Raw genomic sequence first — 72,089 nt, 5'->3', positions numbered from 1 at the left:
ATCAGCTTGTTCACCCTTCTCCATACAATGTTTATCCCAAGCAATCAATTCATTCTTTTTGTCTGGGGACACAGTATTACGAGTCACAACCCTTGGTCTCGCTCCCTGGTCTACTACAAGCGATGCAGAATCCCTTGGAAGAGGAAGAGTAGGCACATTCTGAATATCAACAGGTGGAGGCAAGAGGGCAGGCAAAGGAGCAACAGCTGGAAGAACAGGAAGAACAGCAGGGAGGACCGGAAGAACTATAGTAGGGGGATAACAACGGGAAGGGGCAAAGCACCAGGAGGAGGGACGTACGGGGGTGGCGCGGATGCATTGGGCCTTCGTTCATGCAAAAAGTTTATTAATCAATTCATCTGACGTATGAAAATCTTTTGAAGGGTAGATTTTCTGAATGCCTAACTGGAATGCCCTGTCCGTGTTCCTAACTGACTCTAATTGTTTATTTTGGTCATATAACCGTGCCTTTTCGACACATGTCATATGTCTACGCATATGTTTCTCTCTACTCTTTTGTTGCTGCAAAGCTTCTGTTTTCCAACTGTGCAATGCGTCAAATGCTGCAAGTCTAGCCTTTTTCTTTACTAACACAGACTCTAGATATTCTATACGAGGGATTTCAAAACTACCATTGGTTGGCCACCGAAGATTAGAATTATGTCTGGTCTGTCTGTGCCAAATGTCATTAAATGCTATACTACCAAAGCCTTTCTTACAGTACATAGTACATGCCGGCGACCCCTCCTGTGGTGCGGGACGGCTATCTTCCAAAGATTGTCTGTCGCTGCGGAATAATGCCCTAAAGCAGGCAGACAATTTCCCAGGCATATCAAAGTTCTGGTGTTACCTGGTCAAGTAATTGTGCTTGCGAGTACAATGCGCCAAATTCAAATTGTCAGGGTTAAATTAAGAATCAGGACACGATTCACCTGACCAAAGGACTGGGAGGCCTGATCGGGTTACTAAGGACAATGCTAAGGACCCACGTGTCTGGTGATTTTCGGCAAATTTACCCACCTCGATATATGGACCCTCGTCAAGACGTCGTCTCGGGCTACAGCTCACCGTTCAGGGATCGGATCATGCAGTTTTGTCGAGGAATTCGCTTCTCGTCCAAAGTGGCCGTTTCTGTTGGCACCGTCCGATCCCGGTCCGATAGCCGAGCCAACCTTCAACGAGACGAAGTCGATCTTGAGGGTCCCTATTCGGGCGCCATCTGTGAAATCAGAAAAATACAATATTAAGGCTTTTACACCATGCAAAGGAAAATACACCGACACAGGCTTGTAAAGATTCCCTGAATCTTTATTACAAAACTGAACAGTATCGAACAAAGTACACAAATAGCTATTTGGCTGTCAATACATCACAGAGACCACCACCAGGGTTCAATGTGAGCAGTGAGCAGAATTTGCTAGCTGGACATCAGCGTATTTATACAGTTTGTTATAATGATGTCCAGCCTCTTACAAGTTAATTATACACTGGCCTAGGGTCGCGCCATGTTCGTTTCCTAATTTACATATCTCGTGCATGCGGTTTACTTTTTAATACATTTACTAACAAACATTATTATTATCTAGTTTAACGTTACACTCTTTACACATTGCTTTAATACAGATCAAACAAATGTTTCGCATGTCGTATTTGGATAGCATTATTGTTCTTGTATACTTGTAGGTTAACATTTCTGATTCAAGTAATCCCCTGATCCCGAGGTCAACAAAGGACAAGGTCTACATGACCCTAACATGTAGCCTGAAGGCAGGTTGGACATTAACCCCGTACAGAGGTTGAAGAGGTTAAGGCAAGAACAAGAGCACACGAAACGGCCATTTTAGACTACAGGGTGACTTTGTACAATAAACTAAAATGGCGGCTCTAACCTAAAATGGAGGCTTGATTCACTTGAGGTCACGACCTTGTAATACGAATTTCCTCGCAAAGCGACAGGGCAGAGGCCAACATATACAATGAGGACAAGACAATATTATATCAGTTCTAACACCACCTTCTACTAATCCAGAATAGGAATGCAAAACTTATCCCTGACCTCAAGCACAGGGGCTGCATCTCTCCAGTCCTAAAATCTCTCCACTGGCTCCCAGTTGCTGAAAGGATCAAGGCTTTCTGGGGTCTGTGGCCCCACTACATCTGACTCCCTCTCCCTAAATACCTGCCTGCTAGAGCCCTTCGGTTGTTTAGCTCTAACTCGCTGCAGATCAGATGCTTTTCCAAGCACAGCATGGGGGGTAGATCTCTTTCTTCGGCAGAAGCCTCCCTCTGGAATAGCCTCCCTGCCTCTCTCCAACTTGAGACGGATCTCCTTAAATTCTAAAAGCTTCTCAAAACCTTCCTTACTGGGGCCAGGCCCTTCTTCGACCAGTCTGCCCCCATGCCCCTTTTCACCAGCACTTGCCCTCTAGCACCCTTCCCCGACTAGTCTACTGAGTCGGGTCCATCCCCACCCTCGCACTAGTTGACAACAACCCCTAATTTGCCAGGGCACATGCCCTCCTGGGTTCCCCTTAGCACTTTCACAGCCCCTGGGGCCCCCTCCCTCCTGCACTTCCCCTCTCCCTATCTCATCCCTTCACCCTGATCTGCCCCCTCCCCCTGCACTTCTTGTTACTGCACTTGCATGATCCGAATGTCACAAGGCCTAGTGGGACCGTTATTGTTATTTTACTCTCTGTCCTCTGCCCCCCTCTCCTTTTGTCATGGTGCCTGGAAACACTTTTTGCTGTATAGGCGCCATACAAATGTTCAACAAATAAATAAATAAAAGTTCTATTCAGTCTTAAAACATCTTTCAGGCACATACACGAAAATTCGATTAGGGGACATGATAATTTACTATTTTGAAAAAGTGGCTGTGATTTGGATCAGTATATATGAACGTAGTAAAATTGTTAGATGTAGCACAATTAGATTAATGAGTTAGCGTTCATCAAATTTGCCGATGTGAGGCCGACGAACGGGAATACAACATGTTAAAACAACGTTGTTTTGGGTAATAATGCATTCACATGGGGACAGAATCAATCAAGCACGACAGAGTAATAGGGAGATGCTTCACCTACCTACAGTGGGAGCTTTGTGACATGAATATCATATGTTGAATGGTTACTTTATCTCATCAGGGGAGGGGGGTGCAGTAATAAAGGGCGTACAATAGTCACACATTGCATTCTATTGATTTCACAGACCATGTTCCCACATTTATTCTGGAACATCAATAACCACCCAACCAATACCTTGAAGGAGCCCATAGAGGGTGGAGAGCTTCAAAGATTCCTCACTTGGCAAATTACAGCCAATAGAGAACCTACGTGGAATCACTGTATCTCCACAACTCCCGCGCGTCGAAACACGCGTCAGTATTTGGTGGTATTGGATGGCATCTAGTGGATCAATGGCAGACTGTTTCTTGGTAGACAGAGAATGTAATCATAGATAAGCAATTGTTTAGACATTTATCCCTGAAAGGTTCCTTTTGATTGTTATGCGCTCTAATTCATATGCTGTTTTGATCAAATCATGTGATATTTCAATGGGTCACGGAATCTTAGCTATCCAGCAGCTATTTATTTAGCATTTCAATTTCCCTGTTGTTTGTAATGTATTTGAAATCTATATGTTGTCTTGATCAAATGATGTGATATTTTATAGTAATGAATATATTTAATGGATTCAAATGAATTGTTAAAAAATTACCCGATTAATAAATTGTTCCAAATGCTCACACCTCAACCTACCACGCTACAAAACGTAAGGAAGGCAGAGTAGCAGTAATTGCATCATTTCCAGCAAATCAAAATGAATATTATTAATATACCAACAGTGAATCGCTGGACTCCACAAATGGGACATTGTAAGCAAAAAAGAAATGGGGGAATTATTTCTCAAGTAATGGCATAGTTACCAGTTATTTCCACTTAAAGTAATCTGAGTACCAAACATGGTAGTTAGATATATTCATATATAAACCCATTTGGAATGTACAATCTCAACAAAACTAGAAATTATTCATCCTTCAAACATATTTAAACCAGATTCCATCTTATTATAACAAGTTAATGTAATCCATGCACATTCTCCTTATAAAATAATGTGCATTCTAATCACGCATCGACAAGACATACATAGTAATTTCTACTATTTCTAAAAAGTGTTTTGCACAAAACAGTGATCCGCCCTTGAGAACCTAGTCATCGGGTCAGCTATGTCAGGTTGCTCTTTCATCTAATTGAAAACCTCATCTGAACCAATCATGCAGTGCTTTTAATGGTGAATACAGACACATATGTTGCATTATTGAGTTTTTCCCAAACTCTCATCAGGGTGTTTTTTAGTCATGAAGTATTAGGTATGTAGGTATATTCAATCAGAATTCACTCTTTCCCAGGAAAACATTTTGAGTAGCACTTTTAAATGTAGTTGCCCAAGAACCTATTGGGGCACCCAATGTGACCCTCGCCCTCCTGTAAGGTCTGCACTTTAAAACGGTCTTCCTTAAAGGTGTAGCAAGAGTTTGGCCAAAATGCAAACCTTGTGTAACCACCTTCAGCAGGCCAGATCCAACTTACAGCACGTATTGCAGTGTAACAGAGCATAGATCCTCCATTCAGAGGGCCAGCACACCATTGCAAAGAAGGAACTGCAGTGGGGAAAGGACAGAAAGAGATGGGGTACAGGAGGGGTGAGGGAGTGAAGTGGGACTATGAGAGAATCAGTGGATCACAGGTGACAACATGTTGCTTTAAAAGCAGGGTCGTCAGTTCCTTCCGGAAGCATAGGAGAGATGGGGGCGATCTGATGTGGGTTGTATGTTATTCAAGATCATGTTTGGGGATGCTTGTGGTCTTGTGCAGAAGGGATGTGACCAAGCAGTTCGGGCTGGACTTCCCCTTTTGGGGTGGGACCAAGCCTGATTTGCATATGGTCTTTCCCCTTTTGTAATGGCTTGGCAGGCAAAGAACGATGGTCTGTAGGGTTGCCCAGAGCAATGCCAGAGGTTAGGATTAATTCCAAACCTTCCATCCATCACCTCTTTAGTTTTGAGCAGCTGGGGAAGGCCTGTTGCCAGGTTCCTTCCATCGTACATCTCAAAGAGTCTAGCTATAGTGATGCTGAGGCCTCTGGGGCTGGAGAGGCCTCTATAGAGGGTGGGGTTACCTGGCAGGTCAGATGGAACTTGTTGAGCATTGTTCTTTCTGTGATGCAGGCATTTTGAAGGTGAAGTGGTTTGAAGAGGTAACTAGTTCGGCCATGTAACTGATGCAATGATCTGGTCATATTTCTTCAGTACTGGGATGAAATTCCCTATGGTATACTGGACAGCTTGGTTCTCTCTTATTTAATCACAAGGATTTCACTGAATCCCATTTCACCTTTTCCCCATTTTCTCTCCCCCATTTTAACAGAAAAATGCGGGACCCCCACAACTCCAGCAACCCCCATCACACACACCCACCTTTCTAAATACCCAACACCCATCTACTTTTTGGCCTCCCTCTCTTGGACTTGAGTCAGATCTCCTTAAGTTCCGGAAGCTTCTCAAGACCTTCCTTTTCTCTTCTTCCTTCCCTCTCCCCCTACCCTGCTAATGTCCCTGCTTCATAACTGGCTGCCTGGTTCCTTCAGAGTCTAACAGGGCACCAGCCCCCCCTAATAGAGTCTACCCCTGCACTTGGTGTACCCTGACCCCTCCCTCAACCTGCACCTGCCCTTCCAAGCCCCTCGCCACGCACTTGCCTGGCTGGACATGCACCCTTGTAGCCCTTACTGCCCCTTACCACTCACTAAGCTAATGGACCTTCCTTCCCCTGCATTCTCCGCTTTCCCCTGACTGTCCACCTGGCCTCCCCTCGCACTGACTTTTCTCACGGGCCCTGCCGTCCCCTGACCGGTACTCCCCCACTCCCGCTCCTACACTTCTCATTACTGCACTTGCACGATCCGAATGTCACAAGGTCTAGTAGGATCGTTTTTGTTTAGTCCTCCCTGTTCCCCCACCATCTTGTCTTGGTGGTCCTCTAAACACATTGGCCCTGATTCATTATTTGCGTGTAAAACTGAGATTTGCATGCCATTCTGCCCGCAAATCTCCATTGGTCAAACAGGGATTTGCGGGCAGAATGGCACTCAAATCCTCGTTTTACACGCAAATAATTCCATGAATCAGAGCCATTGTGTACAGGCGCATTATAAATGCCAAATAAATAAATAAATACAAATGAATAAAATTAGTCGCTGAGCACTCTTTCTCCACAGGGTTTACTTAACCCAGTGGTCAGAGTGAGCGGGAGCGGTGCTCCTCTACTTTGAAAAAAAATGGTTTTGCTGTTCCTATACTTTTATTTTAAAAGGAAACCATTCCGGAATGGTTTCGTTTTAAAATAAAAGTGCAGGAAGAAGTTGTCATTTGCACTTCAGTGCACTGCACTGAACATTGCCTTAAACAGCAGGTGTATTTGTTTGAGGGTTTGGATTGGGTGTTGGAGAGGCATGGCGATGGAATGTGTGTGGGGAGCGTGGCCAGGCCAAGAAGGAACACAGTTCCACTCATGGACATCATTTAAGTGTTGCCAGGGGTCGCAATTGGGAACCCGTGAGGTCTCCCTTGCTACCCTTAAACAAAAAAAAGTTTTTTTTTTTTTTTTAAATTGAGACTTATTGGCTGTGGACTGCAGCATGTGGCTCTTTATTTCTGGCATGGCTGGTTTCCTGATAGTGATAGCCGGTCAACTCAGCCTTTCATCCTGCTGAGGTTGATAAATGAGTACCAACATAGGTTGAGTTATATTTTATGTATATTTGTTCTATATGAAGCGCTTAAGCGTAAGTGCTATTTAATAACAAATCATTATCGTTTGGCCTTCAATGTCTGATTGGATTCACAGTGATTTGGTAATATGAGCCTATACACACTGATATTAACAATACATATGGTGATCCATTCTTGTATGAAATGTATATCGTTTTACAGTGATTGTATTGAATTGTAATTGGTTATTTATTACGTGCTTAATACCCAGAGCTTTCTAAGCGCAGACTCGGGGATCAAACCTGAGTTGCTTCATGTGGTCTTGCTTCCAAGATGAGCATGTTGCCCCTGAGCTATCTGCCTAAGACAATATCATAACCATATTTTTCATAGAGTACTTAGAGACAATGCTTAGTGATGCCACTTCCTGTTTTGTCGAGGGGTCAAAGGTTGTGTCCCATCGCTTCCCGTGATGTCACTTCGGGGTGGCATCAAATTACATCACTTCCTGGGATGTCATCAGAGGTCACGAGTTTTGTGATCTCACTTCCGCTACCTTTGGCATTTTGGTGAAATTACATCCCTGGTTCCACTACTTCTTTTTCGTACACTTCGACCACTTACTTAACCCCCTATCTACTTGATGGGTTCTTCTAGTCACGTGGGACACGTTACTTAACCCCCTATCTACTTGATGGGTTCTTCTAGTCACATGGGACACGTTACTTAACCCCCCATCTACTTGATGGGTTCTTCTAGTCACATGGGACACGTTACTTAACCCCCCATCTACTTGATGGGTTCTTCTAGACACATGGGACACGTTACTTAACCCCCTATCTACTTGATGGGTTCTTCTAGTCACATAGGACACGTTACTTAACCCCCTATCTACTTGATGGGTTCTTCTAGTCACATGGGACACGTTACTTAACCCCCTATCTACTTGATGGGTTCTTCTAGTCACATGGGACACGGTGTGTTTCCTGTCCGGGTTTCTAGGCCCCAGCTGTACGTTCGCTCCATTAGTCCTCGCTGATTAGCTTTACTCCTGTTTCAACACGTCTCCATATCTCTTAAATTGCCGCTTCTTTTGTAAGCTAACAATGAGGACGTGAACTTACTTGTCTCGTGCTGCAGTAGTTTCACATTTCTCATTATGACCTGTTGAATGCTAAAATGGCATTTTAGTATATTCTCTTTCATCAATGCCGTCAGCCTGAGTTCTACCAGAGCTCAGCGGTTATTCTTGTTAGGCCTTTTGGCCGACTTCCTGAAGAACCTTTTAGAATATCCTCGTCCCTGTAATATGATCTCGAGCTTGTTAGCTTCTTTTTCCAACGACTGTGTCGTGCTGTTGTTGCTTTTTAGTCGGAGCTGATGTCCGAAGGCTAAGTCATCTCGAGGGGTTTTCACGTGGTGGCCATCCTAGCATATTAACACATTTCGATTGGTAGGTTTGTGATAGCGTTTCGCCCCATCTCTCTAAAACATTGCCAGAAATAGAAATTCCATATTTTCTTTGCTTCGTCACAGAGAGAGAGAGATAGAGAGAGAGTGGGTGCGTGGGTGAGCGCGCGCGTGCAGTTCGGCCAGATAGATATGCCATCAAACACCATCAATAATAAAGACTGTCAGTGCACCCAATATATACCTGTTCATTTTACTGACATTGCTGTCAAACCACAAGCACAAGCTTGCATCGCAAGATAAATGGCAGCTCTGGGGAAAAGGTCACATAAGGACAAAAACACACTCCCACCGTATTTTGATGTAAACTTGTATCCTTTTCTGAACAAGGGAATGCTGGGGGGTCCTGAAGGTAACTGAGTCTTCGACCTGCGAGGAGGGATCCTCCACACAAACACTACATCATGCTACGCCAAAAGGAGGCCCTGAAAACGGGGCCTGCACCACCTGTGCATGTGGCTCCAGCAATGCAGGTGACACACAAGCAACCCAAGTGGCAAACACTACTGTCAGGCTGGGCCATTTGCACACGGGTGTGCGAGCAGATGACAGCCACACAGCAGGAAGTGGAAACAGTTCTACAGAGGTGGCAGCATTAAATGAGTCCGGCATGCCACCAACACCATAACCAGACTCGACACGGCTGCCACCGGAGGAGCCTCAACCGCACTGCACGCCTCCATGACAGCGCTCAACAACACCTCATGCAGGCCATAAACAACCAAAATAAAATCCCAAAGTGGATACAACACACGTAGCAGGGGACAGCAATAGACAGTACTCCCCTGACAGACGAGTGGAGGTACATCTTTGTCACATGGCGTTTCCATCCCCGTACCTTTTTTGTTTTGCTGCAGTCACCAGAGTGGAAGGGGTGTGCCCACATGTGGGTCCCCTGACTGCTGGGCCTAGAGACCCAAGCTACTAGTCACTGGTGAAGCCCAATGAGGCTGAAACATGTCTGGGGTTGCTTGTGGTCTCTTGCAGAAGAGATGTGACCTAGCAGTTCAGGGCGGACTGCCCCTTCTGGGGTGGGCTCAAGTGTGATTTGCATATGCTCTTTCCCCTTCTGTAATGGCTTGGCAGGTGAAGAACTATGGCCTGGGGTTGCCCAGAGTGATGACAGAAGTTAAGATTAATTCTAAAAAAAATGCCATCCATCACCTCTTTTGTTTTGCTGTTTCCATTCTCCAATCCATTGTATATTATCATTCAGCCTTTACCAGCTCATAAATAACTATGACTAGAATAACTGTGCAGAGAACACAAAGCTATCCCAGCAGCTACACAACATATGGCCTCAGAAAAGGGGGAATTGTTTGGCCTACAGCATGTATAAATACATATTTTGGGGGTAGGGGCAGAAAGTTAGTTGCACCCTGGGATACCATTGTTCTCAGCACCCGCGGACCAAGTTAACATGGCACTCTAAGGGTTACTATGTTGAGTATGTGAAAAAAACGAAAACGGGAGAGTCACACATGTATGCTTGATGACAGTAGGGCAATAGAAAAGTATAGAAGAGGGGAGCGTAGAGAAATATTTTTGGAGAAATGGTGGGATCTGTTAGTAGAGAGATCGATGGAAGAGAGGCTGGTAAGTAAACAGTGACAGCAAATATTGCCTTACAGGCAATTTTGTTGCTGAATACAGTTAACAGTGCCGGGAACTTCGATCTTAGTTATTGGCGTTTGATCCGTTATGCCTGTGGTTTTCCTTTGCCTGCATTGTGATGCCAGTGGAGAATTCCCTTACACCCTTTGCTTTATTTTACTCTCTGTGGCACCGGAGCTGCTTGGCGTTTAGTCTTTCTTGGAACAGGAGATCCTGGAATGTTGAGCCTGCTTGATGCCGGCTTTCATTGCTGTGATTACAAAATGCATGTGCTTGCATTTTCTGTTAGATTTCTGAAACCGGAAGGAGTTTCATGTAAAGCACTGACATGAGGCATAGCATGACAGTAGCAGCTAATTGCTGAGCACTTTACAGTTTGGAGACATTAAAGGAGACATGGAAACATGAACCACTGGTAATAGAGTTTCTTAGTAACATTGCAACATTGGGTGTCTGGGATGGGAAGAACCATTACCCTTCTGGGAATGAGATGGATGGATGGGGCTTGAGGACCCTCCTCCGAGTGTGAGGAATGGGGCAGATGGAGACCCAGGGCCCTTATGCGGGTTGTAGGTGTGGAAGTCGTTGCGGATCCATGACCCTCCTGGGAAGGGTGGGGAGTTTGGATGGGAACCCAGGACACTCATCGGAGTGCAATCGCTATAGGGAGAGAGGTAACCAAGAAACCAACCCCAGACGGTAAAACCAAGGGGTTGGGGAGGCCCCAAGGACCACATCAGCCTCACAGAGGAAAATATCAGATCATCTACCAAAGTGATCCTGAATGGGTCAACTCAGTACCCTCTTCCCAGGAGTCCTGGTGAGGGGTGAGCCCGGTGAACAGATTAACAAAAGTTATCCTTTTAACATCCCCTTCACCTGGATGCTTGAGCCCAAGGTGCTCTGGTCCTTTTTATTTTCAGGCTGGTAAGGCTCGATCACATGTGGCGACGATGGACCAATATCACTCTTGTTCAGACTTGGCGATGGGAAGGTCTTGCTCAGTGATAACTATCATTAGTACCCGGCGAGGGTCAACCAGAATGCAACATGCATTCCGATTGGCCCTCGCCGGGGCATTACCCGGCTGGGAATCTCTTGCAAGCTCTACGTGCCTTTGGTTCCCGGCGGGGGGCATGGCGGCCCCTTAGCCAATGAGGAGGCTCGAAACAGGGCAATCCCCGCTCCGAGCTTCCCCATGGCTGGAGGCTGCCTTCGTCCCCCACCGGGGACTCAGGTAAGTTTTGTTTTCCTCCACCCCCCTCCCCTGCAAACTATCCCCTCCCCTCCATCCCAACCCGACGTACCTTCTTTTTTCTTCTTTTCTCAGGAGCAGACGCGATGGGAACAGTGTTCCCAGTGCGCTCGCTCCCCATGGCTGCCATGGAAAGGGAAAACAGACTACATTTTCCCTTTCCCGGCTGCCATTTCTTTCGACTTTTTTTTTTCTGTTCCAAAACGTGTTTCGGATTAGAAAAAAAAGCTATTAGTACCCCGGTCTAACAGGCCGGGTACTAATGGCAATAAGCCCCTTGACGGCGGGCCAATACCGGCCGCGGTAATGCCCCCATGGTTTTGTTAACTACGCCCCCGGGGGCATTACCTGGGGTGGTATTGGCCTGCCGTCTCGTGGCTTATTGCCACAATATTATATACTTTTTGCTGCACCCCAGCTTTGCACGATGGGTGTCTGGAATGCCATGGAGACAGAAATAATTGAACAAATAAATTAAGGACCACAGGTCATGTATGTGCACTCATATATACTATATAGGCCAGTCGCTGCATAACACTGAAACTTCAAATGATCTTTATTCCTTGACATGCTGTAGTTACACTTAGCAATCATTGCATTTGCTCCTTTGGAAGAGTTTGCAATTAGTAAAATAATATTTGTGCTGGCCACTGGGACTTTATTTTTCTGCCATTGGTCAGCACCGTTGCGAAAGGAACACGAAACACCCTGCTTCCGGTGGGAATGGAGACATTTGCATGGTACCTGCTGGATAAGGGCCTTCGTAAACCTTGTGGTGGATACTCTGAAGGCTGGCCACCTCCCAGTGACATAGAAACTTACTGTTTGATTGGTCCTCCCAGGAATGCCACCCTGTTCAGCTTCCCAGTCCCATAACCACCAGCCGACAGGCAGTTGTTGCTATGTGAATGGTTCTCTGGCTCGGGTCCACTTCCCCTTGAACCCTGAGTGCCCACAGGGTTGTTTTGCCACCCTATCATTACATCACCCACTGTTGTCTTAGTTGCGTCAGTCTGCCCATGACATGCAGCTTGAACTTCGTCTCCCTACTCCGTAACCCGTGATCCAGTGATCATGTGTTCAGAGCAGATGTCCTGGGAGAGGCCCAACCTGGGGGCATTCATGCTAAGTGTATTTACCTGGGATTTTCCTCTTTCTCGTAATACTATACAAAGCTCCCTGGGTCTGTGGCATAAACAGTGCATCCCTATCCCTGCAAGTCCCTGCAAGCTCTTCTTTCATGGTGTCACTGCAGTTCATTTGTGTATCTGTGTTTTCCCCCATAGGAGGTGCCCCCTCCCGTCTTGCTTACTCCTGTAGGTGGTAGGTGTGCCCCCTATCTGGTGCTAAATTAGCATCCTCAATACATTCCCCCCTTCGATCGATCTTTCGATCGACATCTCCTTCCTGCTCATTTCCTTACCCTTTCCCTGTACGGACTCACACCCGTTCTCTTCAGACCCTTCTAGGCATTCTCCAAACACCAGTATTTTATTCCCATCTGGTGAGAATGTGGCACAAAGTGCTTCATAGTTTTCTAAATCTTGTGGGGTCGCTGCAAATATGAGCTCTACATCATCCTCGCTCTTATTCATGCTTGGAGGCTCCTCACCTAATGCTTTATGAAGCTCAATTTTATTTGCTGTCATTGTGTAACATGCTTTTCGTTGGTGACAGTCGCACTAGCCGATGAACCACCGACCGATACAGATGGGGACGAGCATATCGACAAGCACAGGGCCAGTTATTTTGAGCATCGCTGCCAGCCACTCTGGAACCCAGGCAAATAGTGAGTCAAGCCAAGTTTTTGATGTGGTGCCCTGCATCTCTTTTTATCATTCTTTCATGTATGGTTCATATCCCATCGACAGCTTCCGTAAGTGTCCCGTTAGCAGCATGATTGGCGGGTATTGGTGTGCAACATGTGCTTCCAATCGTTTGGCACATGCCGCATTCCAAAGCAGTCATAAGGTCCAACAGGTAACAGCTCCGTAGGGCCATCAGACTGAAAGCCCAGGAGCTCTTTCCGCACTGCATTCAGACCTTTTTTGGTAGCATTAGCCAATTGGAGCAGCTCGTAATGCGTTATTTGAATCAATTTCGCATTAGCAGCTGTTTGTACCCCGGGAAGCAGGAAAGAGCTGAAAAACACAGATGCCTGTCTCAAGTGTGGTGGGATAGCATCCAAGATCTGGGCAGATTCTGTTGATATGTAATTGCTTGCTCTCTTCCTCCTTGTTATTTTCAGTTGTTCTCCTTGTGTCTCTATTGGCCCTTTTGCTTTATTCTTCCATTTCTGTGAGGATAGCTCATTGAATGGCATCAAATCTGCATGGGGCACCACCAATGTAGCACTGTGGAAGGTCACCAGTGCACATACTCCTCCCCAATCTGGTGGTAGCTAGGCGTACGCCCTTTTCCCAGAGGCCCACCATACGTCCATCATTGCAGCTGTCCCTTTCTGCATTAAGTGGGTGTATAAGCTTCCGGCCCTTTTCTATGTGGACAAGGTAGTCTTGATTTCCACCACTCCGCAGGGTCTGGAGCAATCTCTCTCTGTCTTCCTGTAGAAATGTAAGGATCTTGGTCTAACTGTGAACACGACTAAAACCAAGTGTCTGGTTTTCAGACCCCAATTCAGGAAGCATATTTTGATCAAGTTGATAATAGAGGGCGGCCAATAGAACAGGTCAACAGTTTTGATTACCCTGGAGTAAGATTCTAGGAAAGCCCAGTAGGGGTGTCCCAGGCCAACAGGGCTGCCACCATATTGGAAAGGTTCAGCGATGCAATTCTATCTTTCTTTATCCATCACGGGAGTGGTGCTATATCGCTGGCACTGGAATTATTCCAGAAGCAGCTTTGTCAGCAGCACTTTATGGGTCAGAACTGTGAGGGGTAGGTGAAGGTTGAAAAGATGCTTGTTAGTGAAAAATCTTTATGATGAACTTATTGTTATTACCTGTAAGTGCACTGTCAGCTCTAGTCCATTTAGAATATGGCACTACTCCATTGGGTGTAGAAATTATGTTTAGGCCAGCATTCTTTTGGCTAAAAGTGTGGACCTAATCATGTCTAGGGCAGTGCAGGGATGCATTGATACATATCATGTCACTTGATGGTTGAAAAAGCTTGAAATGGATTTCCCATGTGAAAGACATATTGACCAACTTGAATGTGAGCGAGTTCTGGGAAAACCCACACAGCTTCAGTGCTTCAAGCTTGAGTAGGCTCAAGCAAGTTTGTAAGCAGAGAGCATGGGACCTTCTCTTGCTTGACGCTTCTAAACTAAAGTTGGGCTTTGAGTATCTGGAACATGAGCAGGATGTCGGCTTTAAAGCCTATCTGCACTTAATCACACCAGCTTATGAGAGATCATTGTACACACGGCTTAGGCTGGGTTTTTGCCCATTGCCGCTTTCACCCATGCATGGAAGGGCTCTGATTCTGATAAGTGCCCAATGTGTGGAGCTGCTGAGGAGACAGTCTCAACTTTTCGTTTTCTTTGTGTGTCGGCCCTCTGGTTAAGATGTGTGTATTTGAGACCTATTCTGCTGGAGTTTGGTATATATTCGCTTAGTCCTGCATTGCTATTTCTAACCCAAAGTTCCCTTCCTTCAGTAGTGTTTGCTGCTGCTCATTACATGCACAGAGCTTGGCTGCTGAGGAGGAGGGCACTGATAAAGTGATGATGCCCTTTGCCAATTTTGTATTATTGTGCCACAATGTTGGCTGCGAGCACAGCTCTCCTAGAATTACAATGTTTTTAAAAAAAATGCTTTTTAGACATAGCATGTGTTCTCTTATGTAGATGAGGGCGATGATGGTTTATACAATATCTGCACTCGTACCTTATGATAATGATTTCAAATGCTTTTTAACATAGAACTTGATGTAATAACTCAAGATAAGAATTAATTCTTCTTTTAATACTTATTTGTGTAGGTTTTTATTATACGAACACCATGTATTTTGTGATGTGCTTGAACATGATGATTTTCTGTAAAATACAGGTTTTCAAAACAAGCTTATTGCAGTGCCGCTATGCTCATCGTCTTCCCGCAGCCAGTGTTCAACCCCAGCGCCATCATCCCGTTTGCTCTGAAACACAAAGAATACTGTATGAGCGGTTTTATATAGGGTGGGCAATGTTTTTTATCTATCTATGTTGAAGCATGTATATTGGCATCCCATATTCTCCTGCATCTGGCATCTATTTTCTGCTCCACCCTCTCTTCAAACCCCACCAGCCCTTCTGCGTGACATTGTACAATCTCTCTTTCGCATTTTCTATTGTGGTATACCGAGCCTTGTATTCGCATTAAGGGTCTGTGGCACCATGGTATATTGTGCCCTGTGGAATTCTTTCACATTATTCTCTTGTGGGCGAAGACCACCTGTTTTCCCCTCTGCATCCCTTCAGTGTTATGTTCTAATTTCATGTGCTTGGTAGTTTTTCCCTGGGCCATGCTTTCTAGTTGTATATAGTTATCAGCATACACCTCCTTCCCTCCGTCTATCCATTTTACATTTACTATGTGCCCCTGGAACAGCCTCTGTGTTTTGCACAGGGACATATGCATCAAACATCCCCCCTTCATCTACTGTCACCTCTTGTGGCAGGAATAGTTTTGGTGTCCCTGTGAGGTGTAGGATGAGTGAGCACCTAGTGTGGCTAATCTCTACGTTGAGACATTTGAAAAATCTCATATCTACAACAGTACCAACGCTTTTATCAATAACATCATTAAATGGAGTAGATACATAGACGATATTCTGGTCCTATGGAAAGGTACCCATACAGAAGCCGATAACTTCTTCACATGGTTGAACACTCTTAACCCCCACCTCCAATTTACCATGACGGCTAGTAATGCATCCACCAACTTCTTAGACCTTACCATCTTTCCTCAGAACGGTATTCTAAAAATCAAACCAAACCACAAGCCTACAGACAAGAACTCTCTACTAGACTATTCCAGCCACCATATAAAACATCTGCGGGACAATCTTCCTTTTGGCCAATTTTTACACCTGAAAAGGAATAGCTCAGACAAAGATACATACGAAGCAGAAGCCGCTACCCTGAGTAAAAAACGAAGACAAAGAGGCTACCCCAAAAAACTAGTGAAGAAAGCAGCCAAAAGGGCCTTTAATAATAACCGAGACCCCTACTAGAACCAAAACCTACTAAATCTAAGGATGATCGCATTTTTTGTGTCAACACCTTTACGGACCAGAGTTTTAAAATCACCAATATCATTAAAAAGCACTGGAAAATCTTCAATACAGCCACCCAACCTATGCCCATACCGATATTTGCTTATAAAAAAGCACTACTATAGGCAATAGAGTTAGTCATAGTAAATTGAAATGCATAAATACACCCGAGCCCAAATTGACCACCTTATGGGGCCTCCCAGAAGCCACCAGACACTACCCATGTGGCTCATGCGGAGTATGCAAACTCACTTCTAAAACTAAAGAAATTGATATTGGTCTTTCAAAACGCTGGATCCAAAAGAATTTAACCAATTGTAACACACAATTTGTTGTTTACCTGATCACATGTAAATGCGGACTGCACCACGTGGGAAAGACCACCCGCTAAGTGAAAACCCGCATCATGGAGCAACGAAGCAGCCTTAAAAACAAAACTGAAAACGCCCCAATGGTTAAGCACTTCATCCATCTGAATCACAACCATGAAGATTTTACATGGACCATATTGCTGTCCCTTAAAGGGATTAATCATGAAACACGAGAAAGGAAACTCTTGAAATTGGAGCAAAACATGATTTATACTTTACACAGCGATGTCAAAGGTTTGAACGAATCCATCGAATGGTATAATATATAGTCACCTACTAGGTAACCCTATCCATTCCACGCTTCTTCTATTTACCTCTAAAGGGACACTTTACATACATATATTCAAGTAGTACTATTTATTCTATTTTCATTGCCACTCTAGTCTCCTTAACCTCCTATATTGCACTACCTGGTTCTTCCACCTTTACTACTCTCCATCGGGATTAGTGTTATTATACATCTACCTACTCTATTTTTTGTTTTCTGGCTTTTTCTCCATTGGCTTGTCCCGCCGGGCACACATATACATATACTGTATCCCTTAAGTTACATGAGCCCATACGTGTATATATATATATATATATATATATATATATATATATATATATATATATATATATATATTTAATATTATATATACTACACACCTCACACCTCATCCATGAAACACAGTTCAACGTGATCTTATCTGTGACAATGGTGTTTCCCTATACCAAGGGTCCTTTCCATCATGGCCGCCATACCTTCGCCACTTTCACTGCCATACTCGGGCTAACTAATATGGAGAAAGGACTACCCGCGTCTCCATGACTACCTAATGCATCGAGTCTCCAGTGCTAGCAGTCGTCCACACGGAGCTCTGCTGAATCATTTGTGACACTGCATGCTACCGTCGCTCATTCACTGGTAAGCTCGCCCGATACGTGCGCACTCTTGCCTTCTTGCACAGATTCATTCCTGCCTCCCTAAACTAACTCGCTCCCTCGCGCTTTTTTACAGCGACGAGCCAGGGATCCACTCCCGTATTACTGCCATCCTGATCTTTCATAACTTTGAGAAGTGGAGGTCTCTATCGCTACCCTTCCACGACCAGACACCTGATGGGACAGTCTAGACTAGAGGTTAGACCTTTATTGTACGTCCCTAATTCCTATAAGGGGTATTATACTAACGATGACACTAACTGGCAAGCTAAGTTTTCTTTAAACTCTTTTAAACTTGTTATCTACTAAAGATACTCCCACCATTAATTACCACACTGGTTATTGAATCTTTCCGCTATTTGCCTAATGCGCACCATCGGCGCTCACTCTTATAACATGCAATTTTTTGCACCATCTATTTGAATACTTACGCCTTAAGGGAACCTGGGGTTTCGCTATATGCTATCCTAATCAATACTAAGCTACTACACCACCTCTTAACCATAGGGAGGTTTTCCACCACTCCCCAGTTAAACTACTACAGTTGCCACACTACCCCACTATCAACTATGCTTATCTTTGCGAGATAGTCTACCTATTCTGCTACTGTGTTTAGAGCACACATTAGGCTTTTATTGTTTCAAGCAATTTATAATGCTTAAAATGTTAAATATACTTTATAGGAATGATTCATCCTCCTATACCTACTGACTGACGGAAGTAGAGAGCCCCCACCAGCACCATATAAGGTAATTACCACCTATATATTGGTGCCGGTGTCCAGTCATAATATCGAATACAATATTTTCGAAAGTCAAAATGTCGAAAATATTTATTCGAAAATAAAAATGTCGAATTACAAAAATGTCGAATTTTTTTCAATTTTTTTTCGAATTAATGTTTAAATAAATAATTAATTAATAATAGTTTATTAAACATAATTGTTTTAAATAATTAAAGGTATATCCATGGTGGGTGGGGGGGATGGGCAGGAGGGGGGGGTTGGGGTAGGGGTTTGGGATGTTTTTTTTTAATAATTAATTATTTAATTAATGTTTTATTAAATATATTTTTTTTAAATTAAAGGTATATCCATGGGGGGTGTTGGGAGGGGATGGGGAGGAGGGGGGGTTGGGGTAGGGGTTTGGGATGGGGGGGTTGGGGGGGACCCCCCCATAAAAAACATTAGTATTTGTGACATTTTACATAGTTATTTTAACATTGGTTTTTCGATTTTTTTTTCGACATTTTATTTTCGAATTAATGACTTTTTCTATTATATGTATGTGTTTTCGACATTTTTGAATTCGACATTTTTGTTTCGACATTTTTGTAATTCGAAATTATGTTTTCGATATTATGACTATGAACCATTGGTGCCCTAGTTCAACTGAACTCATCAAAGTATCTAGTTATTTACAAACTGACCCTTTGTTTTATGTGTTTTTAACCCTACAGATGCTATGAGACAATTGCTGATATCAATCACAATCCAATAAGAATTAGGTTATATCGTAATAACTACTTTCTCCTGATGAATGTTCTACACCCTTGTTTTGAGAACAGAAACATGTCGAGACAATTCTCAGGACTAAAAACAGAGACCTAACTCTAAGATACATTTAATTATATGAGAACTTGGTACACTATTATTTGTTTTACCAGTACCAATTGTGTATGTTTTTTCTGTGAATTTGTTTTAATTTTCTATTCTAGCCTGTTACGTACCCCCTGTTTTATATTGGATGTTAAGTAATAAAATGTGGACCACACATTTAATTATGTGTTTTAAACTTTATAACTGACTATTAAAATTGATTTCTATCTTTTTAACTGCGACTGGTCCTTCTCCCTCCTGACTCCTAAAGGTTTTTAAATCTCTAGCATCTGCATACTAACTTTGTCTCTCTATATACATTGACTACTATCCACCCGGATATAGACAAAGTAAACACTGCTAACCTGTTTAAGTCAGTGCTTTACCGGGCTTCCTCCCCTGATATATAAGTAGGATGAGTGAGCACACATGGCATATGCCATTGGTGCTTCCTCGCCCCAACCTCTTCAGCTCTTTATACCACATATTTTCAGATGCAAGTTCCTCTCCCTCCCCAGTAGCATTGCAGATTCCTTCAATACTAGATATACTTCTTTTGGTCCATGTCTCCCTTCCACCATCAGCAGGTGTGCTCGTACTACCCGTATGCATTAGGAACCAGAAGAGGACGACGAGACAGAAGACAGAAAAACGGAACAATCCAACCTCTATTACATTTGTACCACATTTCTTTCTTCCCCCATCACCCCTAGTATTCGCTTGCTCATCTTCTCTTTCATGTACGGGGATTTTGTAGAATCTTATAGCAGTATACAAAGCCAATGATAATTGGCTCATACATCCCATTACGTGACGCTTCTCTCTTGTCTTTGCGAACGTCGGTTACATGCATCTATGCCCTCCTTGCCTTTATTGTCACTGCTATTGGCATTGCGTAGACAACTTCGAATAGACCGCAAAACCTTGGTTCCTTACACTCCAGTACGACATTGCAGACAAGAACTCTGTCTACGGGATAGAGAGGCTGTGCTTGTGGAAAGTCCTCCTCCCGGTGGGCACTTGTGTGCTCTTCAACGTTGGTTGGCCGACATATAGGTCGCTGAACCTACCGGAAGATGTAGTGGAGGATATTTGTCATTTCTGTTAAATAACTTTTTATTTTGTCTCCAACGATCTCTGAGCTAGGGTTAGCATCTGAAATTGAACATGCAGGAGGGCTAGGGGCATGCATCCTCCTACCGTTACAATTTAGTGTGGAGTCAAATGGTGATCCGCACTCGGTGAGTTGCGAAGTGCAAAAAGATCAAGGGGGAGGCAGGAAAGACAGTTTTGGCACAGAGAAGAGGCTAGCTTTGCTAAGCATTCTTTAAGCAAGCCTTGGAGCCTTTCAACAATCTTGTTCGCCTGTGGCCAGTACGCTTTGCAAAGCTTGTGTTTTATCCCTAAGAAGTGCGTAATCTCATCAAAAAGGTTGTTGACGAAATGCTTGCCATTTTCCAACCTTATCTCTTCACATATTCCCCACCTTGGAAATACTTCACTTACAAAGAATTTGGCTGCAGATTTCATGTTGTTCTTTGCACAGGGCCCAGCCTCAAGCCAGCATGAAAAGGAACAGATGACAACAATTAGGTATTTATAAGACAAGCATCTTTCTTGCATATCAATATAGTATATATGCAAGTGCCGGAATGGCCCTTCCGGTCGCGATATCGTTCCTCGGATGGTTTTTAATGTATGACCAGACAAAAATTGTTGACAGAACACACATTGCACCACAAACTCTGCCACCCGCTCATGCAGATTTGGTACTTACCCCCCAACTCTCTCACTGATGCTATATTTTGTTTGGATGCATGGGTCAGAAAATGCAATTGTTCGAGAGCTAAGTTCAGCAATTTGAAAGGCATCACTGGTATTCCAGTGCTATTCTGCCTCCATATAAATCTTTTTGGGAAAAAGAACACCCTCTTTGTATCCAAAAGTCCTTCTCGTTCTTCATGGCCCCTCCTTGCAATTCTGTTATCTGAACAATTGGTGTTGCATTAAAACTTTCCTCCTTCTCTCTTTCCTGCTCTTTCCTTCTTTCCCCTGCCATCATTTGTTTTTCTCTTTTGCCCTCTGGGTAGGGTACCCTGCTTCCCTCTGGTTAGCTCAGGGGAGCAGTGCTCCCTACGCCAGTTTTATTTTCAGTACCCCTATGTCATGGGAACCTTCTTGAGATCTTCATCTGCGTGGATACTCCCCTTCTTCAGCAGTTGTATCAGTATCGGTACCAGCTTCTCCACTATTTTTGACTGGGCAAGGAATTTGTAGCTGAAATACTATCTCTCCCTCCTCCTCTTTGTCAGATAACAGCTGTCCATCCGTTACTCCTGCTATTGTTAATGTTGAGTCGATGCAGAGCACTGTGCACCATTCCATATTGTCATTCTCTGTCCCACACAAGATCACCATGTCCTTACGTACAATTACCACCTCTAACTGTAGCACAAGTGTGGTGCCTTTTATGTCATCCCTTTGACACTGTGGTCGGAACAAGAATTCTGATGCCAGTCGGATCACTTTCCCTTGTATTCCTGGGACCCACCCCAGCAGTATCTCCACTCTGTACAACAGCATGCTTGGGTACATGGGTCGGCCTTGCAATGTTCTTTGAGTGTGTGCTGCTAACAAGAGCGCAGCCACGTGGGTGTAGTAGATGCCTGGTGTTGTGCATACCATCCCTCTCTTTGAACAATGTGGTGGCATTCAATTTGTTGAGCAAATCTCTCCCTAGTATGTTGATGGGAATGTCTTTGGAGTACAATAGTGGTGCTACGATGTGTTGTGTCCATATTGCTAGTTGTAGATCTTTTGTGACTGGAAGCATGACCACACCCCAGAGAAGCCTTGCATGCCCATGACCTAGTTCGATAATGGGAATCCTGCCTCTATACACAGGATTTTGTTGCACCTGTGTCTATGAGAAAAGAACATTCCCTGGGTCCTATTTTCACTGCTATTTCATGTTCCTAATCAGAGCCATCAGTTACTGCTAGAACTGGACACACTTGAGGCTTCTGTGGAACCCTCCTATTGTTGCCTGTCACCCTGTGGGAAAGGGAAGAGGTTTTCCCCCCACAACACTTACCCCGGTGTAATGGGGTATCACATTCTGCCCTAACAGCACAGTACTCCCTGCTGCTACTGCCGGAGTTGTAGCTGAGGTCCATGCTCCCTCCTCTGAGCACCCCCAGGTACCTGTGGGGCATCTTGCTGCAAGGACATCTGCCCCTGCTACATTGGAGCTGCATAAGGTTGCATCTGCTGCCACTGCAGTGGCATAGTAACCCCTCCTTGATGTTGTACCATCTGCACTGCCTGTGCTTGGATTTGTTGTGCAAAAGGACAAGTGCGTGCCACATGCCCCATCTTTTGGCATATGAAGAATGGCCCAAAGACCCTCTATCCTACCTCACCGTTCCCTATGTTAGAGCAAGTAAGCACTGTGCCTCCTCAGCACTATCTGCACACACCTGCCGCTATAATGCCAAGTGAACTATTTTACAGGAGATACCTCCTGGTCTTGACCCTTCCACCACAAGTCCACACAATAAGACAACACTAACTACAACATGCGTGTCCCTCCCTATTCCCCCAGAACAAGAAAAAATTAAATGACACAGCTCTTACCCCATTGACACAACTATACAATTGCCGGTACCACACGCAACTCCTATCCAACAAAATCCTAGGCAAAAAACAATCTGGTTTCCGCCCTGGTGACGGCATAGAATCCGCCCTACTAGATCTAAAAATTCAACTCAGCGACATCATGAACAAAGGGAAGCCGGCTTTCCTCCTCTTATTAGATCTGTCTGCAGCTTTCGACCTCGTTAACCATGGCATTCTAGGGAAGCAACTACAAAATGCGGCCCATTTCTCCCCTGAAGCTACAGCATGGATTGACTCCTTCCTCCGCGGTAGACTCATGAGAGTGTTCTCTGACTCTGCCGCTGCCCAACCCACTACCATTCATTGTGGTGTTCCACAAGGCTCCTGCACTGTACCTACTCTCTACAACATTTTTACCCTCCCACTATTCAATGACCTCGACAGTCGCAACATAGCCTACACCAACTATGCTGATGACACACAAGTCTTAATCCCACTCAGCGGCATCTATGAACAAGATGCAGCTACCCTAACTAACATCTACACTGCTGTCCAAACCTGGATGGCAGCAAACAGATTGTGTCTCAATGGAGACAAGACTGAGATCCTTGTAGTAGGCACCAAAGAAACGCTAAACAAACTATCTCCCCACTACAACTCCTTCATTGTCAACAACACTACTATCACATCATCAGCAGTCAAAACATTAGGGGTGTACCTCGACTCCTCCCTATCCATGACCCGACAGGTAAATGCCATAGCCTCATCTGCAGCTCTCAACACCAAAATCATTAACGCAGTCAAACCCTTCCTAACAATTCAAAACTGCCTATCCATTGCCAGAGCCACTGTCGGCACCAAATTGAACTACTGCAATGCACTCTTCCTGGGCACCTCTGCCAAAAACATACACAAACTACAAGTAACGCAAAACAATGCCCTTAGGGCTGCACTCAGCATCCCCGAAAGGGAGCACATATCTCTAGCAAGAAAAGAAGCACACTGGCTCCCTATCAAAGAGCTCATTCTCTTCAAAACACTAGCTATCACACACAAATGCCCTTCACTCTACGCTCCCCCTTACCTATCCGAAAGAATCACCCCCTGTTTAGAACTCACCTCTCCAACCAGATCATCATCTCTACTTTCAAAAGATCTAAAGCGGGTGGTGCCAGTTTCCAATATCTAGCTCCAAAGCATTGGAACGCACTCCCCACAGCATTAAGAAATGAAAACCCCTACACTCTGTTCAGAAAAATGATTAAAACAAAACTGTTTAATTGAATACTCTGCTTCTGCAAATGTACTTAAGCTGTATTCTGACCGATATCAACTGTCACCTTCTAATCAACCTGTAACTTGCCTCTTACGTCTGCACCACTATGTAAGCAGACTAAGAACACTGCATAGACTGTATGCAACCAATCTCCGTAATTATCAAGTACTCTGTAACAAGCGCTACGATGCCCGAGGGCCGCTCGGCGCTATAGAAAACTAAATAAATAAATAAATAAATAAATACAAATAAACTCCCATCTTACGGGGTTCGCCACTCACTACGCACCTCTTCCGTTATAATGCAAGTGTGCCCACACTCACGTCCATTCCCTATTGGGTGGCACATGCTAATTCCTAATACTACTACAGCCGATCATCCTCCCTCCTTGAGGATGCGTCCTAGACTCCATAAATATCTATCCCTCCCCCCGCCGTGGGCATGTAACCACTATGCAGTGCATTCTTGCATGGTTATACTCACGTCCTAGAGACCCTTGAGTCTCCTCGGCACTGAGCCTCCAGCACAAGCTCACTCCTCCCACTGAGCATGGGCGGCGCTCAGGACCAGGCAGACCTTCGTAAACTCAGTGTCTGCAGGACCTCCTCAGTGATGCGCGCTGATCAGGTCTGCGGCTGCTGGACCCCCGCCTCCAGGGAGGGCGGTTTGAATACTTTCAGCTAACCGGGAGGATGTGATTAAAAAGGAGCACACACCGGGCAAGAAACAACACTGTTTGTTACAGCTGGGCAAGCACAAATCAAACAGAACAGTGGACTGGAACTGGTTGATGAGAGCTGACATCTGCGCATACAGCAAACATCAGTTTTATACTAGAAATACAGTGGTCAAGGTTTTGGAAACAGTTGCAGCTCAGGATGTTCATATTTTCCATGTTTCTCACTAAACTCATTGGTTAAGCTACATCATATCCTTAGAGCTAAACGTATGTTAGTGAAACCTGATTGGCGCAAACAGGCCAACAGTATCCCAACTCATCGCCTCCCCATGTGGCGCCACATCGCTTCTCACCCCTCCCGGGAACAGTTATCAATTAGTAAAATAACATTTGTGCTGACTGCTGGGACTTTATTATCCTACCATTGGTCAGCACCATTGCAAAAGGAACACAAGGCACCCTGCTTCTGTTGGGAAGGGAGACATTCACACAGTACCTACTGGATAGTGGTCTTCGGAAACTTTGTGGCAGATACTCTGAAGACTGGCCACCTCCCAGGGACATAGAAACTTATCATTTGATTGGTCCTCCCAGGAGCGCAACTCAGTTCAGCTTTCCATTCCCACAACCACCTGCCGACAAGCAGTAATAGCTCTGTGAATGGTTCACTGGCTCAGGTGCACTTCACCTCTACCCCCTGAGCACCCGCAGGATTGGCTTGCCCCCATGTCATTACATTACCGAGTGTTGTCTTAGCTGCTTCGGTCTGCCCATGACGCACAGCTTGAGCTTCGCCTCCCTAACCCATGGTGCACTGATCATGTGTTCAGAGCAGATGTCCTGGGCAAGACCCAACCTGGAGGAATCCCTGCTAAGTGTGTTTACCTGAGATTTTCCCTTTTCTAGTCTATCCAAATGCTCCCTGGGCCGGTGGCATACACAGTGCATCCCTACCCCACATTTCCCCTTGAGGCCTTCTTTCATGGCGTGACTGCAGTTTGTTTGTCTACCCATGTTGTTCCCCCCTAAGAGGTGCTCTCTCCCCTCTTGCTTACTCCCGTAGGTGGTAGGTGTGCCCCCTATCTGGTGCTGAAGTAGCACCTTTAATACATTGCTAAGCCCTTTCTTTGGGCATTCGTGCTGAATATGAAGGACACAGATCAGGCTAAGCCATTCACCATTCTGAGATCAATTATGTGACACACAGCTTTACCTAAAGATTGCGTAACACAATCGCACAGATGCAGTTTGTTATTTTGGAAGTGGTCAGATGTCCCAAAAGAGGAGATAACACCAACACACTCTTAGCAAGAAGGGAATTTTTTGTTGGATCAAAAATTTCTCCTGAAGGTATGAATTTTGAAAATGATCTTTCTTATTTGTGAACATGTGTATATAGTGTCATTTAAATCATTTCTCTTTCATGTTTTTGTTTATGAGTCTGTGTTTTCTAAGGACCAATTATTACCAAACACGTGCATTATGTTTTTCTTTGTATCTCTGAATCTTATATTATGAGTTATGAATGCTAATAATAAAAACAGAGTTATTGCTTATTGATTATGTTTTCAATAACTTGTTTAGACTGTGTTCAGTATGTTCTGATATTGACATTACAATATTATACTGTAAAATACATCTCAGTATGGTTAGTGAACCATGATTATCCATACACTCAAAGGCGTTTTACATTGTAACAGAATAGCGAACACCATTTTTAACAGGTCCACATCTGTTACGTAATTTCTATAATGTCTTCCAATTATGAAAGACACTCCATGATCCTCTTTTTTTTCATCATTGAGAGTCTAAGGAAAGACTTGCCACAGAGTTTCTGCAACTTTTCAATGATTTTCTGGAGCTTATTTTTATCAGTTCGATACGTGTGGGCTAATAGGTAGATCTATTTCATTTGGGGTGTACAACTTTTATGGATTTTAAGTTCTTTTATTTGGAAATATGTATTCTCAGTTTTAGTCATTTCTCTTTTTGAGGATTTGGAATTTTGCCAGTCTGCTCAGCAGTATGAGGGCCCCACTTTCATCTACAAGCCAACAGACACAGGTACATCATGTTGGGCTTCATTGGTTCTTCTTTTAAGGTAAGAACCACTGGGGTATATTTGGTCTTAAAGCGTAGTCACGGTGGAGCAATCATTCACTATTGCCAATTGGTTACCCTTATGAATATTATATGGTTTTTGATAGTTTCCGTTAATTAATATAATATTTGCTGCACTGACATGCTTGCTGCGTATACAGGAAGTCAGGTAATGGTTCTTCCGATTAAGGGTTTGGATTATTAAAACAAAACGCATTGAGGAGCAACAACATTACACTGCTAACCTTAACATTAGTTAATTAAATTAGTTCTTTAATACAATCATTGGATTTAATTGTTTTGTTGAAATATGAATCTCTAAAGTTGTTTAAATTGATTGTAACCTTTGGAATATGATTTACTTTCATTATAATAATTTTTGTGAAACATGTATGAGTTTGACCTTTTGAAGGGATAATCTTTAGTAAATAAGGACTTTGTTGATATAGGAAGGATTGTTTTTTAACTTACGTTATTATGTGATTATTTGTTGTTTTTTTTTCTCTTTGAAAGTGCATGTGCAAAGGTATACTGGAAAGCCCCAGTATAAGCAGAACATATAGGGTGGGAAATCCTGCATGCAATAACGGATATAGTCAAAGTAAACGGCAAAACAGCTTTATTAACAATTCACATAAAGCAGGGACAGCATATAAGCACACAAGTCTCATACTACAATCTTAGTAACAACACAAACCTACGGGTCAGGGGATTGGTTAGGGGAATTGTATACTTATATAAAACATAGGGGTTGTCTTTTCATTTGGTATAATTATATGATGGCCCCACCTTAGACATCCCAAGATTGATGAAAGTAAAAAAGACATCCTCTCAGCAATACGTAATTTGCTAATGCAACATGTACTATGCAGCATCACATTAAGGTTTTTGATTGGTTGGCATCTGTCTTACCAACCTTGAGCGATGGCCAAGTCATCAACTCATGAGCAAAAATAGGAGTAGGGGGAGAGAAAACCAGCCACTGCTTTCTTCCAATTAAACAGGATACCATCGCCTATTTCTTAGGCCACAAGTGAGGGCATCTAGCTTTATACTTGGCCTAGCCGGGCACCTCTGTTCTGGGAATTTGTGGGGAGTCGATACAGGTGGCTCTCTGTGTCTGGAGCGAATGGATATTGTCTTCCAATTATAAGTCACGTGTCAGAAGACCATGTTTTGAATTAGTTTGCCCTGCTTTTGCTGTGATTATAGCTAATGTTAATGCAAGTGTTATTACTCTCTCCGGCCACTGGAGACTTAGTCAATCCATTCCTTATACAGTTTCTAATAAATCGCCACCTGGCATTTTGAAAGTTAGTTGTTCTGTACTTAATCTAAGACAAATATGTCTTACATTTTCGGGAATTATTTTCTCCTGTATTCTTTGGAGCCATCCAAACTATCCCTTATTTCACAGTAACCTGGGAAAGGGCCACACAGCTACTGTTTGACCTGCACAGATCTGTATTTCAGTGAAATCAGCAAGTCAAACCTCCCTGCAGTCTCAAGGCATCCCATTCAATCTAATGCAACTCTGCCGTCCATTTTATAAAAGATGGCCACTCGTTACTGTTGCATTTTTACGTTGGCTAGCTATATGTGTATATCGTTCATGTAGCATTTCAGCATATATAGTGGTTATGTTATATTCTTCATGCCTATATGGTGCAAGCAATATTCTTTGTATCTAAATGCACGTTTGATCTACTGTTCGTGTTTCTTCATGGTGAATGCATATTTGCTTTGTGTCTATTGGATGCACGTGTGTCAGTCAACAGTGAGTTCACTTGCTCTTGCCATCTTTAGTTACATTGCGTTCATTACCATGTATTTGTCTGGGATAAGGCTAATATGGTCGCTGTAATGCATAACCATTTTCACCTATAGGATATAGGGGAAGGGGAGGTCCAGTTACCATGAATGACGTATTCATCTCTCTCTTGATATTCCCCCCTATGGTCGAATCCTCAACCACATTCTCACTCCTGCCCTCCTCTGTGTAAAGTACTTTGCATACCCATATCTTACTCACCCCCCTCAGGTTACCTGCAAGTCTTATGTGCTCATCTACACTCCAGGGCATATAGCAGCACCCCCCCATCCAGTTTGCAAAATGTCCAACATCCAACATAATTGCGTGGGTCTGGGGGATAAAGGAATGTTGACCCTGAAGGTGTAGTTGGGCTTTCCTTCACTTGGGCATTAAGCAGGTTTTTTGTCTGTGTTTGCTCATGAGTGGAAGTACTCATGTCTATTACTATTTCCAATCCAACTGCTCTTTTGGCAGAATTTCTACACCCATTTATTGCTATTCTTAGAACACAGAAGGCCAGTAGTATGAATACTACTATAACAATTAGTATCTTAAATGCATTAACCAACCTGGAGGGTAACTGAACAAATCATTGTCTTCAGGTTCATCCACCTCCTCTATAATCTTTCATGCAATTCTGTTAGAGTGGCAATGGCCTCTGGAAGGGTCCCATGTTCTTCATTGAGGGCATGCATGTACTTACAGCAGATGGCCCTATTTTTACACACACACCACCCTCCATTGCTGTTATCAAACCAAGGACATGTTCTGGAGGGTCATAAGCCTGATGGTCCTTAACTCCTGCTTTATGGCATTGAATCCTTTCACAGTTGCGTTAATTGTCTGCAACAAGTCCCACCCCGCAATATGCAGCCATTTTGCATTTCACTACAGTTTGCAATCCAGGGAGAAAGATGGAAAAGAAAACTACTGATGCTCTACTAAACAACCTATGTTCATAAGGTATTTCTGCCTTTGTTGAGAAATAATGTTCCCTCTTACTGCACATAAAAGTGGGGGATCTCTTTCTCTTTAAATATGCATCAATTTTGGGGATGATGGTAGCTTGTATGTCACTCTGGGGTACTACCAGAGTGGGTATGTTTAATAGTACTATGGAACATAACCATCTCCAATGCAGGGGCAACTACATTTATGCCCTGGATCCACACGCCCAATAGTGATCCAACAGTACGGTTGTTCCTGTCTTCATGCCTGGTACATCAAAGATGTGTTTACAGTAAGTATTTTTCCCAACACTTATTGTACCATTATTTTGGAAGCATAGGGTGGCATTTTTAAGGGGCACTATTTGCATTGTTCCCCCCTAGTCATCAACCCATATGAGTAACTTTGTAATTTTGGACCACAGGTCGAGACATTCTGCATATGTGTTTAACACAACCTCTTCCCATTTTTCCAAAAGGGCTAGTGCCTTGCATAGCACTAATCCATCAATCCATCCCCCAGGTGTACGTACAGTTCCCTTTACTTGATATCTTGTATCTTGTATATAAGTATCTTCTTAATGGGATTTTGCTTTGTTCACCCACACTAATGAAGCAGTCTGGCCCTGGAATTGTCCTCTAGTTAGACAAAGTGCAGGGTGCGTCAGACAATGTCCCATTTCTGCAGGCAGCTCTGTGGCTATAAAGACTCTGGAAGTGCTCATGGCATAGGGGATAAGGGAGCACACATACCAGCTCTCTTCAGACGTCCCTCTACCTACTTGGCTCATGTGTTGATACCACAAATTGTTAGTCACTTGGGCGGAATTAGTCATATATGCATTCATGTGCTGAAAGTCATTAATCACATTTCTTTGTAGTCTTCTTCTCTGCATAGTAGCTACAGAAAAACCTATATTTGTTATTTCATCTGCCATAGTAATATGGGTTACATTATTATACATTGGTTTGGATACATTATAGAGAACCAATTCCCACAATTCCATGAGAATAATAAAATAGAGGCTGCAAAATGTAAGAAATGTAGCTATAAGCATTGCTAATTTATCCACCTTTTGAAAATAACATTGTGTGTTATGTTGTCTGCGAACCAAAAGGGAGTATATAACAAAATTAAAAAGTCCTGTTTTCTTCTTTTCACTGGGTTTCTTTACAATGTGTCTGAAATGTTAATGTTAACAAGAAAAACTGTACCAATATGGCAAGAAGATCTTTTTCAGAAATAAAGCACGTTTTAGGATTCCCTAGAACAGCAGCGAGAGTTAAATTTCTTGTTCTTAGAGCAGGCTAAGTGTCTGCTATATAAGAAAACAGTGTTGTCTGCAGAGGAAGCATTTAGTGTCTGCATTTCTTTCCTTCTAAAAAGTGCTATTCTTTATTTTGTGCAGGTAACATTCTTAGGATAAATGTTCACTACATTATTTCTGTGTGTTGGCTATGGACAGCCAACTTATTATTTGTCTCAGTCCTCTCGTTGCTGCTTGCTTCAGAAGTCGACCTAGTTTGTACTAGTGTCATCTCGTCTTCACCTTCAAATTCAAGGAGCTGCGGCAGGGGGGTCTCTTCTTTGTAGGGTTTGACGTCACCAAGGTGCAGCCAGGCTCTTCTCCATTGCACCCTTACCACTCTGGGTGTATAATGCTAAGGTCTTCAACAATGTTTTGGGATCAATTTGTTCACTGTCTTCATCACTCTTCTTTGACCTCCCTTTGCCGGGTTCGAAGCTGTTGAGACATAAAAGCAACACTCGCCGTCATAGCAGCCAAATAATCATGCATTTCATTTCCAAGTACATTTGACAGGCTATGGGCATTAGTCTGCACTAATGTGGGAGGAGCAAGAGGTACACGCATATGGTGTCCCGTCACCAGCTTGTGAGCAGTGAGGTGATGGTCTGGGCCTGGTTGATTGCGTAATGCAAATAAGGCTAAGGGTAGACAATGGACTCATACTTTTTTCAGAGTCACGTTTAGCTTGTCATTGCATTCCTTGAGAAGTTCATTGAGGCTCTCACAGATCGCATTTACATGTGGGTGGTAAGCAGAAAAGAATGTGAGCTTATTACCCAATAGGATTGTGATGTGCTCAAAGACTTCATTTACAAAATGAGGTCCATTATAAGACCGGAGAACTTCGCATATTCAACAAGGAAGGAAAATGTCTTGTCACCTTTGGTCCGCAACCCTTGGTTCCTCTTGTGGGTCTGTTGTGTAGGATGGACCACATCAAGTCTGTCTGTGGCCTGTCCTATTGTGGATATAGGTTCATCACTGTACCAGTGAAAGGGTGTCCTCCTACCACAGTCACAATCCCTATTCTGGGTGTAGGTGCCTGAGGCCCAGCATTTGTGTTCCATGTTACCATGGTATTCTGTTGTATGTGTGCTTGTGGTTGCATTTGTATTTGTTGTGTCTGCATGGGGACTTGCTGTGTTTGCATCACTGCTTGTTGCACTTGCATTGGTACCTGTTGCATTTGCACTGACCTTCCCTATTGAGCAGGTTGCATTTGTGGCGCATGTATCTGGTACTGCGTGTGATCCTGGTAAAAATATTCTGGTGGTTCTGCGCTATACAGTGAAGGATATACTGTCCTCCCTCTTGGATCTTGCCAATTTTGCTGCATCACTCCCCTGCTTCTACACGCTCGGGAAATGTGCCCCGTTTTTCCACACGTCCAGCACTGTTGAGGCTGTCCTCCAAACCAAGGTTGTCCCCCATTTAATCCTCCTCCCGGTGGAGCCTGAAATCCATAACCTTTACGTCTGGGTGCACCCCATCTTCCACACGCCCAATAATTATAGTCTCCTCTTCCTGCAAAGTTCCCACCACCTATTAGTGGTGTCTGCAGTGTATCTGATGCACTCATCCCCTCTCCACTGTTCAATACTACCCCTTCCATTGAGAACTTGGATAGTTTTTTCTGAACTACCTTTGCTTCCTCCAGCTTTCTTTCCTTGAGTTTTTTCTGGCTTTCTCTTGCCTTAGCCAACAATGATGAACTATAGTCAACTGAATCTCTTGCCATGGTCTTGCATTAATTCACACTATCTTCTTCCATTGCCTCTGCACTGGCTCTGGCAATCCTTTGCACAATGGGCTTCATCACGAGTTGGGTGGTATCCCGGCAGTAATACTGCTAGGATACCGCCCAACGCTAATAACGCTACAGCAACTCAGTCCAGCACAATTAGTGCTAGATTACAAGTTGCAGGGGGGTAAATCCCCATTTCCCATTAGGTCCATAGGACTCAAAGGGGTTGGGAAGCACTATTACAGCCGGCGCTAATTGCGCCACCGGCAATAGTGCCGAAAATGTCTGAAAACAGCCCACAAATGATCATTTTCATACCCAACTTGTTATTTGGCCACCCCTGAAATGCTGTGGTAATACTGTTACCGCCTCACTTAAAGGGCACAGGCCAAACTCGTGATGAGGCCCAATATATGATAAAAATAGATATAGTTTTATCACACAGCTACCCCATTTAGAGCCACAATTTTTCTTGAATCTCCTGAATGTAAGCAGCCAGATCTTCATCATTACGAATTGTGTGCATTATGATTGCGCTCATGTCTGACGAATTGGGATATTGCACTCTGAGTGGTCTCCATACATCTGCCCTACAATTGTTAAACAGTGCTATGTCATGAGTCGTATTTTGGGCTGTTACCCCACTCGCTTCCAAATGTCGTCAGCTCTCTCCCCTATAATGGCAGCAACCAAGCTCTTTATGTCACCCACCACCAGTAGTGTCATTCCTGCTGTCATTCTTTCTGCTTCATAGATCCACTTACCAGCTCCCAATGTCAAAGTTGGTAGCTTACCGACTATAAATTATTTTTGTCAATTTTTGGCCACGGAATATATTGCGGCCGACCTCCACCCTTTTCTAACAATGGGAATTGCATGAACTCCATTTTCTGTCTAATCGCAGTCAGTCCCCGGGTTTTGGGTGTGACATCTGTCAAATACATTTTCTTTCATCCCAGAAAGTTCCTCAAACTATTCACATAAGACGTTCTTTCTTCTAAACCTTCCCTGAAGCTTCTAACAGGCTGCAGCATCCGTCCTGATTAGTCTAAGCCCAACCACGCTCTCTCTTCCCCTGTTTTTAAGCCGGTAGAAAGGGCTCTTGCCATCCATAAACATTGTATTATAGCTGTCATCACTTCCTTCATCTTGTGTCCTCAAACTCTAATCTCTTCAGGGGACCGTCCCATACAATCCACTCATAGCTTTCTCTAATACACTCTCTTCCCTCCTGTGGGGGAACCCACTATACTCCTTTAGACACTGCAGGCACCACCATCCCTCCTGCTTCTGTATAAATTACCAATCCTCCTTTGCATGGTTTCTCCCTCATCTTCATCTGGAGGGGTACAGTTTCTGAGTATCTCCTCCACTTCCCTATTTCGCCTTTCTAGACTCCTCTCTCTTTCTGTTCCGGTTACTTGCTTTTCTCTTTTTCCTGGAGCACGTGTCCCCTGACAGTCTAATCAATTTCTTTTTGTCGCATTCTTCTGCTTATCTCCATCTCTCGTTCTATCTCCCTATCTCTTCTTCCACTATTTCCTTTGCTCTCTCTCTACATCCTTTTGCCTTGCTTCTTCTTCTTCTTGTCTTTTTGCCCTTTCCCTTTCTCCCTTTTGTCTCTCTCTTTGCTTTCCTCTTATTCCTTTCTCTTCTCTTCTTTTTGTTTCCTCCTGCTTTTCTCTATCTGCCTCAAGTTTTGTTTCCTTTCCTTTTCCTTTTCTTACTCATACATTATTCCCCATTCTCTTTCTTTTCCTGCTCTCTTCTCTGTCATGTCTCTTATTCTTGTCTTTTCTCCTCTTCCTCTTCTTTCTCCTGTCTTTATCTAGCTTTCCTTTCTCTGTCTTTAGAGTCATCCACGTTTCTTCCACCCAACTTAAGCAATATTTGTCCTACGACCCACTCATTCGGGATACTCGCCATCTCGTCCCCATTGCCCTGCCTGCCTTTGTCTCTGGATCTCTTTGTCAGCCTCTGTCAGTTCGCCTGCAGCTTGCAGCGTTCGATATACTCATCGTACGGGGGCATTGGATTTTGTTTATTTATTTTAGCTCAGTTTATAGCACCTTCACTACTGTAAGGGGGTGAACATACACGGGTTAGTGTACCCTGCCACTGCTTTTAATTCTTTCAATGGATAGAATCCTTGTACTTCGGCAGATGGATCGATGATCTGAGGAGGAGGAGAAGCCAAGGGTACTGCACTCTCCGCTCATGCCGATTAAACATTCATTTTCTCTCTCATGGGTGGCTCTTACATCTCATCCCCATATATCTTGTAAAATGGCTAATCGTTTGTGCAACTTTTTCCCTTTGTGTACAGCATGCACATATTTTGTCATGTGTTCCAGTACTGATCTCGAAAGGGTTCCCTCCTGTGGCCAGGGCATGCACATCTTGCCCGCAATGTCACAGACTCACTGCAAATTATACGTGAGAATTTTGTCTATGTACTGGGGAGTGTCTCCCATGATGGCACATCACAATTTAGACTGACTATTCTTACCTGACTTTAGTGTACCTTCAAACCTACGACCTCTCCACGCCTCCTTCACACTCTCCTTCCAAAAAATATTGCTTCTATTTCCAACGCTTCTACATCTCCTCCCAACACTTTTTTTACTACAATACCTATTCGGGCAGGCACCACAAATGCCACCCATGCTCTGGACCATGCCCTTTTGGTCCAAACCACAACTCTACATACTCTATTGCTACACCAATATCCACAAGCTCTTACTTTTCACCAACCCAAACCACTTTACCCCCTAGCACTGGGGCCAGCAATCATTACACATATAGGTTCCCCCCAATATAATACAACACTGTCATCTTCTTGTTACCTGGCAAGGAATCCTTATTTCTTAATCATACCCCGGACGGGGGTTTGAAACACACTCTTGTCTCTGGCAATCTCTTTATCATTAATACCTTATCACAAGCTTTAGTGTGTCTCCTTCTACAACCTTGTTACAGGTATTCTCTCATACATCAATCCATTATCATCTCACAATCCCCCAATATACAAACAATTCCACTTTCGTTTTGCCACATGAATGCCATACTTACATCCATGGATCAGCCGAGGCCTTCGGTATCGATCTTCTCTCAATCGGCAAGTCGCCTTCCGCCCTGTGGGGCCCACAGCCTGGATCGGGCATGATTTTCTCCAAAGGGGGCTCCTGTCGACCTTCTCAGTTCACGTGTGATTCACTGGTCTCCACAGATCATCCAGCAGTCCTCAGGCTTGTGGCAGGGAATTGTGACAATCCGAGTGCGCTGCCCAACCAATCCAAATCGCTACCATATGTAAAGATATACTGGAAAGCGCCAGTATTAGCAGAACAGACAGGCTCGGAAATCCTGCACCCAATAAAGGAAATAGTCAAAGTAAATGATATGATATGATATGATATTTTATTTCTATCGCGCTCGTACACAAGTGATTCAGAGCGCGACAAGGCAAGGGAGGGGAACAGGGGAGAAAAAAACAGCAATCATACTAGGCCCAGTGACATTGAGAACGCGCAAGTGCATGGGAGAGGGGGAGGGGAAAAGTGCATGGAAGGGGTGAGAAGTGGAAAGTGCAAAGCAGAGGAAAAAACAGATAAATAACAATAAATAAATAATAAAGGCAACAGTTTTAGTGCAGCTAGCAATTTGCAAGTGCTAGGTTTAAGGAAGCAGACAGGGTAGGTCTGATAAGTGCAGGAAGAAGAAAAGGGGGGCTGTATGGGTACAGATACAGACCCCAGTCCAAGGGGTGGCCCGGAGGCAGTGCGGGAGGGTGGCAGGGTGAGCCGGTACCCGAGCTCAGAGGACAGAGGGTGGCCAGGCGCACAGTGCCAAGAGAGAACAGATCAGCAGGGGAGAAGGGGAGCAAACGCAGATGAAAAGAGGAAGGTCTTGAGGTGCTTTCGGAACCGGAGATGGTTCTCCTCAAGTTTTAGAGTGGCAGGGATGCTGTTCCAGATGGAGGCCCCATCCGAAGACAGAGATCTACCCCCAGCTCATTTCTTTGAAAAACGACTGACCCTGAGGGAGTTGGAGGTAGAGGAGCGAAGAGCTCGAGAAAGGGAGGTATTTGTGGAGGGATAGCTGAAGGTATTTTGGGCCCAGGCCCCAGAAAGCCTTGTGGACAATGCAGAGGGTTTTGAATTTAATCCTTGCATCCACTGGGAGCCAATGGAGAGATTTCAGAGCTGAAGAGATACGATCCCAGGGCTTGAGGCCAAGGACAAGTCTTGCAGTCTTGTTCTGGAATAGTTGCAGAGGGGCGGTGAGTAGAGGCAGGTAGATTTAGAAAGAGGCTGTTACAATAGTCCAAGCTAGAGAGAACCAGAGCTTGGGAAACCATGAGCTTCTGGGGGAAGGAGAGGAAAGGCAGAGTACCTCTGAGGAGGGGCAGTCGGAAATGTGACTTTTTAGAGACCTCAGAGATGTGGGCGGAAAAGGAAAGGGTGGAGTAAAAGATGACCCCGAGGTCCTTAGCCTCGCAGGTGGCGGTAGGAGGAGGGCCAAGGGAAGCCGGCCAGAGAGTGAGGGGAAAGGATGGTGAAGGTGTGCTGATGAGGAGGATCTCCGTCTTGCTGGAATTCAGACAAAGATCATTGGCGGCACACCAATCTTGAATGGCAGTTAGGCAATCAGAGATGAGAGAGGGAGAGGAGGTGCCAGAGGGCAGCCTGAAAATGAGTTGAGTGTCGTCAGCGTAGCACTGGAAATATGAGCAGAAAGTGGCAATGCAGTGGGCAAGAGTTGCCAGGTATTGGTTGAAAAGCCAGACCGAGAGGTTAGACCCCTGGGGAACACCACAGGTAGAGAGGAAGATATATGAAAGGAAGGACCCAAGTTGGATCTGGGAGGGTCGATCTGAGAGGAAAGAGGTCAGCTAGGCCAGAGCCTGATCAATGATACCCAGGTTTTCCCAGAGATGGTTGAGCAGGATGGTTTGGGTGACCGTGTTGAAGGCAGAAGAGAGACCGAGGGGGAAGAGGACAGAGGGAATGTTATAGTCAAGATTGGAGAGCAGATCGTCACGGATGTTCAGGAGAGCAGTTTCCGTTCTTCTGGCAGCTCTGAAGCCAGACTGGTGGTCAACAGAATTAGACTGAAGGTTAAGCGGAGGGATGGCCAACCTTTCAAGGAGTTTGCCAAGGAAGGGAGTAATGGAAATTTGGGCGATAGTTAGCTGGACAAGAAGGATCAGCTGTGGGTTTCTTGGGAAGAGGATGCACAAAGGAGTGCTTCAGGGAGGAGGGGAAGGATCCAGAGGCAAAGGAGCGGTTGCAAAAATCAGCAAGGGCTGGAGCGAGGATGTCAATGTGGTCCTTGATGGTTTTAGAGGAACAGGGATGAACCTGTTTTGACGAGGCTTTCATAGATCGGACTTGTCTAGCGACCTCATCAGGGGAGAAAAGAGGAAAGGACTAGAAGGATGTTGCGGGGGTGGTTAAAGGAGGGTCAGCAAGCACAGATGGGAAGTGGAGAGAAGGGGTGTGGGTGAAGAGGGTGGACAGGATGTCCTGGGTTTTTTAAATGAAGTGTGAGGCAAGGGCATTGCAAAGAGCCTGGGAGGCAACAGGCAGGGTAGAGACTGTAGCATTATGGAATTGAATGGAAAGCCTGCTGTATTAACAATCCACATAAAGCAGGGACAGCATGTAAGCACACAAGTCTCAAAAGCTCTCAGAGGTTCCAATGCACAACAACAAATTATAAATGAAAGACACATCATTGCTGATGTCATACTACAATATTAGTTAAACAAACCTAGAAGGTTGGGGGATTGGTTAGGAGAATTGTATACTTATATAAAATATAGGGATGAGTCTTTTCATTGGGTATAGCTATCTGATGGCCCCACCTTAGACCATCCCAAAATTAATCAAAGTAAAAAGACATCCTCTCAGCGATAGGTAATTGGCTAATGCAACATGTACTGGACAGCATCACATTGAGAGTTTTGATTGGCTGGTGTCTGTCTTACCAACCTTGAACACTTGCCACGTCCTCAACACATGAGCAAACATAGGAGTAGAGGAAGAGAAATCCAGGAATTACTTTCTTCCAATTAAATAAGATGCACCAGGGCATCTAGTTTAGGACTTGGACTTGCCGGCCACCTCTTTTCTGGGAATTTGTGGGAAGTCGATGCAGGCCCCTCTCCGTGTCTGGAGCTTATGAATGTGTCTTCCAATTATAGATCACATGTGAGAAGACCATGTTTTGAATTAGTTTACCCTGCTTTTGCTGTGATTTCCGCTAATATTTATGCAAGTGTTATTTCTCTCTCTGGCCACTGGAGACTTAGTAGATCAGTTCCTTATAAAGAATTACGTTTCTAATTAATCAGCATTTAGCTTTCGAAGGCTATTTGTTCCTTCCTTAATCTGAGAGAAATATGTCTTACGGTTTGTGAATTATTATCTCCTGTTCTCTTTTGGAGCCATTCAAACCCTCCCTTATTTGACAGTGACTTTGGAAAGGGGCCACACAGCTACTGTCTGCCCTGCACATATCTGTATTTCAGTGAATTCAGCAAGTCAAACCTCCCTGCGGCCTCAAGGCTTTCCATTCAATCCAGTGTAGCTCTGTTGTCCATTTTTGAAAAGATGGCCACTCATTGTGTAACGCTCACCTGATTCCCGCAGAGGCGCCGGTCTTGACTGGGTGAATGCCGTATCTTCAAAGGTGATGTGTAACACACGGTTGGCTCTTTGGGCTGGACCTCTGTGCACTGTATGTCTGACTCGAAGAGTAAGATGTCTGCAGATAGAAAATATGGGATTAATGAACTGGGGTTATTGGGTGCCTCTCTCCTCTTCCCTTTCTCTTCTCCTGTAGAACCCCAAAGGTTAACGCCCTCACCTTAGGTAAGTGAACGCCGAGCTCTCCATCTGCCTCAGGGCAGGGTGCCGTAACCAGTTTCTTCACTGGATAAGGGTGCAGGCCTCTTGACCTCAGAGGACTGCTGTCCGTCGTTAACTGCACGAACGGTAAGTTCTGGGCACTTCAAATGTCTTAAAAGTCTTTTGTAATGATATCTCTTGTTTTGCAGGGTTCCGGCGATGGCGGATGGCGGGCTGATGAGAGTTGAGGATCGAACCCGCGTGAGGAATAGAAGCGCCTGGAAGCACGTAAGTAAGCGCTTGTAGCCTGCTTCACGATGCGCACTAACTGTCCCTTTTATCTTGCAGGTACAAGTTCGGAGCTTTAGAGAAGCTGAAGGGTGCTGGAATACCCACTGGATTCGGCGTGGGAAGGAGTAATGGCACGTGAGTAATAAAGTTGCCCAATGTCTTTAAACGCACCTTCTTTTGTCTTTCAGATGCAGGATGCAGCGCCGAAGGCCTCCGGAGCGTGCGAAGAGCTGGTAAGCTTTTGTCTTTCAGATGCCGGAATGCAGTGCGAAGACCTCCGGAGAATGCAAAGAGTAGGTAAGCCTTTGTCTATCAGATGCCGGAATGCAGCGCGAGGCGTTGGTGACAGCCGATGGACCAGGTAAGAGATGCGCTGCCACTGAAGACCGTAGTGCTAACCTGTTCTTTCTTTGTCTTTAATGTCTCAAAATGCCACGGGATGCAACTGATTGGTTACTGGGTCCTTTTGTGATAAAACTGCTCCCATGGCAAGACTCGAAGCATCAGTTTCAACAATGTAGGGGAGTTCTGGGCGAGGATGTTTTAAGATCGGTGCAGAGATAAATTTAGTCTTCAAATTCTGGAAAGCTTGTTCCGCCTCGGTAGACCATTCAAAACGTTTGTTTTTCTTTAACAGGGCGGTGATGGGCTGGACTATTCGAGAGAATTCGGGGATAAACCTGCGGTAAAAGTTCGCGAAGCCTAACATGCTTTGAACACCTTTTACGGAGGATGGCGAAGGCCACTTGAGAATTGCATCGACCTTCTTTGAATCCATACGCACTCCGCTAGGTGATAATATGAATCCCAAGAATTCAACTTCAGTCACGTTGAAAACACATTTTTCCAACTTAGCGAAAAGTTTGTGTTGACGCAACCTCTCGAGGACCATTTTCACGTGTTTCCGATGTTCAGTTTCCGATGAAGAATAAACGAGGATGTCGTCAATATAGACAACGACACACACATCTACGAGCTCTCTGAGGACGTCGTTCATAAAATATTGAAAGGCGGCCGGGGCATTGCAAAGTCCGAAGGGCATGACCTGATATTCAAATAGCCCATACTTGGTGCGGAAGGCCGTCTTCCATTCATCGACCTCTTTTACTCGTACCAAGTGGTAGGCTCCTCTAAGATCCAGCTTTGTATATATGCATGCTTTTCTGACTTGGTCCAGGAGTTCAGGGATCAAAGGTAACGGATATCTATTCTTAACGGTGATCTGGTTCAGGGCGCGATAATCTATACAAGTTCTAAGGTCCCCTTCTTTTTTTGGAACGAAGAACAAAGCTGAGGAAGCAGGGGACTTGGAAGGACGAATAAACCCATTCGCTAGGTATTGATCCAGGTATTGTCGGAGGTGAAGATTCTCAGGCTCGGTGAGGGCATAAATTCTACTACAAGGAGGAGTAGATCCAGGTATCAGGTCTATCTGGCAGTCATAAGACCTATGAGGAGGTAGAGAGTTAGCCTGATCCTTCCGGAAAACATCTTGGAATTCTAGGTATTCAGCAGGTAACTGGGGAGCCTCCGAGGAAATTGCTGCCAGTGCAACACCAGGTCGAGGGTGACAAGTAGAGACACATTCTGGAAACTGAACCGTTCTTGCTCGCCAATCGATCTGAGGATTGTGCTTCTCTAACCAAGGAATTCCTAGAATAATCTGGAACTGAGGGGCCTTGATCACATCGAACACGATCTTCTCATGGTGTCCATCTTGACTTACTAGCGTCACTTCTTGGGTGGTATGCGTTACTGGTCCGGAGGCTATCTCCGTACCATCCACCGTAGTAATGACGTCCTTTACAGCCTTTGGACAAAGAGTCAGATTCATCCTCAAAACCATTTCATGATCCACATAATTGCTGATGGCACTGCTGTCGACGTAAGCTTCAATCGCATGTAATCGATCCGGATGTTCAGGGCTAATGAGGACCATAGGTATCACGAAATGCGAGGTCACGGAACTGGTTTTAACGCTCGGCAAGAGGACCTCTTTTCTTGTCGGGCGAGGTCGTTTCCCTGCTCAGAGTTTGTGACCCTGGTAACTGCAGCTCCTACTGCCTTCTTGGCTGGTTTCACCGGACAGTCTCGAAGAAAGTGCCCCGAGTTTCCACAATAGAGGCATAATTGCAGCTGTTTTCTCCTTTCCCGCTCCTTTTGTGTTAGTGGTCCTTTCAGGCCCCCTATTTGCATGGGTTCCCCGGAGTCTACTCCTTTGGTAGGAGTTGGTGGTCTGGAAAATACTCGAGCATCAAACTTGGAACGATCAGCCTTCCTGTTCTGCAGTCTGTGGTCAATTTGAACGACTAAGTCAATATAGTCCGAACAGTCTTGCGGGGGTTCACTACTTGGGCTAACACATCTTTGAGCTCTCCACGTAGACCTCTATAAAACAGCATAATCCTTTTGTCCTCAGGCCATCGAGTTTCCACTATCAGTCTGTTGAAAGACGCAATATAAGCCAAAGGGTCTTGATTACCCTGTCGCAATGAAAGGAGCTCATTGTCCAAGGCCTGCCCCTGTGAATGTCTTGCAAACAGTTTTTCCATACTGAGCTGAAAAGCTTGAACATCATGGAGAACCGGATCATCTTGATTAACTAGAGGGATCGACCAGTCTGCCGCATTGCCCCTAAGGTACGAAAGCACGAAAGCTACCTTAGCTTGATCAGTTGGAAAGGCTGCTGGCCGGCATAAGAAGTGCAACCGGCACTGATTAATAAATACTGCAAACCTCTTTGGGTCACCAGAAAATCGTTCGGGCGGAGCCAGAGGTACATTCCCAGGTAGGTTGATCTGCACTGGGTTCGTAGAGGATGTTGAAGGAAGATTTGCCCCTGATGCGGGTAACGGAGTTTGTCCGACTTGTGACTGTAGCAATTGTCTAGTGAGATCGTCTGTTCGCTCCTTGGAAATAATCAGTTCCCTTCTTAGAGCATTCGTTTCCTGACGGGCTGCATGCACTTCTGCTCTTAGTTCCCCAAGTAACTGGGCTAGCTGGTCGGTATCCGAGGTTTCCATAGCGCCTGGGTGGGAGTTTTGCGGTAGGCTTTGCGTTCTGTAACGCTCACCTGATTCCCGCAGAGGCGCCGGTCTTGACTGGGTGAATGCCGTATCTTCAAAGGTGATGTGTAACACACGGTTGGCTCTTTGGGCTGGACCTCTGTGCACTGTATGTCTGACTCGAAGAGTAAGATGTCTGCAGATATGGGATTAATGAACTGGGGTTATTGGGTGCCTCTCTCCTCTTCCCTTTCTCTTCTCCTGTAGAACCCCAAAGGTTAACGCCCTCACCTTAGGTAAGTGAACGCCGAGCTCTCCATCTGCCTCGGGGCAGGGTGCCGTAACCAGTTTCTTCACTGGATAAGGGTGCAGGCCTCTTGACCTCAGAGGACTGCTGTCCGTCGTTAACTGCACGAACTGTAAGTTCTGGGCACTTCAAATGTCTTAAAAGACTTTTGTAATGATATCTCTTGTTTTGCAGGGTTCCGGCGATGGCGGATGGCGGGCTAATGAGAGTTGAGGATCGAACCCGCGTGAGGAATAGAAGCACCTGGAAGCACGTAAGTAAGCGCTTGTAGCCTGCTTCACGATGCGCACTAACTGTCCCTTTTATCTTGCAGGTACAAGTTCGGAGCTTTAGAGAAGCTGAAGGGTGCTGGAATACCCACTGGATTCGGCGTGGGAAGGAGTAATGGCACGTGAGTAATAAAGTTGCCCAATGTCTTTAAACGCACCTTCTTTTGTCTTTCAGATGCGGGATGCAGCGCCGAAGACCTCCGGAGCATGCAAAGAGTAGGTAAGCCTTTGTCTTTCAGATGCCGGAATACAGCGCGAGGCGTTGGTGACAGCCGATGGACCAGGTAAGAGATGCGCTGCCACTGAAGACCGTAGTGCTAACCTGTTCTTTCTTTGGCCCTCATTACAACCCTGGCGGAGAGGGGTTTACGCCAGCGTAATGCATGGCGTACCTCTCCGCCAGATTAGGACTTTCCGTAGCGCCATGGCGATTTTTACGCCCGGATTTTCCGGACGGAAAAGTCCATGGCGCTACGGGTCCCCTCGTTAATTACGCCACCGTATTCTACGGTGGCGTAATTAATGCCTTCCCCACTCCCATTATACCCTATGGGGCAAAAATGGGAATGGGGAAGGGTAAATGGGGATTGGGGACTTACCGCCCCGCCAAGGTCGGAATGGGGCGGTAAGTCCGCCAACCCCCATGGCGGAGTTGGCAGCTCTGCGCCATGGTCCATGGTGCAAATTGCACCATGGACCTCCGCCAGGGTCGTAATGAGGGCCTTTGTCTTTACAGGTGCTGCTGAAGACTGGATTCCAGGATGGTAAGCCTTTGTTCCCTTAGGCCCAGGATCAGAACACACGATGAGCGTTCTGCTGCAGAGAATTCAGAATAACGCAAAGCAAGATTCATCCATCGGGTGTGGTTTAAATAGCCTCCTGTAGTGCTTAGGTGTCTCCTTCCACAGCCACGCCTAGGTAAGAAAAGAGTTCCTGCTTTCCAGAAGAGTTCCAGTGTTCTGAACCTAGGGAGTGGCTCCTGCCCCACCCAACAGGAGAAGTAGTCCCAAACAGAAGAGGATCAGGGTTCAACTGGCAGGTAAGTAAGCAGCATGGTCTGCTGCAGGTAAGTCCACCCAACCATTATGAGCCCGGCGCTTCCAGCGCTGGGACTGGGCATCTTTATGAGCCTGGTGCCACTGGCGCCAGGACAGGGTCCAAAAGGTCCCAATTGGGACTGGCTGGCACTCGGAACCGGGGTTATGGGTCTGCTTCCAAGGGAGTCGGGCAAGTCCTGATCTTTTGGAAGCAGAGATCATGACACATTGCTGCTGCGTTTTTACTTTAGCAAGCTATATGTGAATATCGTTCATGTTGCATTTCAGCATATACATTGGTTATGTTATATTCTTCATGACTGTATGGTGCAAGCAATATTCATGTTCACTGTCCTTTGAGGTTAGATAACCAGTTGTTGACCGCCTTCAGTCTTGACATGAAGCCAGACAGCCCTTCTCGCTTCTTCCATTCTCCCAGCTAATTCTTTGCTGCGACACAGTCTTCAGCCCTTCTCTTCATGGTCTGAACTTACTAAAATTGTGACACTGAAGTCCAGCTTCTATACAATGGTGGCTTCGCCTGTAGTCGATTCACTACATATAGCCAGCTTCTATGATTGCGTTGCTGCATCTGTACTATTATTAAACGACTTTTACAGTGCTTTTCACACATACAATCTTTGTTTCGTACATGAAAGTTTACCCGATTCTTTACATCGTCATCAGTTTCTATAAGGTCCATACATTCTCTTCATCAGCCAGTCTTCTCAGTGTGTCACGCTCATTTCTTTTTCTCTCTTTTTCATATTCCTTCAGGGATCTCCTCCAGGATATTATCATCTCTTCTGGGCTACATCTGATAGGGTTTTCTTAGTGGATACATTTTCTTAAAGACTTTTATTTTTAATCCATCTGTTTATTATTTTCACAACAGAACAAAACGAAACAATACACAACAAGTACGACTTATGCACATTACAGTACACTCGATGCATGTTACTGGTGTTCACATGAGAGCACCATCTTCCATGGTGCTGGCGAGGTAAGTTGGCGGGAGGAATGTTTAAAGTAGGGGTAGTCCATCCTATGAGGCCACTTAGCCAACACCTTCCCACTTCCCCAATACCTTTGTGAATTTACCGGGACAGCCCTAGGTTCTATAACCTCTCCTTTCTAGAGCCATACAGCGGTCCAGTTCCGCAGACCAGTGACTCAACTTGGGCGCTCCGCTGAGCCCCAGGATGCTGCCATCAGCTCTTTGATAAGTTCAATTGCTGTAGCCAGGAACGTTTTCCCGTGTTTCTTGAAGTTAGTGTCCTCCCATATGCCCAGCAATGCCAGTTTTGGCTCCAAGGGGACTGGGGCCCCCATCACAGTGGACAATTTTTGTGCACAATTAGCCCAGAAGATTCCGACTTGTGCACATTCCCAAAGTGTGTGATAAAAAGTACCTCCGTCCTTGTCACTCTGAGACATGTGTCACTATCTTTCTTACCCCATCTATTGAGCATTGTGCGGGAGTAGTACACCCTATGAAGGATTTTAAATTGCATACGCCGCAGCCGTGCAGCCATTCCCACATCCCTTGGGAAAATCAGAGCCTCTACCCATTCCTCCGGTTCCATCCTTCTCAGATCCTGCTCCCACTTCTCTCGCAGGCTGGTGAGTTCTGCAGCCCCGAATGCCGTCAGCATTTGGTATAACGTGGATGTGACCGTAGCAGAGATTCCCGCTGTGAATAGGTCAGCCTCGAGTGGGGACCTACTTGGAACTTCTCCCAGGGAGGGGAATTGGGCTGTAATGGAATGAGATATTTGCATATATCGAAATCCCTCCCCTGTTCATAGGCCATATTGCCCCTACAGGTCCTCAAATGACCGGAGACATCCATCTTGTGTGATGTCCGCCAAGGTGTCTATTCCACTCGCCGCCCAGTTCTTAAAATACCCAACCTTCGACAGCTGGCCGAGGTGTACGTTATACCATATAGGCTGGTCTAGAGTCGGTTCCCGGCCCCACCCCAGATTCTGATGAGCCTTCACCCACACCTGGAATGTGTGTCGCATTGGCCCCGGTAGGGTCCTCATGTATCGCTTCCCCCCATATAGAGCCTGCCTGGGCGTCCGTCCTCTCAACCTTTTGCGCTCTGGTGCAACATGCGGAAGTGATTGGTCCCCATGTAGCCAGTCATTTACCACCGCTAGCTGGGTGGCCCAGTAATATCTGCACAGGTTGTGTAAGCCTATTCCTCCTTCCCATACTGACGCTGTAGCGTCTTCAGTTGTTTCCCCCTTCCATAAGAGCCCCATCAAGGAGCCCTCATTTTCCACAAATACCTTCCTCGGAATCGGGAGCAGGGCTTTCTTTAGGACATATAAAAATGTGGGCAGTGTCAGCATCTTAAACAGAGCCGCCTTGCCCAGTAGGGTTAGTGGGAGGGATTGCCAATGGGTAATATCTTGTATGAATTTGTGCATTACAGGGGTTAGGTTGAGCCGTATATAATCTGCTAAGCATGAGCTGAGGTGGATTCTGAGGCATTTAAAGCCTGTTTCTGCTATTGTGCATGGGCATTCCTGGGGGAGCCACGTCATCTCTCCCTGCAGAGGGAAAAGGACAGATTTTTGGCAGTTTATTTTGAGCTAAAGCTTTGGTATTCCTGTAGTATTCCCATCACAACCGGCATGAGGCTTTGGGGTTGCTTATATATACTAAGAGGTTGTCCGCGTAAAGCTAGATCCTGTCCTCTCCCCCCCAGAGCCATTTAAATCCCTCCCAGTTCAGTCTTTCCCTGAGTTGCATTGCTAGGTTTTCTATTGCAATAATAAATAGCAGCAGCGAGAAGGGGCATCCCTGCTGCGTGCCTCTCCCCAGTTCAAAGGTCTGGTGGGTGACCCCATTCACTCTTACCACAGCTTCAGTGGAGGTATATAATAACCGTGCCCATGCGAGGAAGTTTTTGCCAAATCCCATGCTGCGTATTATTTCCCAGAGCAAGTCCCACCGCACAGAATCAAACTCCTCGAAGTCTATGGCGAGGAGTGCCAACGCATGAGGTATTTCGGTTGCAAGGCCAGTAGCGAGCTGTGCGTGGTGTAGATTCATTCACGTAGATTTGGAGGGCATAAACCCGCACTGGTCCAGGTGTATCAACAAGCCTATCACCCGCATTAGGCAATTAGCCAGTAATCGGGTCAGGATCTTAGCTTTCCCATTTGTTAGCGATATTGGCCTATAGGAGGCGCAATGTTCCAGGGGTCTACCAGGCTTCCGGAGAACCACTATGTGAGCCCTTCTGAGGTCAGGTGGCAGCTCACCATCCAGTTTACATTGTCGAAGAGGCGATGCAGAGGGCTGCAAACCTTCTCCCCCATCCGCTTCTATGTCTCTAGTGGAAACTCATTGGGCCCTGGTGCCTTCTCGGTCTGCAGTTGTGCAACTGCTGCTGAGATCTCCTGCTCCAAGACGTCCGCTTCCAGTCCAGAAGCTTGTTGGGTGGAGAGTCGCGGGATAGGCACCCGGTTCAAAGCATCTGGGTCCCATGCATCCTGGTCCTCCGTCCCACACTGTATAGTGCCTTGTAATATTGCACAAAGGCCTCTGCTATGTCCGTGTCGCTGGTAAATTCCTCCCCCTGGGCGTCCTGTAAGTCACGTATGTGTCCGGATCCTCTGTCCCTCCTTTATAACCAGGCTAGCATTTTACCCCCTTTGTCCCCATTTTCATGGATTTGGCTTTGTTTGGCTGAGTGCGCTTCCTTGGCGTTGTCCAGTGCCACGTTGCACAATGTTACTTGAGCCGTGACTAGCGTCTGCTTGGCCTTCTGCGCCCCAGAGGAGAGAAACTCCACCTCTGCCTGTTGCACTGCCCTCTCCGCCTTCTTGACCTCAGCTGCATGCTGCCTACGCTTAGCCGCCACCATTGAGAGGGCCTCCCCCCTCAGCGTGGCCTTGAACCCTTCCCAGAGTGTAACAGGGCTGTCGATCGTCCCTTTGTTCATTTCAAAATATTCCTCGGTCTTTGCCGCTAGGCCGTTTATAAATTCGGGGTCCCCTAGGTGAGGCGCCAACTCCACTTGGGCTTTGCCCTCCCGTATTTTAGCTCCATAACTAGGGGGGGAATGATCTAATGTCCCTCTCACTAGGTATTTGACGGACAGCAGCCGGTGTGTCACATTTGCGGAGACAAAAAATTGTCAATTCGTGACATCGAAGCGTGCACCCCGGAAAAAAGGGAGTAGCCCTGTTCGGTAGGATGCATCCATCTCCACATGTCCACCCATCCCAGAGCTTCGGCAAATTATCACAATTTGGTGCAGGCTGTCAGGTGCCAGGTGCCCATATACAATCTATCCAGACCCCGGTCCATCACCTCATTGAAGTTCCCCCTAATATCCAGGTGTCAGCATAGTGTTGGAGTGTGAGCCCCTGCAGGTCCACCAGAAGGTCTATAGAAAGCTGAGGGGGGAGGGGGGTGTAAACCGCTACCATCCCCAGAGTGTCACCCCACAATTCCCCCTTTACCAAGATGAAGCACCCCCTGGGGTCAGACCTCACCTCTGCTAGCTGAAAGGGGACACTCTTGTGCAGTAGTATAAGCATTCCCCTGGAACCTCTTGCTAAGCCTGCATGGAACGCCACCTTGTAAAACGAACTGAGAAAGAATCTGTATTCCGTTCCTGCTAGATGAGTCTCTGTGAGGAACGCAATATCAGGGGAGAGCCTGTTAAGAAACTGCAGGACTAGCCTTCTCTTGATCCCAGAGCACAGCCCATTTACATTCCAGGTCATCACTGTAACTTTCGCGTCATGAGCCATCATCCCTAGGGAACTCTATTGCAGCCCAGGTAGTGCCCCTCCTTTCTTGCCCGCCCCTGCCGCCCATTAACCCTCCCCTCCACATGTCAGCCACTGTTCGGGAGCCTTTGTGCGCTGTGTACATTGTAAATCCAACCTCAACAACGGTCTGGCCAACAACGGCTGCTCAACTGTCCCCCCTTCCCTCTCTGTATTCCTCCCAAACTTGAAGCACCTGTATCCCTAACTCTGCACCAAGTGGGTGCGAATAAATGGTGTCAACCATGTTCTGGGTACACGCAGAAGCTGTCCATGCGAGCCTCTGCTACTGATCCAAAGCCGCTCTAGACGCTTCCCCCTGCATATACTGCAAGAGTATGGTCCGGCATCTGTAGACGCAAAGTCATCCGTTGCCCTCTGCCCTGGGCATAGGTCCCAGAGGTGCTCCCCTCTCCGTCGATTGCGAGTCGAACAATGGTTCTTTTCTGGGTCGCCTTTTCGGCATCTGGTGTTCTTACAGTGAGAGAACGTTTGTTTCTAACCACGACCATGCCTCCTTCGGTTTGTTGAAGAGGTGCACTGTTCCCTCGTGATAGAGTTTGAGCTGCGCCCGGAAAAAGAGCACATATTTCATGCCGAGTGAATGCATCTTCCTCTTGACAGATTCGAAGGACTGGAGTGCTCTCTGGACCTCCCTGGTGTATTCGGGGAAAAACCCAATCTGGTAGCCATTATACGTTATGGGACCGGTAGCCCGTGCCATTTGTAGCAGGGCGTTCCGGTCTGTGTAGTTCAGCAGGCGAGCGATTATAGTGCGGGGCGGGGGTGCCCCAGGGAGACACAGCGACCCGCTGGAATCCTACATGCCCTTTCCACCGAGAAGAATTTGGGGAGTTTTTTTGGGGCAAAGAGTTCTGTTTTATCAGGAAGAGCTCCATACTGGGTCCTCCTCCTTTTCTTGCATTCCGAGTATGCGAATATTGTTTGTTTGGTTGTTTGTTTTATTATTTATAATGCGCAACATACCCTAAGGTAACAGGGCGCAACAGTTACATGAATATGCAAAACTTAGTTACAACAACAACAATATTTACATAAAGGCATTAAATACAGGGTATAAATACAGTTTAGCTGCTTTCACTGGGAAGTCGTTGCCACCGATTGTGGAACTATTGAAATTAGGGATAGCAAGGCAGTCTTTATAAGCTGTTCTAGATGGTCTCAGAGAGATCTGTCTATGGAATCTGTTGACCAGGTAAATGGGCGCAGCATTATTAAGGGATTTATAGGTAAGTGACAAAGCTTTTAGGAGGATTTTGACATTGGTACGGAGCCAATTATTCTGTCGGCTATTCTGAGGGCATTATTTTGTAAAATTTGGATTTTTCTAATGGTGGCTTTGGTTGACCCAAGATAGAGGGTGTTGCAATAGTCCAGGCGAGGTAGTGCAACTAGTGTCAGAGAGAAATAGTTTAGCTGTGCGGATGAGTTTACACGTGCAGGCCGTGGAGGATGCTAGAGAGTTAACCTGTTTGGCAAATGAGAGATTTGAGTCGAGGTAAAAGCCTAACGTTTTTACCTCATATCCTACTTTTATGCTGTTCATACAGGTGCAGGCGATTGCAGAGGTAGTTAGGGCAGGTAGACATAGAAAGGCACTAGCCTCGTTCTAAAACAGAAGTGCATGGAAATAAGCAGGCAATGCGGGTACAGGTGGCCACAGATCAAATTAGGCAGGCAGACCTTGAGGGGCACTAGCACAGACGTTGGGGGAATAAGGAAGAAGCACGTGGAATGCCAATATAATGCCATGTTATACAGTTTCTATCTAGGTTATATGAGTATAGCATGATGTTACCTTTGCTAGGTGGTACTTAACACTTATAAGGTGTACATTAGGTTACAAAACCAATACATGGAAGTCAGGATACAGTGTGATAATTGAGAGGATATTGAACATACCGCAATGCAAGTATGGTACATGTAAGTTCAAGTAGAACTATTGACAATCATCAAAACAAGCAATATGGATTTTGAGCAATCACTACTAGTCCAGGCAAATGTATGCAACTAAGGTGCAACTATATAACGATCACTAGGGCTCCTGATGGAGAGTAAAGGTTGTCTATCTATAGTGTTTCACCTGGCTCTTCCCTCGCTGTCCTCTGCCCTGTTTTCGAGTTGCGTGAATTTCTGGGTGATCAGTTTCTTTTACATTTTCTTAATGGCATCCTCTGACCTCCCCGATCCTTGAGACCATGTCCGTTCTTCTGAGCTTTGTCTTTCAGCTTGGTGCTTCGCTACCGGTTCCCTGCTTCCTACACAGTGCGGTTGCCGGTACCCGGATGGTGAGGGCCCAGGCGTTGTGCTGCTGGTCTGGCTGGCCTGTGCGGTGCATGGGTAGCCTTAACGCCTCCTTTTGCTTCATCGTGTTGCACTGTAGCCGAGCGAGCCAGCCTAGGTCCAAGTTGGGGGAGAATGCGCGGTTACAGATTGTGGCACTGGGTCTGTCCATCTGTGTCACCCTCACAGGGTCTTGTGTGCTTGTTGCAGTCCACCCTCAGGCTGGGGTCAGAGTGCAGGAGTCTGTATGCCTTTGCCCTTGTTGCCACCCTGCCCTTGGCAGCATTATATTGCCCCAGACAAGTCTTGGGGTGAGTCTTGGCTTATTCCCCCTCCTCTTAACCCCTTTTTTGGGGCATTTTTGTCCTGCGGCTGCACTGTGGGCCTGATGCTGTCCTCCCCTCTCTTACTTTTGTCTGCCGCTGGGGGCTCTGCACTGGCTGGAGGCTCGTTGCCTTCTTCCACCCACCTGCAGGGGGGGAGGGCTTCTGCTGTCCTGCTGTCCTGCTGTCCTGCCACTTGATGGGGTAGGCTGGTGCTGTTGGTTAGTGCTTGGGTTGGATGAGGGTATATCTGTGTGCCCAGGTATTGATCCAGTTGGTGGTGGGGGCTTCTTCTGAGCTGCCTCGTGATGAGTGAGGCTAACATTGGTGGCTGACAGCTGAGTTAGCACACAGCGATTCCGTGTGCCCAGGCAGTGTTCTGGGCGACGGGGAAGGTGTCCCTACACCGCTCGCCACAATGCGGGCTTTGTGTCCACCTCCAGCACCTCTGTGGTCAGAAGCCTACCAAGGAGATCCACGCCCCGGGCTCCTCACCTCGCTCACCGCGGAACGGTGGCGGCTCTCCAGCGCTGTCTTCAGCCTCCCGCTCAGATGGGGGAGGGGTGCCCGATGTCGGGTCCCCCTCGTTACAGTGCGTGGTCCCCAATTGTGGCAGCACTATACCCCAGAGCTTGCTGCACCCCTGCCCTGGGGGTTAAAAATGCTGCTGGCACCTGTTTGAGACGTTCCTGTCCACGCAGGTTTCAGAAATACTGCCTGGCTGGGCTTGGAAGATGGCACCTGCCACCTCTCTCCCCTTCCGACGGTCCGTTCGCAGGGTTCCCCTGTGTGGTTTTATTTGGGATTGCGGCTTACTGTCCCTGCGTTCCGCTGCCTAGAGCAGTAGTTCAAAACCCTGCAGACATGCAAGGAGCAGGATTATACTTCAGGATTTCCGCAGCTTCACCGGAGCTGCAAAGGCTCACATCTGCATGACTCTGCTGTGCAACAGTGCCCCCTTTTCCAGAATACTTGATGCAGAATAGTCACAACTGCTGGTTTCAAACATGGCACTAGTTCAGGCTTCCAGCATACAGATAGTAGGGGGGCGGGACTTCCTACAGAGGCAGTTGGCTGCTTCTCTGCACTCCACCCTCTGGTTTTTTCATCAACCATATCTTCATTAATCTCTGCATCGTGATTTCGTCTCTTGCAGAAGTGCTTCTTTGGGGTCCAAATCTTCATTACTCCTTTCAGGGATCCTGCTTATTTTACATGTTCATCAACACTTCAAGTCATGTAACTGCACTGTCCATTTGGATTACAATAGATCCATCGTCTCATGTACTTCTTGTGATTCTTCGGATACAGGAACTACAATGCTGGCCTCTAGGTATTTTCTGATGGCTTCAACTGTCAACTCCTTGGGTCTAAACCCTGATTCAACATTGATCATGATCTTCATTCCTACCACCTTTTTTGCTATCTTCTTGCACTGTGTAATTATTATCCTGATCACACAGAATCCAAACATCACCATCACCAATATTGGTCCAAGAAACGTGACGATGTTCGCCATCCACTGTAGAAAATGGACATGGACCATTCATCATCTTTGATGTCTTCTGTCTCGTCTTCCATCTTGTTGCAGGTTTGTCAGCAACATTATGGCCTCTGTCAAGGTCCCATTCTCTACATCGTGAGAAGGTATGAACGTGCAACATGATGGCCCGATTGTGGCAACAATTCTTCCTTCCATCGATGTGATCATGTTGAGGACATATCTGTTCTGTAGGGTCATTAGTCATATGTCTCTCAGCTCTTCCCTGATAACATTGAATCCCTTTATGGTGGTGTTAATGGTCTGCAGAAGTTCCCATCTGGTAATCTGCAACCAATTTGTGTTGGCCATCGTCTGGATCCCAGGCATAAAGATAGTTGTGAATGCTCAAGCAGTCTTGCTGAACAAGCTGTGCTCCTTTGGGATATCCTCAAAGGCTTCTATTGATTTTGCTGAGAAATAATTCCCTCTCTTGGTTCGATTGAGAAATTCAAGCAATCTTCTCCTTCTTAAATGAGCATCTACTTTTGGACATTCTCCAATGTTGAGGTCACTCTGAGCAATCGCTAGCGCTGGAACGTGGATGAGCACTAAGGTACACGTCCCTTCCCAGTCCTTGGGCAGCTTCATGTAGGCTGTGGACCCACAAGCCCAATAATGATCCATTACGACGGCTGTCCCTTCCTTCATACCTGGTACATCAGAAATTTGGCCACACTGGTGACTCTCTCCAACCTTCTTTGCACCATTATTTCTGAAACATAAGGACGCATCCCAGCCTTCAAGGGTAGTATCTGCAATGGTCCTCCTTTGTCATCGACCCATGTCAAAAATCTTGCAATCTTTGCATTCTTTTTCTGCATTTGCCACACCTGCTTCCCACTGTCCAGTTAATGCTGCTGCTTTGCACACAACCAATCCATCAACCCATCCTTCGTGAGAGGGCACAGTTCCTTTAATGTGTAGTTGACCTCTTTTCAAACATTCTCGTATTTCCTTCCCATTCTTATCCTTACATTGTAGAATCTCTGTTTTCTTCAATCTTGATTCCAGCTCCATTCATCCCAGGCTGTTCATATTTTATTATTTGATGCCTTGTTTCTGGCTTCTCTCTTGTCTTTAAATCTTGCACTTAATTGTCTTCTCTTAGAGATGTCACTTTGTTCATCCACACTATGGATGCTGTTCTGCCTTGGAATTGTCCTCGTGTTAGGCAAAGTGAGAGATGCATCAGGCAGTGGGCTTTTTTCACTGATTTTTCTGTGGCTATGAATATTTTGGAGGTTTCCAAAGCATAAGGTATTAGGGAACACACATAGCAACCCACCTTGGAAGTTCTTTTGCTCACCTTTCTCATGTGCTGATACAACATGTTATTACCCAAGGGTGCTGCATTATCTAGATAAGTGTTTATCCCATCATTATCTTCCTCTGTATATCTCTTGTGTCGTACTTCCATAAGGTCAGTACTTGCATAATAATCACAAAGCCAATCAAAAAGAGTCCTTTGTTTGGGGAATACCATAAAAGCCTCTATCCTAGTGGAAATAAGTGGATCAAAAGCAATTCCTGCATTAGGAAAAATCATAATGGCATCTGCCTCAACAGTAGCATCAATATAATCAGGCATGCTAAACAGGAGAAACATAAAGATACAAAGTATAGTTGCACATACGTATATCAGGAACCAACATATTAGCCCCCACCATTTGTGGCATTCTGGAATTGGTTGGGTTTGCTCATCCCTAAAATGGCACTACTTTCAACATTCCTCATTTCTACTGTGATCATTTAAGGAAAAGGAAACACTTTTTACTCCTGTAATGGAAATGTCTCCTGGTATTGTAGTACATGCTCAATGATTACAATTAACAACCTCCTAATCACAGGGCCATTTTTAGGATCCTGTAAAAAAGTGCAAACATCAACATCTCTTCTGACAAGAGCAGGATAAGCTTGAAGAATAAACAGAAAAATAGCAAGCACAAGCCGATGTACATCGCTATCGGTCAACACCATGGACTTCGAATACTTAGAACAAATATTCACCAAGAAATGAGTCTGGATACTGTGCTCTTTTCCAGTATACAAGGAACTGTCATTTAGGCATAACTTTGATATGTCAACAAATCTCTAAAGTTCATTTTTCAAAAGATTCCTAAAACTCTCAGCAGAGTTTTGCACTCCTGCTATAATACCTGTAAGGAGTGTCCGATCGAGTTTTAGTCCAAATGCAAAATCTGCATTATTCACCTCATTGATTTATCATCCATCTTCTTCATCGTCGAGGCTGCACACGCTGAAATTCTTCTTCTTGTCTTGCTTCTAGGATTGGCAACAGTATGAGGGTGTAGACATTGGAGGGGCGGTCTTGCTCGTGCACAATTTCACATTGTTCAAATGAAGCCAAGCTCACCTGCCTTGGACCTTCACTGCTGAGGGGGTTATGTTTTCAACGATAAAGGTGACATTGAAACATGGCTCGTCCCACTTTTGGGTGAAATTCTTAATCAGAACATTGTCACCAATAAACAATTTAGGTGCCGGTAAAAGTTCAGGAGATTTGGTTGCTGTATGGTTTTCATCTGTGTTCTGAGACCGGCCCCTCTGGCACTTGAGTTGATCTGAAATGAGAGAGATGCTAGAGGTCATACATGTCAAATATTTATGCAGTTCATTAGCTAACAGTTTCGCTGTACTCTGGGCATCACTTCTACTCCTCGATGAACTAGTTCATAGGGGGGGTGGGGTGGTGGTCCGAACCAGGCTGATTCCTTATAGCATATAAAGCTACGGGCAGGCAATGTAGCCATCCCTTCTTTAAAGTTAGCTTAATCTTGGCAATCCTTTCTTTATGGAGGCCGGTGAGTCTCTCACATATCCCGTTTGCTTGCAGGTGATAAGCAGAAGAAAACGTATTCTTAATACTCAATAATAGTCCTATATGTTTAAACACTTCATTAAGAAAATGTGGCCCATTATCAGATAGCACTTCACACACACCCCATCTTGGAAAGAGTTCACGCACTAAAAACATTGCTGTGCAATTGACGTCAGGGTGTGTACACAGACCTGCCTCAATCCATCTAGACAAGGGACACACCACCACTATCAGATAATTGTATCCATTACACACCTGCAGCATGTCAACATAATCAATATGTAAATGCTGAAAAGGATCATTCGGTTGAGGTATTACTCCTCTAATCGTTTTCAGTGTATACCCAGCCATAAACCTTTGACACACAATGACACACAATGCAATTCACTACAAAGAATGCAACATGTTCTAACAAATTTGGAACAAACCAGTCTTGCGCAATCATTGCAGCAAGACTTTCCCTAGTTACATGCGCCGGGTAGTGCAGCTGTTCAAGCGCTACATTTAACAATTCTACTGGCATCACTGGCTTGCTAGTGCTATCCTGTCACCACAATGTTTATTTGGGGGATACAGAATAACTCCTGGTCTTCATGTGTTGCACTACCTTGGATCTCCATTAATTGGGTCTTCAGCAAATTATCAAAAACCCTTCTGTATTACCATAATCTTAGCTACTTTCTCTTTGACATTTGGAGTATCAAAACTTGTGATATCTGGTGAATACACAACCCTTTTGGCTTCTATGTCTGCGGCTTCATTCCACAAGAAATAAAATCAGTTTGCTTAGTGTGAGTGGCGTATTTAATGACCGCTATGGCTACTGGGAGTTGTAGTGCCTTAATAAGCCTGTGCAATAAAGATGCGTGCTGTACTGGAGTACCGTCCGCTCAGAGGTAGCCCCTCCTTTTCTAACATGCCAGCCCTGCGTTTACAGTCGATGTCACATAGGCGGAGTCACTGTACACTGTCACTTCCTGCCCTTCGTGTTTCTCAAGTGCAACAATGAGCACTACCAATTCTTCCGCTTGCACTGAAAAGTGAGACTGTAGTCTAGCACTTGCTACAATTTCAAACTCACCATTCGCTCTATGCCTCACTACATAGACACCATAATTCCTTTCTCCACTAGTCTGATCAATTTTCAAAGAACCATCAATAAAGAGAATTTCCCCTCCTGGCAAAGCATTTTCTTTCACGCATAGTATATCATCATAAAATTCAACATAATTTGCAATGTCATGCACATGATCGCCGTCAGCTATTGGCTCAGCTACACATGTGACAGAATTCACTATTTTACATCTGACAATTTTGATCGTAGGGGTTCAAAATCATTACTTCATAAACAGAGGCTCTCTGAGATGTAAATGTACATTTGGGTTTCTCTAAAATGGCGAACAGAGCATGCTCCATGAAGAGGGTCATCAAGCAGCTCATAAAAATACTTGTAGACTTCTCAATTGCGAATGCAGCGGCTTCCAATGACTATGCGCAAGGAAAGTGTCCTCTCATTACTGGGTCTAAAATCCCACTGTAATATGCAAGAGTCTTGTACCCCAATGTAGTCCTCTGTGTAAGCACTGCTGTCATGATTGTCCCATTTGGATGCAAAAATAAATAGAATTCCCCAGCATAATTGGGAATTCCTAAAACAGGGGCTGTACAAATTGCTTTCTTCAATTCCTCAAATCCTCCTTCCATTTCCTCAGTCCTTATTCACCTGTGCTTTCTTTAAAGCCTGCAAAAGGTGTCTTGTGTATGAACTGTAGTCAAACACCCAGGCCCTAACAGAATTACATAGTCCCAAAAATGTTTGCATCTGTTTTACTGTATGCGGTTTTGGAGTTTTCATAATCGCCTCAGCTCTTTCAGGTATCACCTTTTGTCTCTCAAGTAAAACTAACTGTTCTATGTATAATCCCTCTACTTGACAATATCGTAGCTTCTCCTTGTCTCCCTTGTATCCTTTGTCTGCTAAGACAGTTATCAACTGAATCGAGTCCTGCCTGCACTCATCTTCTGTGGTGCTACAAATTAAAATGTCATCTATGTATTGTATCACCGCACATTGCCTAGGTCCATCTGGAGGACCCTGTGAAAGATTGATGGAGACTCACAGTACACCTGGGGTAAATGAGTGTGTTTTAGATGAGTCTGGTGAAGCGTAAATTAAGTCAAGTCTTGTGAGTCCTTGTGCAATGGAATTGAGAAAATGCATTTTTCAAATCGATCACCATGAAATATCGTGCTGCCACCGGGATACTGCATAGTATCATCGCCGGGTTAGGAACTAGAGGAAACTCTGCATCTACAATCTGGTTAATCAGTCTCATGTCTTGTATGAATCTCTACGACCCTCCCTTTGATTTCTTGATAGGATGCAATGCAGTATTGCACTATGATTCTGATGGCACCAGAATACCTTGTTTCATCAGTGCTGAAATAGTCTGAAATATACCCTCATCAGCCTCTCGAGACATGGGGTACTGTCTTGCTCGAGGTAAAATTGCTCCTGGCTTCAATTTATTTTAACTGCCCCTATTCCCTATAATAATCATATGTCATAAGGACCTGTAGTCCATAGGATGTAGGACGCACGGCACTTTCTCCAAGTCCTCTTAAAAAAATACTGGATGCTGCCGCATTATTGCCATTCGTTGTGGGATTTCCCTTTTCTCTATTCTAATCTAATATTTAATGCTCATAAAGAACACTACTTCATCATCTGTTGGTACTTCTCTAAGCATATCATCATCTGTAATGTCAGTCAACCTGTACCCTTCTTCAAGAGCTTCTGTTCCTTCAAGCATCGCCATTTCCCTTCATACTATGGCTGCTTCTAGCTCTAGAGGGATAGTCTGTCCCCCCTCTTTGTCCATAGGTATCTTTGGTCTGAACAAGAATTCATCAGGTATCCCCTCAGTCTTCCCCACTAACCCAGGTAACCATGTTAGTAAAATGCTTAATCCATTAAGAAAAAGCTATGGCTCTACTGGAACGCCTCGCAGAGCCATTCGCCCTGTGAACGCCAGTATGAATTCGCCCATATTTCAGTAGTGTATTCCAGGACTGGAACACATTATTCCTTCGTCAGTGAACGAAATCGTCATGTTAAGTTTTGCCATCAAGTCTTTTCCCAAAATGTTAACTAGTGTCTGTCGTGAATACAACAATGGAACAGAGATGTCACACACTCCTACAGAGACTGGTAATTTGTCAGTAAAAGGAACTCAACTCATAGCTCCAGAGAACCCTTGAGCATTCATGGCAATTCTCAACATTGGATACTTTCTCTCCCGTATACATGAGCGAGTAGCCCCAGTGTCTACTAAAAAAGAAAAGGATTTGCCTCCTATAGTAACATATAGGAACACGCTGCTGGTGACAGGTTGCTCTCTGACAATGTGCAGGGATGAATCCTGTAAATAGAGCATGAGGTACTTGACCCATATACTTTGGCTCCTAAATGACAAGACATCACATTAATTAGCTATAAATGTGTTATTCGATGACAACGTAAGGATATGGTAGATTTGGCAAAGCTTCTCCCATCACCTGCAACTCTATAATTGGTTTATGGAAACCCAAAAACCTGAGACACCCATAATCTATTTTTCATCTTGCCTTGAATATGACCAAGTGTTGGTCAAAACACGTGTCGGCTGTACTGACCAAACCATTAAATGACTTCCTACTTGATGAGATACTGATTTTGTATTGGAGCTAGCACTGAATTTGTTGAATTATTTGATAGGGAGAGCGCTGACACTACAAGACCCATTTTGCTGATGTTCTCTAATTCACCCCTCCTTGAGGCCATACGGGTGGCCTTGCGGGGCATTTGTTAGTCGCTGCCTCCCATTACATATTACTGCACAGCGTCTTAGTGCCTTGCAATTTTAGGATCATACCCGTAATTTATCTTTTACTTATAGTCACATCAACCCTTGGTTCCTCTTGGAGGTCTGGTGTCACTGATAGTACTGAACACATCAAGTCACCCTGTGAGATGTCCTATTGTGGGTAGATATCCACATACCTGTGAAAGGAATCCCTCCTACCACAGTGGCACCTCCTATTCAAGGTGTCAGTAATTGTCCCGTGTTTGCATATTGCTGTGTTTGCATGGGGGTGTGTTGCGACTGCTCTGTCTGTTGTTGCTGTGTCTGTTGCATTCACGGCACTATTGTCTGATACACTGTCTGATCTTGGGTGAACCCTTCCCTAGGTTAAGTGATATATGGTGGAGGATAAGCTGTCCCCCCTCTTGAGAATTGGCCATTGGACATTCCCTTGGCTCCCACATATGCGTGAAATGTGTCCTGTCATCCCACAAGTCCAACATACAGAGAGAGGCTGCCTGACTAGTCCTCCTGGGTTGAATCCTACTTGCGCATTCTGACTCTCATTCTGTGCATTTTGAAACCCACCTAGATTGTTTTGGAATCCTCCCCTTCTTCTATATCCCATACCTCTGCCTCGTGGCATGAACTAATTCCCTCCTTGGTCCATCTGGCGCTAATTATTTGCCTGTGATGCACCCACTGCTTGCTGCGTACCCAGTCCTTCTCCGCTGGTCAATACCGCCCCTTCAATAGCAATTTTTGACAGCTTCTTCTGAACTAATTTGGCGTCCTCTATTTTCCTAGCCTCATCTTTCTTCTTGATTTTCTCCTGCAACAGCCGACAGTGATGACTATCATCAACTGTATTTCAGCCCATGTCTTCGCTTCCATTCCCACTTGTTTCTTCAGTTGCCTCTATACTGGCTCAGGCAATCGCTGACATAAAATGTGGTAAAATACTGCCAACGTTTTCCCCCATGGTTCCTGCATTTCATGTTGCCAGCGCTCTTGAATATCCTGAATGTAAACAAGAGGGTCTTCATCTTTCTTCATCTAACGTGTCATAATTGCACCCATATCTGAGGTATCGGAATACTGCACCCTGAGAGCCCTCCAAACATCTGTTCTACAATTATTGAATGGCGCTCCATCGTGTGTTGTGTTTTGGGCTGTCACACTTGAATAGCCTGCTCTCCTCCATATGTCATCAGCTCTTTCCCCAAGAATAGCTGGCAAGAGACCCTTAATGTCCCCTATCGCCAGCGTGTTTCCTCCTGTCATTTGTTCTAACTCATATATCCATTTCCCAGAAACCAACATCAAATTCAGGAGCTTGCACCTTAAATTATCTTTATCACTATGCGGCCATGGAATATACTGGGGTCTAGTTCCCCCTTTTTCCAATAAGGGAAACTGCGTAAACCTTAACCCGCAGTCGGCTCCCATCGTCTACCAATTCATGGCAGGGACAATCGTCCATGTCTGTCTCCTCACTTGTAGTGATCTTAACCTGCTCACATATGGAAGCGATTCTCCCTTCTCACTATACGATCGTCCTCTGGGACTCTCTGGATATGCTATGGGATCTGGCATCCTATCATTAGGTTGTTCTAGATTGGACCATCTCACTTCCTTGTCCATCTGCAGGCTTCCCTCAGGGGCACATGTGCTCCCTTCCTCTTCCCCAAAGAAGGATTATCTTTCCTCATCTGACATGTCTAATCCCCAACTAGTGTGACTCTCATCTCCTTCACACATATCTAAGTCCAGTATGCTTAAGGATAAGGCTCTGTGCTCAAGGCTGAATGGATTCTCTTCTTTGCTTTGTGCTTGGAATACTAAGGACTGATCTCCTTATCGATCCTGTCTCCGATACTTCCTATATCAAAATTCTCTTCTTCTAATGCTACTCTAGATGCACCTGATGTTGCTCCCTTTAATGGAAGCAACTTCTATTCTGTCCCATTGCATTGCTTGGCTTGGCTCTACTGGTTCCTTACGAAGAAGGCTAATCTCAAAATCTTTCTGTCTCCTTCGTCGTTCTAAGTCTTCATCTCATTCTCTTCATTTTCTCATCTCTCTTCTAATCATTTCCTCTTCTTGTCTTCTCTCTTCTCTCCTTACGTCTGCTCTCCTTTCCTCCTCTTCTCTTTGTCTCTGTATCCTTTTGTCTTGTAATTTCTGTGCTTCCTCCTCCTCTATCTTCCTTTCTTTTCTATCCCTATCTTCTATTGCTCTCTAAATATTTCATACTTTCTTTGCTCCTCTGCCCGTTTCTGTTTTTCTCTTGCTCCTCATGATACATTTGTTCTTGCTGTTCCTTGCTCTTTCTTTTGTGCTCCTCTTCCTTCACTCTTTACTCTCATTCTCTGTCTTTTCTATCTTGTTCATCCTTATCTTTCCTTTGCCTTACTTCCTCGATGCTTTTCTCATCTAGCTTAAGTAATATCTGTCCTCCCATCCAATAATTCAGCACAAGTGTTACCTTGTGAGCTTTGTCCATTTCCCCTTTCTATTTCTTAATCTCCCTTTGTATTTCTGTCAATATGTTCGACCGCTCACTCTTCTCTTCTTTGCTTTGTATGATAAAGATCTCTTCTTTCCTCTTACTCTCCTCTAGACGATCATCCCTGCTATAAGCAGGTGGTTCATATATCGGATTACTATACCCCGTCGCTGCTTTCAGTTTGTTCCTTTAAAGGATAAAACCCTACTTCTTCTGCACTAGTGCCTTTTGCTTCAGGCAAGACAAGGGGAGCTGAGGACTCAACACCTTCCTCCTTACACTGATTAAGCATCCACTCCTCAGATAGTGGATCTTCCTTTTCTTCCTGGTACATTTTCCAAAGCTCTAAATTAGCTAACCTTTTCTCTAATTTGTTCCCCTTGTACGCAGTGTGCAAGTATGTGGTCATGTGTTGCAACACCCCTTTTGACAATGATCCCCCTTGTGGTCACAGCATCAACACCTTATCTGCCGTGCTTTTCACCCATTCCACACTACACTGTTTTAGCTTGGGCATGTCCTTTGGCAATGTCTTACATAAATGCATCAGAGGAGTGTCTCCCATTTTGACGAATCTCAATTGACCGTCAGTACTTACCAGGTTTTCTAAAAATGTTCACCACTATCAATATTCTTAAATCAACAAATATTAGCATGCTCCAACAATCGATGCTGAAGCCTCTATCTATCTCTGGATTGGTACCAACCACTTCCCTAGATAGTCCCTTTAGCTCATTAACTTCGTTTCAATTTCTTTACAACATATATAACTTTTCAACACCTTAACTCAACAAAAAAACAGACAGTCAGACTGGTCGACTTTACACATTTACCAAAAAAATACTCTGTGATAACCTTTTTTCTCCTCGCCCCTAATCAATAACCTGTGACATGATGTAGCTTGTCTCTTTATGTAACCTCTTTACACGTAGCCTAGGGAATCCAACTGGAGTGTCAGACAACCTCTTCTAGACCCCCTTGGGTCAGGCTTCTGGGCGCTTTTTATCTCTTTCTCTATTCAATATTTCTTGTTACTTTTAAATTACCACAATCCCGTCCCCTTAATTTGCCATTTCCCTCAGTCTACTCACCATTCGGTCGTTTGACTCGAGGCCCTCGGTATCATCTCCTCCTTCAACCGACCACTTTCACCTTCCATCCGCAAAGCGCCCGTGGAAACCAGGTAGGGATTTTGTCAAAGAGGGACCCTGCCCACCGTCTCGGTCTTCTTGCAAGTTTTCTATTTGGCTGCTCTCCACAGGACACCCTGCGATCTTCCAGCTAGATGGCGCACGATGTCTGATCGTCGGAAAATCTAGAGCTAACAGGTTGATGGGTCTGAGCCATCCTACCACTGCTACCATGTGACCATGGGGCCTTAGTTTAGGTAGCGTGTCATGCCGGTGAATGGGAACAGAATGCCTTCGTAATCCAATAATCAGACCAACAAACTGTTTTATTATCAATTATCTAAAACAGGGAGTTACAGTGCACATCAATAGAGGTCACACAGTGTTCTCTCTCAAAGCATTTCATAAAAAACAATACTTCTATAGTAAAAACTCATCATACGTGACATCATATTACGTGGCAAATAAGAAAAAACCTACAGGGGATTGTGGTTGGCTCAAGGTGAACATCTGAATATACTTTCTATAGGGACTGGGATTGTGATTGTGTCTCTACAGTTAGATGACAGCTCGTGCAAGTCATCTTCAACAGTTTATTAGAAATACGGTACTCCATTGGCTCTCAAACTTTAAGGCCCTTCATTATATTACCCTCTACAATTGTTTGGCATGCTCGTGTCCTTCTGGAACATTCCATTCACTTAGCAGCATGTGAGCTCAGACCCAGGTGCCAGCGGGTAGACTGAACTGTAACCTCCCCACCCAATTAGCCCATCATCTCTCATCACCCATGCGTTCTGCCATGAAGACTGTCTCTGAACTTGGTCTTACAATGTAGTCTCGTCTCTCTGAATATAAGGGAGTACGGGCACATGCTTATCAAAGTTCTGGACTGCGTGTCCAACTCTATTATTATCCCCTGCTCACGTGACAGGAGACCGCAATTCGGCCGATTTTATGGCATTTAATTGTCTTGAATTAATAAACTTGGCACTTACGGTGTTCTTTCTTTGCACCTTAACGAGGGATAATTCAGCTTCTAGCGTTCACTGTTCTTTGAGGATAGATAACCAGTTCTTGGCTGCTTTCAGTCTTGACACCTAACCAGACAGCCCTTCTCGCTTCTTCCAGGCTCCCAGCTAATTCTCTGCTGTGACACAGTCTTCAGTCCTTCTCTTCATGATCTGAACTTACTAACATTGTGACACTGATGTCCAGCTTCTATATAATGGCGGCTTCGCTTGCAGTCTATTCACTATGTATCGCCAGCATCTATGATTGCTTAGTCTACTTGCGTTGCTGCATCTGTACAATTATTAAATGGCTTGCATTTTCTACAGTGCATTTCACACATGCAATCTTCGTTTCATACATGAAAGTTTACTCAATTCTTTACTTCATCATTAGTTTCTATAAGATCCATACATTCTCTTCGTCAGCTAGTCTTCTCAGTGCATCATGCTCATTTCTTGTGACATCACCAACTTCTCTTTCTCTCTATTTCATATTCCTTTGGGAATCTCCTCCAAGAGATTATCATCTCTCCTGAGATACATCTGATAGTGTTTTCTTAGTGGATACCTTTTCTCGAAGACTTGACGCATAAAAGTCACAACTGCTGGTGTCAAACATGGCACTATTTTAGGCTTCCAGCATACAGGTATAGGGGGGTGGGACTTCCGGCAGAAGCAGTTGGCTGCTCCTCTACAAGATGATGGGAAGAAGGCATTGGGGTTCCACAATGGTGGGGCACAGACATGGAGTACACACTGGGAAAGGAGTTGATAGTGTATCCATAGATGTGACTACTGGACCACTACTCTGCACAGGCATCATAACTGGTGGTCTTGATCGAGGCAATGAATATGTCAGAGGGCCAGGTAGTAAAAAGAAATTCTGATTCGGCCTATATTACTTCCACGGTGCACTCAGGACTAGCAAGATGGGAAAGGAGAGGGTTCAAATGAAGTGATGGTATACCTGTTCAGCATTCAGGATTACTCAGTAAACTATTGGAAATGTTACCACTCCCAGTTGAACTATCTTTAATAAAATGCAGAGCCCACATAGGAAGGCAAGATTTTATTTCATTGGGAAATGAACGAGCAGACAGAGCAGCAAAAGAAGCAGCATGTGTACCAGAAGGAACCTGTTTGCTGTTCCCTGGCGAAAAGGAAGAAATACCCCAACTGGCAGTGCTAAAAGTGAGCAAAGAAAAAGATGCATTACCAGAAAACCTTAATGCAGCCCCAATCATGCAGATAGTAAAGTGACAAAGAGAAGCATCAGATGAGGAGAAAGAATTGTGGAAGAGGAGAGGATGTTCTTTATCCCCAACTGATTTGGCATGGTGGCATGATAGCACAGGAAAAGTGGTTATGCCAAAGAAATTATTGTGGGTGGCATTGGAACAGCTTTACTACCCTACCCACATATCGAAAGAGCATGTGGCTGCAAGAATAAGTTTAGACTGGTTCATATCAAATTTGAATGAAAGTGTTGTGGAGTATGTGAATGCCACGATATGCCAAAAGTGTTTGCCAGGTCACTCACTGAGAGTTGTGCAGGGAACATTGCCACCACCGGAAGGCCCCTTCTGGCACTTGCATATTGGCTATGTTGATATGCAAGAGAGATGTACCTCTTATAGGTACCTGCTTTAAGTGGTGTGTCCATTCTCACATTGGCTTGGGGCTGGTTCCTGTGCCCATAATGACTCCCGCTCTGTGGCCAAATTTCTTGTGAGGTAGGTGTTCCCAAGGTGGGGGATTCCAGATGAAATTCATTCTGACAATTGACAGCATTTTGCTAATGATTTAATAAAGGAGATAACAACACTCCTGAGGATAAAACATAAACAACAAACTATGCACGGTTTATCATCCTCAAGCCAATGGCTTGGTAAACAAGATGAATGGACTGCTTAAAATGCTATTGGCAAAACTTACGCAAGCACTTGGAAAATCCTGGGTTCACTGCTTGACTCTTGCTTTGTTTGCACTGCGCAATACGTCTGGAGGAGATCACCACTTGTCTTCTCACAAGATTGTTAGAGGGCTGCAAATGCATGCGCCTATTCTGCTGTTGCATACAAACTCTGATGCACATTCTTCTTCTTGCATTTTGGTGGGGAATCAAAGAATTTACAAAATCCCTTCGCTACATATGCTTGCAGATGAGGCCAAAAACTCAAAACAGACAATCAGGAAAATTCCCACCACCAACACCTCTTTACCCAGGGGAGAAGATATTTATGAAAAATCACGTTTGTAAATGGAAGGAGGAGCGCTTCACCGATCCACACACTATGATCTATTTGATATCCACTGCTGTGAAAATAGAGGGGTGGCGAGGAAGGGTCCACATCTCCGACATGCACAAAGACAAGAGCTGCATCTCCCCAAGCACAACGTGATGGGAAATATATAGGAGATTGCTTTAAACATTTTCTCTGCTTTTAGACCACATTGCAAACCAGCAACAGAAAATTATGAAAATGTCTTTAAAGAAAATGTTTTAATGAAGAAGAAACAGACATTTTCACTGTTTTGGAGTATGATGATATTAACATATTTTGGTATAGGATTAATGCTTTTGATATATTTGGTTTTAAGAGGAAAAAAGTAGAACACAATTGAACGAGAAAATAAATAGGGAAAAAAGGAGTGCAATGAATGAGGAAGGTTTTCATCATGGCACTGCAGGAGAGCCAGATTTGTCAACTGAAAATGTTTGCTACAACGAGATGTTGCATGTGGGGAGAGAGAGGGCAAGTGGCACTTGCTACGTGTGCTCTCTCATCCCACACGTGATAGGAACGCCCAAACATTTTCTGTCCCAAGTTGTGTCCTATGAAGAAGCAGGATGCCTAATGCACCTGTCACTCTGCAAGACTAGACGTTTATTCCAGGCGAAAAAGGTGACAGTTCAATGGGTAGATGAAAGGGAAACTGTTTATGAAGACAATGGGCCTCATTACGACCCAGGCGGTAAGGGATTACCGGTACCGGTAAGGAAGGGACCTTGGAGGTAATTACGGTCTGCTACCGTAATTACCGCCTTCCCCATTGCCATTTCCATTGAGCCCTATGGGGCAAAAATGGGAATGGGGAAGGGCCAATGGTGAATGGGGAATTACCACCCCACCAAACATTGGAATGGGGCGGTAATTCTGCCATTCACCATGGCAGATTCCGGCGTCAACCATGGCGCTAATAGCGCCATGGTTAACGCCTGGGTCGTAATGACCCCCAATTTCATGAAATTAACAAAAATGCTTGAAAATGAGGAAACCCGGCATAAGGTAATGGAATATCTCACGGAGAGTCCTAAACAAGGGGAATTACAAAAAAGCGTCCACAAGAGAATAGGGTGCTCAAGTAAGAAGGGGCAAAGCATACCCTGGTGTCATACAGGACCATTGATGAGAGTAGATGGGGCAGTGTGGTACAGGGACCAATGGGAGGGGGGAATAATGCAATGTCATGCTGAAGTATTGGTAGGTTTTGAACAAAACGTGGCTGCCGTGGTGAATAACAGTTGCAGGGCAATCTGGGGAAAATATGTACATGCATTAACTTGGTTATATGAAAAGCATCAACTAGTTGACATGAAGAGCTTTACATGATTCCCTTTGCGTGTCTATATACCTCGGCACTAACTCTGGATGCACAAAGGTGATGCAGAATGCAGTGCTGATGCAGGGGACTGCTGTGGTATTGGACAATTGGTGTGCCTACGGATCGAAGGCTTATGCCCAGCATCCGCCTGACTGGAGTAGTGTTTGTGCCCTTGTCACCTAGCACAGCCCTGCACTGGTGGTGCCACAAAATAGCACTACCCTGAAGATTGTGTTACAGGGAAAAATGGCACAGCAAGAGGAGGATCAAAAATCAAAAAGGAGTAAGAAGCTGGCAAACAATTGTTTTTTTAGAGAAAAGTGCAAAGAACCTGGCCGGGATCCCTGATGAGTTCAGGCTGCTCTCCATGGCTGCAATGTCTTTTACCTCACTACTGTTCCCAGCTGTCCAAGTTGCCACTAATGCAAAGTGGTTGTACCTGACCAGATATGAGCTGCTACAGTTGGCAAATTCAACAGCAGAGAGTTTGAGGGCTGCTGTTACACAATGATACCTGGTGGAGAAACTTCAAATGGAGCATCGAAAACAGCCATATCAGAGATTAATGGAGTGCAATTAAGTGGTTGGTTGGACAGCATATTCGCATGGGCACCCAACTGGCTTTCTGGACTGTTTCAAGTGACTGTCCCCGCATTGGTGCTCATTCACGTCACCTTCTGCATCATTAAAAACATTTTAGATCATATTCTAACAAGAAGAAAGGACACTTGATGTTACCCTTAAATGTTGATAAAAAGGCTACTGAAAAGAAGGGTGGTAATAAAGTAATTGGAGAAAATAAAGAAGGGAATCCTGAAGGGTAGTCTTTAAACAACCAGCAAATTTAGAAAACTATCAACAATTTATCTCATGCCTGAAGGATGGCACAGGGTGTATATGGGTGTGGGAAAGTCTGGATTTTGGAGAGGAGATTGGGTGAGACATGACAGGACTGGAAATAATTTGCATTCAAAAGATAAAGTAGCAGAAAGGGATGGGGAGGCACAAAAAGAGTTTGTTATTGATAGATCAATAAAAGGGGGAATAATGCTATAAAAATGCAAGTTCTCTGTGGTGAAAATGTGCTCAAATATCAATTGCGACAGTAACTTTGTAAAAGGGGAGGGGCTCCTTTCATTCGTTACACAGGTCAAGCCCAAACTAAAAGTAACATACACGTAAAAGAAATGCAGGGGCACTGGTAAGTATAACCAAACTTAGAGGTAGGCTAAAATGTGGTAAATAGGCCTTATAGCACGCCTTTGCAGCAAACCTGTGTTAGCTTTTTTAGTCTGCAACAAAGCCGCAGTGGCTGGTAACACATTGCAGGTCCCACAATCCCAGGCTGGTATGGTAAGACGCACAACAATAGTTCTTAATTTTCTGAGGTTACAGATTAGAACCAATGGGTCCCACGGGCAGAACTATGTCTCCATAGAGGTTAACCATTTTAATAATTCAAAGTAATTTACAAAGCGTGATTTTTTGATGGAGTCGGAAGAACCACAGTGGTTTTAAATTGTACCTTAGCACATTTAGCCTGGGAAGAAGGTCAAAGAGTTATTAATATGCAACATTTGTATAGCAGTATGTCCGTGGTTCAAGGCTCTTGCAGTGTCAACGTAGGGAGCGCTTCTCATGAAAACTTAGATAAGATGTCCGGGACAGATGAATAAAGTTCTACTGGTCATCTCAAATGTTTCAATGAATTGTCATTATGATGTGGGAATTGGGGGTTGGATTGTGATGTCACATATTTTAATTGTGGGTGGTTTGGGAAGGTTATGACCGAATTACAGAATATAATGTATGGTTTTCTATAAGGATATAATATGTCAGCACCAATCAGCTCGGTGTGTGGAGATTTTTTCATCTTGCAAAGTTACTAATGTTAATTAGCTCGATTATTATAAAAGGGTTGGATTTAGAGGCGTTACTTTGACGGCACCTTTTCATGCAGTTCTGTTCCGCGATCTGTTTGAATATGGCTGTCCCAGCTACGTCTGAGCCCTGAATAAACCTGTTACTTCTTGCCTGCATACACTCCTTTTTTGACTACTTTTGAAATTTTTTATTGGTGAGTTCCAAGGCGACCCCTGACACAGGTGCAAGGCACAAAGGGAGCCGAATGAACAGACCAGTTGCATGAGACATATTTTTGTTAAGATTGGGAGGGCAAGCACATTTGCTGATGCCAAGTATTGGACAACCACGAATGCAAAAGCCTATGTGAGGTGGAGTGAGCAAATCGTTAAAGGCCAGAGAGGGTAATGGCACCCTGTTTAATTGAATCAAATAGCAGTAATTTAGATGCTGAAATGGACAAAATCGTGGTCTCCTAACACACGATGAAGAGCTCAAAACAAAGACTATTTATTAGAGCTTCGAGTTAAGATAGTGGTGTGCTCGTACTCCCTCAAATGTCCCAGAACAGTGAGCATAATAGGAGGTCAACTACAAATGATAGACCTTGGCTAAGGATCAGGTTGATGACAAATGATGGACTAACTAGGTTTCATTCTGTTCACTTGCTGCTAAAACGAGCCAAAAGTCCAAGGATGGATAAGGTTGCCAACCAATCAAAAAGGCCTGCCACGCACTTTCATATACAATGTTGCAGTTATTAGCCCGCTGCCTTATTCTGTGCTATAATCAGTGTGTTTATCCTAGTCCAACCCTCCCGGTGTTAGGTTTTTATGAAATGCCACATAGGACGACGTCATGAATGACATATGTAACAGTATATAAACTCTGTGCAAGCAAACTTAGATGTGAATATATCGAGCATCTACTTGATAGCTGTATTTCTTCCTGCTTTCTCTCATTGAGTTTAAAGCAGTATTTTACCATCCTACTTTGGTTTGTCTGATTACTTGGTCTGTGATAATTACTGGTAATTCCATCTAGCACAAAGAAGACGCTTCAAGGTGCTAGAGTACATTTGGTAGTAGAGGATGTTTTGATCCATCGACCTCTGGCTTATGGGCCCAGATCCAGACACCGGACAATCGTCGGCTCCTACTATTAGCCAGATGATCACAGAGTTTTCTGCAGAGAACAGAGCATAAAAAAATCATGTGATCACGAGCCGGTTTTTCAGGTCCCACTTTGATGATATTCCTGTATGGTCCTCGCAGGCGCCCCACAGACTGAAGGCGAACTGGTCAATTGTGGGAGAGTCGATGCAGAGGGACACGAGCTGAATAGCAGATGTGATTAGACCACCGAACATGGTGAAAAGCAAAAGGGGGAGGATTGTGTTGTGGTGTGTTGAATATATATATAGAAATAGTAACTGGATTTTTAGAGATTATAGAGAAAAGAAGGATACCTCGATTTCACAGAATCATGGAGGATGGGAAGAATACATGCCATAACTCCATATAGGACTGATGAGGGATTCCTGAGGCGGAAAGCCAATAAGAAGGGTGTGTATTAAGCTCTGTGATGGAGTCAATAAGGGATGAGATACATGAGAATAGTAAAGGAAGATGCACTTAGCGGGATACATTAAAGTGCACATGTGTATGGGGTGTAATATGTTTCTATAAAGTTTTCTGCAGGTTTAAACTGACTGATATAAAATGACAGCAAAAATAAATAAATAAAAGTGATTTTTGGTACATTTTTTAAAACAAAGGATTGACTTAAATCAGAAGGTTAAAACCAGATGAAATGAATATCTAAATAAAGAAGAGAACCTTAAGA

This window comes from Ambystoma mexicanum, chromosome 6p, assembly GCF_040938575.1.
Source record: "Ambystoma mexicanum isolate Mex_15411 chromosome 6p, UKY_AmexF1_1, whole genome shotgun sequence".
In the NCBI taxonomy this organism is placed as follows: domain Eukaryota; kingdom Metazoa; phylum Chordata; class Amphibia; order Caudata; family Ambystomatidae; genus Ambystoma; species Ambystoma mexicanum.
This window is presented reverse-complemented; position numbering follows the sequence as displayed.